This window comes from Lotus japonicus, chromosome 6 (genome assembly GCF_012489685.1).
Source record: "Lotus japonicus ecotype B-129 chromosome 6, LjGifu_v1.2".
NCBI lineage: Eukaryota > Viridiplantae > Streptophyta > Magnoliopsida > Fabales > Fabaceae > Lotus > Lotus japonicus.
Window position 1 is genome coordinate 54,354,376 of NC_080046.1, and position 70,507 is coordinate 54,424,882.

The 70,507-nt window shown below is 36.7% G+C and overlaps 5 protein-coding genes across 14 annotated transcripts in view; 2 read left to right on the top strand and 3 right to left on the bottom strand.

Moving 5' to 3' along the window:
- Positions 1-17,469, bottom strand: part of LOC130726312 (calcium-transporting ATPase 8, plasma membrane-type-like) — a 19,415-nt gene extending 1,946 nt beyond the window's left edge. Inside the window, exons 1-31 of one of the 4 annotated variants that reach the window (XM_057577554.1) lie at positions 17,349-17,469; positions 17,187-17,248; positions 11,438-11,503; positions 10,702-10,877; positions 9,411-9,527; positions 9,286-9,334; positions 8,730-8,839; positions 8,510-8,641; positions 8,012-8,101; positions 7,659-7,728; positions 7,430-7,500; positions 7,234-7,317; positions 7,064-7,141; positions 6,915-6,986; positions 6,334-6,417; positions 6,171-6,253; positions 5,966-6,074; positions 5,795-5,850; positions 5,483-5,525; positions 5,330-5,413; positions 4,921-5,055; positions 4,749-4,814; positions 4,557-4,652; positions 4,286-4,396; positions 3,686-3,856; positions 3,166-3,225; positions 1,640-1,804; positions 1,432-1,548; positions 798-896; positions 410-547; positions 205-305 (exon numbers count right to left, since the gene is read on the bottom strand). In XM_057577554.1, the coding sequence (XP_057433537.1) occupies positions 205-305; positions 410-547; positions 798-896; positions 1,432-1,548; positions 1,640-1,804; positions 3,166-3,225; positions 3,686-3,856; positions 4,286-4,396; positions 4,557-4,652; positions 4,749-4,814; positions 4,921-5,055; positions 5,330-5,413; positions 5,483-5,525; positions 5,795-5,850; positions 5,966-6,074; positions 6,171-6,253; positions 6,334-6,417; positions 6,915-6,986; positions 7,064-7,141; positions 7,234-7,317; positions 7,430-7,500; positions 7,659-7,728; positions 8,012-8,101; positions 8,510-8,641; positions 8,730-8,839; positions 9,286-9,334; positions 9,411-9,527; positions 10,702-10,875 (2,765 nt within the window). In that variant the 5' untranslated portion in view covers positions 10,876-10,877; positions 11,438-11,503; positions 17,187-17,248; positions 17,349-17,469. Of the gene's footprint in view, positions 1-204; positions 306-409; positions 548-797; positions 897-1,431; positions 1,549-1,639; positions 1,805-3,165; positions 3,226-3,685; positions 3,857-4,285; positions 4,397-4,556; positions 4,653-4,748; positions 4,815-4,920; positions 5,056-5,329; positions 5,414-5,482; positions 5,526-5,794; positions 5,851-5,965; positions 6,075-6,170; positions 6,254-6,333; positions 6,418-6,914; positions 6,987-7,063; positions 7,142-7,233; positions 7,318-7,429; positions 7,501-7,658; positions 7,729-8,011; positions 8,102-8,509; positions 8,642-8,729; positions 8,840-9,285; positions 9,335-9,410; positions 9,528-10,701; positions 11,111-11,437; positions 11,504-11,586; positions 11,705-17,186 lie in introns of those variants that run through there. The other 3 variants (XM_057577556.1, XM_057577557.1, XM_057577555.1) reach the window with 3 other exon arrangements.
- An 8,720-nt stretch (positions 17,470-26,189) lies between these two features.
- Positions 26,190-28,637, top strand: LOC130724447 (60S ribosomal protein L7-2-like). Its single transcript, XM_057575674.1, has 6 exons — positions 26,190-26,328; positions 26,416-26,698; positions 26,784-26,841; positions 27,920-27,999; positions 28,092-28,194; positions 28,277-28,637. Exons 2-6 carry the CDS (start codon positions 26,418-26,420, stop codon positions 28,490-28,492), a joined length of 738 nt encoding a protein of 245 aa, XP_057431657.1. The 5' UTR covers positions 26,190-26,328; positions 26,416-26,417; the 3' UTR covers positions 28,493-28,637.
- A 5,086-nt stretch (positions 28,638-33,723) lies between these two features.
- LOC130724253 (uncharacterized) lies at positions 33,724-34,243 on the bottom strand. Its single transcript, XM_057575448.1, has one exon. It carries the CDS (start codon positions 34,114-34,116, stop codon positions 33,913-33,915), a length of 204 nt encoding a protein of 67 aa, XP_057431431.1. The 5' UTR covers positions 34,117-34,243; the 3' UTR covers positions 33,724-33,912.
- A 3,543-nt stretch (positions 34,244-37,786) lies between these two features.
- Positions 37,787-48,000, top strand: LOC130722537 (protein TRANSPARENT TESTA 9-like). Of its 7 annotated transcripts, none has more exons than XR_009014012.1 (21): positions 37,787-38,148; positions 38,440-38,491; positions 38,579-38,655; positions 38,735-38,868; positions 38,979-39,075; positions 39,206-39,263; positions 39,627-39,735; positions 39,856-39,979; positions 40,070-40,256; positions 40,404-40,672; positions 41,147-41,235; positions 41,309-41,379; positions 42,314-42,424; positions 43,120-43,185; positions 44,858-44,995; positions 45,589-45,694; positions 45,788-45,859; positions 45,952-46,010; positions 46,166-46,325; positions 46,994-47,141; positions 47,315-47,455. XR_009014012.1 is itself a non-coding variant. In XM_057573287.1 (21 exons), exons 1-21 carry the CDS (start codon positions 38,096-38,098, stop codon positions 47,318-47,320), a joined length of 2,205 nt encoding a protein of 734 aa, XP_057429270.1. In that variant the 5' UTR covers positions 37,789-38,095; the 3' UTR covers positions 47,321-47,452. The 7 variants fall into 7 exon arrangements, 5 of the variants coding, with proteins under 5 accessions (XP_057429270.1, XP_057429269.1, XP_057429268.1 ...); XR_009014011.1 differs by having other exon boundaries at positions 37,788-38,148; positions 47,310-47,451; XM_057573287.1 differs by having other exon boundaries at positions 37,789-38,148; positions 46,975-47,141; positions 47,315-47,452.
- Positions 48,001-62,736: 14,736 nt separating this feature from the next.
- LOC130723276 (protein SMAX1-LIKE 4-like) lies at positions 62,737-67,304 on the bottom strand. The gene is made up of 3 exons (XM_057574263.1): positions 65,710-67,304; positions 64,868-65,075; positions 62,737-64,447 (listed from the first exon to the last, which is right to left on the bottom strand). Exons 1-3 carry the CDS (start codon positions 66,990-66,992, stop codon positions 62,873-62,875), a joined length of 3,066 nt encoding a protein of 1,021 aa, XP_057430246.1. The 5' UTR covers positions 66,993-67,304; the 3' UTR covers positions 62,737-62,872.
- Between the last annotated feature and the right edge of the window lie 3,203 nt (positions 67,305-70,507).

A 70,507-nucleotide genomic window follows, 5' to 3' on the forward strand; every position in this document is an offset into this window, starting at 1 on the left:
GCTTAAACAAATTCCACTAAGTGGAATATGTATTTCAATTGGTTATATTCGTCAGGAGATATCATCTGGTCTAACACATTTTTTTCCTAAATCTATTTTATACTAAGAAAAAATTAAAATTAAAAACAAAACAAGAATAACATATTAAACAAAGTCATGATCTGAAATACCAAGTAAAGATCAGAAAAAATGAAAAATTGTGACCTTCTACCGACAGGAGATCGATCCATCAGGTGATCAGTTGGTGGTTCAGTTGCCAATGCTAGTGCTCCGAGAGTATCCATGATAAGATTTACCCAGAGAAGCTATAACATAAATACCAAAGAGAAGTAGGGATGCCATAAACAAACAAGTCAGCACCAGCCACAGACACACAGAAAGAGACAGAGAGAGAAAGAGAGAGGGAAACCTGCACTGCATTTAGGGGGACATCACCAGAGGAAATTGCAGCAACAACATTAATAACAAGAGCTGCCACATTGACTGTCAGCTGAAACTGGATAAATTTCTGAATATTTGCATATACAGACCGCCCCCATCTGACAACCTAAATTTGCAGAGAACTATGAATGTCATCACCCGTTAAGCTTAAATATCCACTTATTATCAGCACATATAACGTAACATCCAAACCTATGTAGTGCACCTCAATTATTATAACCCCCGGAATTGTAAATTTTCGATATTCAAAAACTGCAGTCTACTTCTGGCAATGACAGAAATAGCTCTGCAGCAGGCTCTTGAAGAGCTAACACTAATCCTTCAAAATTGTACACACATAAAAAAAGAAAGCTGACCTTCACAACTGAAGCAAAATTGTCATCCAAAATAATGATATCAGAGCTCTCTTTGGCTACTTCTGTACCAGCAATACCCATCGCAAGACCTATATCGGCCTATATTCAAAAAAATATAGAATTACAAATGCAGAAAACAAATAACTAGTGACAAAAAAACACTGGTTACTTCATTGGAACAAAAAATCCAGCAATATGGGAAAAAGTAACTTTCAATAGCTGGATAGAAGCACATAAGCGATTTCATATTTAACATGCACCCTCAACCAAGACTACTTTGGGTTCGGAACTTGGACAATACACATCTCCATTCTCCACCCCATCTTTTTAGGGAGAAAAAATATCAAATTCATTTTAGATAAAATGGGAGCAAAAAAGGATCAAACTCAAATAGGTGCAATGGTACTATGACATGAACCAACCATTCCAAAAAATGGTTAAAACAGTATCCAAAATTTTGAAATTTGAGAGCAAAACATAATGTAAACAGAATACGATGACTCAGCATTCTGCAAAAACATAAGATAGAAATAGCAGTCTCATAATCATACTCCATGAAACATCTCAACTATTTTTGTCATTGTAATGTGTAATTAAACTCGAGATAACTATACAAACAGAAGGCCAAAAAAACCTCATGAAGTGCAGGAGCATCATTCGTTCCATCGCCAGTGACAGCAACAACATGACCCTTCCTCCTCAATGCTTGTACTAACAATAGCTTGTCATTGGGAGATGACCGTCCCATAACCTATCAGAAAATATTTACAACAAATGTTGTGAAGTAGTTCGAAGAGCACAGAATGAGAAAGGTTGTCATAGTCATAGTAGTTAGATTTTACCGAAATTGCATCTGCAATTTCATCTCTCTCTGCATCTGACATGGCACGGAATCTTTTCCCCTCAATGATGTTTGGCTCTGTAGCTTCAGCAAACGAACTAAGTATTCCACATTCCACAGCAATTGCTTTAGCAGTTTTGACATTATCACCAGTGACCATTTTCACCTAAGAACAGAAATGCAAACAATAAATTAAAGACAGACACGTAGAAACTGCATAAGTAAGGTTTGTTGCATTTCTTAACTTAATGTTCAATTTGCTGGAGATACTAAAAATCGTGAATCTAATAACACTTGAATTTGGACCTTAAAATCTTTAAGCATCAAATTCAAGATCTCTTAATGAGAATTCCATAATTCAAATTCCATTCATTTGACCTCGAGGGGGAATGTCGCAGAATCAAAACCGAAACGTCGAAGTGAGCTCCTGACACTCATGAATGATTTTTTGCACTTATTTGATTATGGGTTTGATCCATCCCCGACCCTAATGAATCAAGGCCAATACACTATTTCCTTGGCAGCCCGCTTTCACCTATCCTCTGTTTCAAAATCTTAAACTTTAGTGGGAGTTTTAAAAATACCTCACCTTTACCAGACCTGTGATATAGCCTATTATCTTAGGCTAGCTATTAGCAAAAGGTTACCGACTACTCTATTCCCAAATAGTTAGAGGGCAACGGTGACATATTGGGCCGGTCCACTGAATAATGGCACTGCAGGAGCAATGTCCTACTAAATCTATTCTTATTTTTCTAAATATAATTATATTAACCTAAAATAACATTGAACATGTTCAAGATTTATCATCTAAGAAAATTGTAATTTAGAAACTCATTCCATCTTATGAAATTCTAGCTAAACATAAAACTCAAAGTGCAAACTATGTCTATCTAAAAAGAAGACTATGCTCATACCTTCAACAAACTCTAATTCAGAAAACAATAAAATATGTCAATTGTGTTATCAAGTTGTGACCAGGGAGGAATGATGTGGTTGAATTCGTGAAATCCATTGGTGTGCAACCTATCTGTTTTATCTGACTTTCTCCAAACTCCGTCCTAGGTAAAGCCACTCTTACTATTTTCTTTTTGTCTTTTACTTGCAACCGGATCAATTCTTCCACCTCCTTCAACCATGCACCCATAAATAGAAACTTGGACATAACGCACATACCAATGTGCTCTATTTTCTTTTCACTTTAACTAGGTATAATTCTGTTCTCGCATCTTACCATTTTTTGAATGTGTGTGGGGGGGGGAGCCACCTAGGACATTCTGCTCAAATTTTTAATTGTTTTCTGCTTGCTTTGCATGATTTGCAACAGTTTTAGCATGTTTGAAATGCTAGAAAATGTCAATGAGTGGTGAGAAATTTTATAGTACACTTTACAATTTTGGACATGCCTTACTTATGTCCACCAGCCCCCACACCACCACCCTGCAAAACTGATGTGTGTGCATCTTGCATATTATTTTCATAAGGATCCTAAGGGATACCAACCAACTTCAAAAAACAGAGACATACCTTAACCCCAGCTTTTTGGCAAAGCTCCACTGAATCTTTGACACCAGGTCTACAAGGATCCTGCATTTTAACCCATAAACAGTATAAGTAAAAAATAACAATATACAGAAAACGATAGAAATTCAGCTCTTGAAAAGATATTTACAGAAATGACAGAAGTTGATCTCATGGATATTTTAAAATCAGATGCCGTAAAAAAACCATAGACTTTCACTTATACTTCTTTATGAAAATCTAAAAATACATGACCCCTCATAAAATTTATGTATAGTAAATAGTAATGTCAAGATCTAGGAGAAAGTCATAATACATAAATTATAATAAAATTCCCTGCTGCCTCCCAAGTCCTAAGTACATAAAATATGCAATATGAGAGGAAAAGCCACTCAAGAATGAAGAGGAAGAAAACACATATTAGTGCTAAGGAGCTTCTTCAACTTCAAATGAGAGGGAAACAAAACCATTACATTGAAAAATACAAGTATAAAAAAGATGACAAAAATACAGAGAAAATGCATACCTTGATACCAACAATAGCTAGTAAAACAAGATCATCCTCTGGTAAAGACCAGTGAGCAAGTAGTTCTTCATTAGCTGGAACATTCTTCTTTTCATATGATCTATATGCAATTGCAACACAACGTAGACTATCCGCAGCCATGTCTTCAATAGCTTTTTTGAAAAATGCCATCTGCAAGCCAGGAAAATTTATCTCAAACCTTATATGAAATTAACAAAAAATATGGGGTTGTCTAGATTACGCCATAGGGTTAAATAACCCCATCATAGGTGGACTTATAGTATTTAAGAAAAGTGGATTAGGAATTACATCTTACTAACTTGAATTTTTACATATAATACTATCAGTCTACCTTGGATGGGGTTATAATCCAGTGGGGTTAAGTTAGACAACCCCAAAATATAATCATATTCAAATGTGAACTATCATCCAAACAGCTCAACATAAAAGAATTTTGTTTGCTTATGCACTATATGTGTTTTTGCATGTAACACAAATGGACCCCAGTAAGAAAAGAAAGAGAAGGGATAAGAATTTTGACATTCAATTTTTTAAAAAACAAATGCCATTATTTAACCATATTCAACAAGTTTGTCAAACCTTCTCTTCATCCATCCCCACCAAGTGGTCATTTGCATCAATATACCCTGTACAGCAGGCTAGAACTATCTCAGCGGCACCTTTCCAATGTATATGGACATCAGAGTCAGCCTGCATATAAATTAAAAAATACATTGTTCATAGCACCGGGGTCAACAAAGCAGATATAGTATATCATTATGCAAAATATATTAGCAACCCAATAATTTATCAGTTAGTCTTGAACAGAAGAAAATATCTGCATAATTGATTTAAAATGCATAAATAGTACCTGGATCGCAACTCCGCCTCTCTTTTTCTCTGAATTGAATGGAAAGACGTGGATAATTGACGATTCTGACCGAGCAGCCGCAAAGTTCATCCCAAGCTGAGATGTAACAGTCAAAGAGTAGTTTAACTAGTAAGCACATAAATCAGACCCAAAAAGAACGGAAAGAAATGAAACTGCTCATCCAAAACAGACCTTTACTCCCCAGTGTAAAATTGCCTTCTCTGTAGGTGATCCAGAAACCTCAACATCATTAGCACCCTGTAGACAGGAATTGAAAAAATTAATTGAAGCAGCTAAATTTTTCCAGATATGGAATTAAGTTCTGGAAGGTGAGACAATGTAGTAAAACCAATTCAAGCATTACCTCAGGTACGTAAACACTGCCGTTAGTGTTGTGTGCAACACCTTCAATGAGCAGAGAGCGTACCATAGGAAAGCTCTCCAACTGGTGAGGAGGATCAATTTTCTTTCCCCCAGCATAAACCTCAACCACAGTCATCTGTCTCGTAAAATTCATAAAAATAAAATCAAGAGACCTAAAAAGTAACTGTACAGACAATTATACATGCCAACCAAGGCCAAAGAGAAATAAACTTCCTTTTAGTGTTACCCAAGTTTAATAGATATCATATTCATAACACAATAGACACTTTGAACTCATAATCTACTAAAATCAGAAACACCAGCAAAAATTACCCTCAAACACCTTTATGTCACTTCATAAAAAAAAATGCCATTTAAATCAATGGTTCTAATACTGCATCACAACTAACCTGATTCATAGTCAATGTCCCAGTCTTATCACTGCATATGGTTGTCGCAGAGCCCATTGTCTCACAGGCAGAAAGCCTCCTTACCTGCAATTCAATGTGTCATATTACACGTGTAGCAATATACAGACAAAGTACAAGCATCAATAAGCATACCAAAGCTTTATCTGCCATCATTTTTCTCATCGAGTAGGCCAATCTATAAAATAGTTGAAGCAAATAGTGTAAGCCGGGATAAATAAGAGTTGATAGAGGGACAATGAGATAGAAGTACTAAAATGAGTCAAATGACAACTGCAAGCAGCAAGGAAGCAAATTTAAATCATAATGAAGTCCTAGAAGAATGGCAAATTGATGAACAATGTGCAATGGCACCAACGCTAATATCTAAATATCTAATAAGACCTGGTAATTATAAATGAAATAAAACTAGCAGCTCAAGCATCAGATAAGAGAGAGCACACTTACGTTAAAGTAACTGCTAGTGGGAGCCCCTCAGGCACTGCAACCACTACAATGGTGACCTAAATATTCAATGGATTACGATCATTAAATAGATGCTTCATTTGAAAGCCTATTAAATTTATAAATATGGGTATACTCATCTATAATTGCACCAGAACTTATCAAGGCACATACCGCAACAGTTAATATCTTAATTGCTCCATCAATAGCATCACCCACTTTAGTCTTGCCTGCTTTAAATTGAGCTATCCCATTTGTATCTTTGGTATGCCCACTGAAATATCTGCTAACAAGTTTCCACTTCAGAGGCATGCTAAATAAAAACTCCTGTTGAATCACATAATGAAATACATGGTAACCTGAGCAAACAGCTAGTTACCTGCCTAGTAGCACAAACAGGACAAGAACAGCAACAGAGAGTCCAACAATACCAATGAAGGTGGCAACACCGTTTAAGCGGACCTATATCGAGAACTTGAACTGGTAAATAAATTATTAAGTACCAGAAGAATTCATCCAGAAACTAGAGCTTATAAGAGGACCTGCAAAGGTGTCTCTTCACCAGTATCTTCAGAAATGCTAGCCATTAGAAGCCCCCATTCAGTATTAATACCAACACCAGTTACCTGTGAAAACAAATAAACCAGTAAAAAATAGAAACACCAAATGGGCTGCCTAATCAAAAAGCAGATTGGATAAAACTAACAAAATAAGCATAACAAATCTAATCTATTGAGTTGTTGAAAGAAGTTCGAGAAAATAAGTCCCTATGTTACTGACTCCAATCTCTCTCTGCCTCCACTGTTTTCATAACAGAATTCAAACTGGGAATAAAAGCCCTTCAAGAATAACATGCACTCAACAAGTGAATAGTAAACATCATTTCCAAAAATAATGTATTGATTGTATTCAAATATAAAGAATGAATAATGTCTTAAATCCAATTAGGAAACACTTCACGAGTCAGTGAAAAAAATTGGCCTTCGGGAAAAATACTACCCACACTAACAGTAAAGCAACTATTACACATAATACCTTCACAATCCTTTAAAAGCTCTTATATAAACTAAAACAAGACAGCATAAAACTACAAAAACGCAAAGGGAAAGAAAGCTTAAATTACCAACATAGTGCCACTGCCATCTGCAATTTTACATCCAGATATCAGAAAGGGATCCTTAGAATCCTTATGGGCCTGCAAAACAAAATCTGTTAATACAGAAAAGGGAGGAAAAAATTCATTTTTCCCAGAAGATATAAACAAATACTTACAACTTTGCTCTCCCCTGTCATGCTTGACTCATCAATTGCAAGGGAGTGACCAGCTATTAGAATTCCATCGGCAGGGACCTGGAGAGAGAAGATAAGAACTTAATAACGAAAAACAAATACAATGAGTTGGTATGATAAGCAAAAAACAACAAATGAAAAAGAACCCGCACCTGGTTACCAATATTGAGGGGTATAACATCGCCAACAACAATATCATATATTGAGATCTCAACCCTTCTCCCACCTCTAATAACCTTCTCGTGCACAAGTCCAAATATAAGGTAAAAGGATTACAAGAACAATGTTAAGAAAATATACAAAAATAGATAAATTTAACAACGCCAACTAAAAACAAACAAAACAAACCTCTAGGTGTATATTTCTCTTCTCTTCATTTAGGTCCCGAAATTGTAGAGACTGCTTATAATCACTTACAGCTATAAAATGAGGGGGAAACAAAAGAGGGTGATGGGTCATAAACATGTGCAAGCACCAAAGACTTTTTATTGAACAGGAAATTGCACGACAGAGTCATCAAACAAAAACATGTGAATAAACAATGTGCATTATAAACTTTACAAAGACAATATAATACCTGTAACAAAAATAACAAGAAGAACAGCAAAAGCAATGCTTCCCCCATCATACCATCCTTCTTCAATACCCTGCAACAGAACAATTTGTGAACTGGATGAAGCAAAATTTGCAACATCTACAAAAAATATTCATGTAACTATAACCGCGATTAAATAATACCAGTACAATGAAAATTCCAAAAATATCAACAGGGAAGATAAAAAAAAACTCTAGAATTCCACTAAAGCGTGGAAGTAATGAGTAATGACTATTTCAGAGTTTGGAGGTTAATGTTTGTAAGTATAGATGAGACCAGTCTCACTCTCCATCAAATACAAAGAGTTGCTTCATAGATTTCTCAGCCAACCTCACCTCAGATTTTATCCCCAGTGCCAATGAAGCCGCAGCAGCTACCATTAAAATAATCAAGGTCAGATCCTTGCAAGCATCCCACAAAAACATCTGTTAAAGGCAACAGAAACAAAAGAGGTCACTAAAATAACAGAGGAAATTACAGTAGTGTTAACAAAGGCAATGATCGGACTTGACTAACCCCACCCAAATACCAACCTGTTAGATACAGGGCAGGTTAGCAATTAGTAAAAATGAAGGGTTGGCCAGTCAACCCTTTTTAACATTTAAAACTTTTAAACATAAAAATAAAATATACTAATTGAAAAAATTAGAAGGAAACAACAACAGTAGAGACTGGATAGGTAAAGACGTGAATAAGAGTAAGAATCGGGAATAATGGAATAGGGCTCAGATTTGGGTAAGATTACCCAACGAGTAAGACCAGTTTAACCAAGTCTCCCAACTATACAACACAGCTGTAAAGCAACCCTAGAATCCAAACGCACTAAAACTTACCCAAAAAGGTCTTCCCTTCTTTCGAGGATAATTATTAGATCCAAATGCATTCTTGCGTTTCAGTAAATCAGCATCATCGTCAATAACCCCCTTCTCTAAATTGGTTTTCAGTAAATTTGATATCCCTGCAACCTGATACAGATTGAGAAGAAACGCATGAAATTTATGACTGACCGGAAGCATTACCAAGCTAACAAAAAATAATTATTGGCGAACTTACCCCTCCATATTGCTGTAAAGCAGCAGTATCATGCTCCCTTGAAATTGAAGCAAGTTGCTCTGGTCCAATTGGAAATTCACCAGTGGAGGTCAAAGGGGGTTTAATAGTTTCTGATAGTTGAAAACCAAAAATGATCAATCTTGAAAAATATAATAAGACAGAAAACAAATTTATCTACACATATAATTTATCAAAACATATTAGGACAACTGGACAAGTCCACGTAGCACCAAGCATCACCACAAAGGCATATTCCATTTTAAAAAACCAAGATTGTCAGAAATGAAAATTGCATGTATATCTTGGAAGAGATTAGAAATAAGATAGTGCTGCTAAGACATTGTATCACTCACTATCATATATTATAATACACAACTGACAAAGGGATAGGACTAAAACAAGCCAAGATACTGATATCCTAAGCAGTGAATATATTAACAAATGTAAACAAATAAAAAATATTACATATCTTATAGTTTGCTGAGTGACTAAATTAAACCAAAAACATATATCAAAGATTTTTACAAGTAATAAGGAGCAACAACTGATTACTCACCACTCACTTGCCCCCCATCAGTAGTAGCTGCTTTAAAAAGATATGCTGCCTAAAAGGCAAACGAATTATTAGTGAACTTCACAAACATGAGCCAAATAAAGAAAGTCTAATTGAAGAAACTGTACTCTAATAGCTTGTGCATGCGCTCGAATCTTTCTCAATATATGTTTCTTCTCTTCTTCTTTTTTCAAGTCCAAGGTATACCGAAATCGACGAGAAGCATTTAGCACAAGGGCCGCTTGCTAGAAAAACATAAAAGGAATTTCCTTCAGGTCACAAAAATATATACACCTCAAAAATAGCAATGCAGAATAGAGAAATGAAACTAGCTATTAGTCTCAACACAGTAAATAAGAAAACAACATTTAAAAAAACTACAAATTAAATGTCACTCTACCAAGAAAATGCTAGGATTCATCTCTACAACAAACGTTACAACTTCAATTTTGCAGGGAAATCTATTAAGAAAGGTTAGTAGTCTTGTTGTTTTTCAAGGCTTCAGCTTGTGTAATACTACACCAGACCTACTTAATAATGTACTTGAAATAAAAAGCACATCAAACCAATATCTATAGGCACTGGATTTCATCTACTCTATTGAAAGTGGATTAAGTTGAGAAGGCAAGAACATCATTCTCAATAGCTAGTTCATACAGAATGTGTGACTTTGATCTCATTTAACCTTCCTAATTGATGCGCCCTGCTCACTTTCTACTGAACAATTGGTCCAACATTCATCGCTTTAGCTTCAACCACCTCCGCAATAAAACAGTTAGGAGAATCCCCTATAGTTTCCTTCTTTACAACTTCAAAAAAAAATTTGTAGTCTTATATTAAAAGTAACAAAAGTTCCGCTTCTTCCACATAATGAAACGAAACCCTAATTTGCATTGTTAACCCTAAACGATACAACTACCATAACTAGTCATCTGAAACTCTACCTTTTTAGTTACTTCATACAATGCAACAAACAGAATCACAACCTGCTAAAGCAATTGTAAAACCACGAAAAAAGAAGGAATCTAAACTTTAAATTTCGCCACACACATGTGATTCAAGAATATTTCTCAAATAATTTTCTTATCTTAGCATTTCACAGTTAACTCTCTCTTCTTCCTCAAAATCCGTATTAAGAAACCCTCACTCTCTCATAAGATTACATCCAAACACATTGTTCAAACACAACTACTCTTCGTGTCAAAAACCCTAACAATCCGTCCATTTCTAACGCAATATGAATCTAAATTCTCACAAACCGCAAAAATCACTATAAATAGAAACTGAAGCAGAAACCAGTCAACACAGTGAGCAAACAATTCAAACCTAGAAATAGAAACTACACAAAGCAAATCAAAAGTAAGAACATGAAGAAGAAGAAGAACAACAGTAAGACAGTGAGTAGAAGAGAAAACTCACCCTCCACCGCCTGAGTCGCTCAACCGAGGCGTGTTTGGTCCTCGCAATGTCAAATGGATCGTTAACATCAACATCATCGAAGTCAGAGGAGCGGCGAGTCGCCGGACCAGCCTCGATATCATTCTCCGCCGCCGCCGACGCACGGCGAGGCGAAGAGCCGTTCTGGAAATTCATCGCTGTCGCAGGAGAGATGGCACCGTCAGAAACTAACAACACTGTGAAACTTCGCACCCAACCAAAACAGAATCGGTTTCTTGCAGATAATAAACGAGAGCAAAAGAAACAAAATATCTGTAACTGAATCAGAATCACACTTTTTCTCTCATCATATTATCCTTTTTTTTTTGTTGTTGAAGATTTTGGGAATAAACGAAACGAAATTTCCTAGCAGTTTCAGAATTTCGATCAGTTGAGCAGTCTAGACTCTAGAGTACTTTTTCAACAGTTATTACTTTTTTACCCTTTTCTTGGCTGTAACTTTTTAAACCGAATCACGCGTTAATTGCCGAATCGAACAACTTCTCACGCGGTTTTTGCTTGCTTAAATATTAAAAAAAAAAAAAAGGAAAATAGTAATTATCTGTCTCAACGTTGAAGACTGTGCCTGGACGATACCTCAAAAATGTAAAAAGTTAAAATTATACTATAAATAACTAAATTGTATTAAATTAAATTAATAATTAAATGGCGTGTGAGAAGGGAGAAAATCAGAGAGAGCGAGACAGAGGGGACTTACCAGAAATGAGCAAAGCAGCTTTTTACTACTCTTCTTCGTCTGCTTCCTTACCTTACTGTGAATCTTCTGCAAAAAAAAGGTAAAAAGAGTGATTTAGAAACCGCCAGGAAATAATGAAATGATAAATCGCATTTATTTGATGTAACTACCCCGTGCGAGGAAGAAAGAATAACGCAGATTTGTATATCATAAGATAAGATATGAATTCAAATTTAATTTCATTTCATTTCATTTCATTCCCTATGATAAGATATGAATGCAGCGTGACGGGAGAGAAGATGAGAGAGTGGAAGAGCATTCAGCGGGGTGAGTGATTGAGGGCTACGTGTCACTGATTGATGAGCTGGCACTCAATGGTTTTTTAGGTTTTTTGCTTGCTTTGTTTTGTGTTAGTTATTTATATTTAATTTATATTTATATTATATAGTATTTTTTATTTCCTTTTTGAGGTTTGGTGTCAGTTGTGGGGTGTGGAGAGAGACAGTTGTACCACATGCAAGGTGGAGAGGCCCGGTTTCTGTCGACAGAATCGGCAGTCGGCACCGCATGCGGCTACCACCACAGGAATGTGAATGAATGAGTCCTCACTTATTGACAATTATTAATGAAATAATTCTAAGATAAGTTCAATGGATTGCTTTTCCTACAAGGAACCTTATACCTTTTTTGACATTTGTAAGAGTAGTGAGGGTTAAGATTATGAGAAAATGATTAATGAATGATTAAGGTATGCTTTCAAATTGTGTTATGTTGCAGCTGCAAGGTGCGTGTGTGTGACAAGTCCATAAAGAGTGTTGGGCACAACGTGGCTAGGACGCGGAGCGTGACGAGGGGGTGCAGGTGGGACTTGAATATGAAGCTTCCAGAAAAGTGACCAATACACGTGAATGAATTGGCTTAAGGCCAACAAAATCCACCTGATAATTGTAGCGGGTTAAGAAATTAAAAGGTAATTGTTCACATGATATGTCGGAATCAACGCTAATGTTCTTAATCAGAAGGTACTATTAGTATATATAAATAAGAGATTAATTTCTATGCACTGACGGTGTAAATAAGTTTTACACTATTATTCAATTACATTCCTCCATTTTGTTAGCACACAATTAAATTTGAATTTAAAAATATCTAAAAATAAGAAATGGAAGGTTGTGATTGAATGATGGTGTAAAACTTTTTACACCGTCGGTGCATAGAAATTAATCTCTATAAATAAATAAATATGGGGACCTATATATATATGTTGTTGCCTCTGAAATTACAAAGTGGAGACAACGTCTTTGGAGGGTAATGATGTACGGCACCACGTCCATTGATTTTGAAAAACAAAAGAAACAAATAAAAGTGGCGGTGGAATATATATAAATATGAAGGGAGGACCTAATATGCACTATTTGTAGGTGTAAAACCTACTTTGACTTGGTATAGTAGGTCAACACATTATATTTTTTAAGAAAAAATATCATTAAAAATCTGTCATATATTAAATATCTTTAAAAAAAAATGTGTTGACCTGTTATAGTAGATTAAAAAAAATGGTCTATAATTAGACCACTTACCTGTTGTTTGTCATTCAGCAGGGTGATTAATTAATGGAAATTTACAAATAGAAGATATAAGAGTCATGACGACTCATGACTAAACTAGACATAGAAAACAAGAGAAAAAGACCCGTGAGAGATTTTTGGGTAAAACTTAAAAGCATGAGGTAGCAGATTTGGATTACTCACCTCACTTTTGGAGTATGTAGGTTTGAAACACTTCTCAAAATCAATCGAGTGCGAAGCAACCCAAGACCTAACTTATGATATGTATGATTTGCGTCACAATCAATTTATAGCACTCTCTCTATGAGCAATAGTGATGGGCACTACCGACTCATACACAAAGCGTGTCGTGAAATTTGAATTAAATTATGGTAGAATAGAATCATTCACAGTAAAAAAAAAAAGAATAAATCATGGTAGAATTAGAATTATATTGTGCCATTTCATGAGAATTTTAAATCCATAAAATATGTTAATGATATTATTCTGCAAAATTTGATTTCATAAGAATCAGAAAAAAAGATTTAGAGATATGATGTCTCTATCAAGACTTGTATTAACGTATATGATTTCCTGAATTTTGTACCTCTAATATGCACTCCTTTCCTTATTGGACTACCCCTCAGTGTACTAATGTATGCGGATGGCAATTTTGCCCAAACTCATGGGTACCCGCCTGAACCCGATCCGATTTGACGGGCAAAATCCGAGTTGACTGGATTTGGGTTTGGGTTTTGCCCGTTACTGTAGCCATTTATGGGTTTGGGTTTGGTATTAGTTAAATCCGTGCCCATACCCGCCCAAACCCGAACCCAAAGATACCCGAAACATAAAATTACAAAAAAACCCTCATACATATATATATTTATAAACTTTGTTCTTAGTGTTTGATGATTAATTGTACTTTTGTATGTTTGAGAAAGTAAACTCTAAACTATTGTTGTCTCACTTTAGTGATGGATGAGGATGATGAATAGTATTTTTTTTTTTCTTTCTATGAATTTCACTTTTATTTTTATATGAAAGTAAGTTCTGGATTGAATTGCTACGTAACTAATGGGTTTGGGTTTCGGGTATATCCGAAACCCAATGAATTTGGGCATGGATTTCATTTTATCGCCCATAAGGTTTGTGTTTGGGTTTGGGTTTGGGTTCTGAGATTTGGGTTTGGGTTTGGTAATTGTAAAACTTGTGCCCAATCCTACCCGTTGTCATCCCTACTAATGTACTATATATGATGACACTATGATAGTGTTCGGCCAAAATAATTTCCTTAAATTGATATTTGATTGCTAGTTTTTTTAAAAAATTGAAAAATTTCATTAATTGCAAAAATGAAAAAAATAGTTGGTGTTTTAAGGCGAAGGACGTTGTAAATAAGTAGTTTTTGTCCATTTATAAAGTAAGGACAATTTAAAGATGCAAGGGTCTGCGTCCTAAATAACAATTTTCTGAAAATTGTTAGGACAGGAGAGTTGGGAAAAGCAATCAGAAGGATGTTAAAGGCTTTCAATGAACTGGTGAACTGGTCTAAACTCTAAAAGCATCATTCAACTCTCAAAAGTCAAAACCCTACAATTTGTTGGGCATTCCTAACTAGCTAGGGATACTCTATGCTCTATAACATCAAAGGGTTAAGGGCTAGTTGAGTAATTACATATAAATAAGCCCTACAATTTTCAAACATGTCATTGGCATCACATTAACGGGTAGGATACTAGGATTGGATATTTGGATGTGACATATCCTTTCTAATTCTAGTACTCTGCAGTCTGCAGCATTGGATGCCTTTCAAACTTACGCTTTATATGAAAAGGTAAAAATACTGGAAATGCTACATTGACTGAGTTGCACATTGTATAAATAAAGTAACAATAAATATGTTATTTCTTAATCTATTTTGGCTCAAAATTAATTTTTTGATGAATAGACTTTAACTATGGAAATATGCATTTTATTTATAAAATGTACATATTTGTACTCTAAAATTTGATCATCATAAGACGGTCAATTACTCTCGTACAAGTGTTTTAAGGGAAAGAAATGGTTGGGCTAGGAGCAAATAGGATTAAGCGCCGGTTGTCATACGGACGGTGAAACTACTTCTCCGGGATGTTCCTCCTATGGAACATACAAATAACGCTTCAACTCCCAAATCATGAAATCATTCTAAACGAGAAAAGTTTTGTACCTCTTAGGATTGTATTTATTTTCCTTTTATAGTGTTAGGGGCGGGAGTTTAGTTGAGTGGTATTTCGGGGTGTTTGAAATACGAAAACTGCAGTACACAAACTATTGGTTAAAGGACACTCGAGTGTCTAACGAAAAAAGATATTTTGGCGTCATGGCCTGCGCTCTAGGGGGTTTCGTATGATGCCTGTAGTCTCTTGGTGTGCGTGCATATTGACTCTCCTTGGGTAAAAGACGCCCATGTTATGAATGTTCGATTGTAGAGGGCGAGCAGTCATCATTAGGGTATAGGTCTTTCATGACTACAACATAGTGTGGGGAAGAGGAAGCCATCAAACGACGACTATTGTGCCTTGTTCGTGACAAGGCTGATGAACGTGGCGTTTCACAGGGTCAAAGTCTGCCACTTAGGCGAGATTTAGTCTCTTTCCCAACTTTCATGGTGCTAGTGCTAGAGAGGTACACCTTGTCATGATCTCTCTTTTGTGGAGTAATGCACACGAAAAGGATGAGATAATGAATGGTAGTCGTGTTACGAATGATTTAGGCCGAGATCAATGTCTCAGCCCGATCAAAAGTTATTCATTTTTTGTTACGCTTGAAAAAAATCAAAAGCTATTCTATATATATTAAATAAAATCCATTATCTTTAAAATATTATTTTAAATCAAGTACAATTTAATTTTTAGACACATTCTTGGGAGATTGACCGTAGAGCTCACCTTTATGAATAATGTTTAGCTAACATGCCAATTTCACCTCTATCTTGTGAGATTAAGTAGAAATGAATGATATGATTTGTGATGTGACAAGAAATGCAGAGAGATAGGAATAAAAATATGTGGAAATGAGATGGAAGAGAAAGTGAGGTGTGTATATATCATTACTCTCATTTTTCAAATTTACATGAGTTTTACTTGAAAAAGAAAATAAATTTAATTTGTAAATAAATTTTCACATTTTTATGAAAGTTACTCTTTTTTTTAATTCCAGTTTGGGTCCCTGATGTTTCAGAAATGTGCGGTTTGCACCCCCATGTTTAAAACGTGCGGTCAAAACACGGGGGTGCAGACCGCACATTATTGAAACAGCAGGTACCTAAACTGAAATTAAGTCTTTTTTTTAGATTGGAAAGATAAATTGCACCGTAGGAATCGATCCTGGACTTTCCCCTACCCAACTCATATGTCTCAAGCTCCCACCACTTGAGCTATCATACGGAAACAAAGTTACTCCTTTATGTAATAATTTATTTTTATTTCATCCCTTTTTTAAGAAATCTAAAATAAAAAAAATAACTACACATGTCAAGTATTATGATTTCTTTAACAGATTCTTTTATGCAGAGTGAAAATAAAAAGAAAGAATAATGATTGATAGACATAGGAATAGTAGAAACACCCCAAACACCCATTTTTTCTGCGGATTTGGCCAAATAATACACTGAACTAACCACCTAAATACACATGACTAACCATAAAGCACATAACCGACTCAGTTGAAATTCCTAAATTCAATTTTACACAGTTCTGTACTTTATGGTTAGTCATGTGTATTTAGGTGGTTAGTTCAGTGTATTATTTGGCCAAATCCCTAATTTAGGAATTTCAACTTTACACGGTTCTGTGCTTTATGGTTAGTCATGTGTATTTAGGTGGTTAGTTCAGTGTATTATTTGGTCAAATCCCTAATTTAGGAATTTCAACTTTACACGGTTATGTGCTTTATGGTTAGTCATGTGTATTTAGCTGGTTAGTTCAATGTATTATTTGACCAAATCCGCAGGAAAAATGAGTGTTTAGGGTGTTTCTACTATTCCTATGTCTATGAATCATTATTCAAAAAGAAAACTCTTTATGAAATGGTGTTTTCACTTTCTCAACAACACCCAACCACCTCACCGGAAAAGCACAAAAGCTAATAAGCTTACTTAACTCCCCTTTCCAAAGCAATCACTAGCTATTATTCAATGGCAACATATTAATACTAACAGATTTGATCAAGAGATTTACCTTAATATGCAGAATTGGACACTTCAAGTAATCAAGTATCTTTCAAAATCGTGTATGCATGTCTGCAACACCAAGATCAATTGAGGTACATATATCAGCACAAAGATGATTCCTTGTTCTTAAGAAGACAAACACCAGTTGCGTTCGTGCTAAATCTCATACCAAAACAAACTGCAGATGATGTCCACTCGAATCCAAACCAAATTGCCAATGAAAATTGATTGCAGAGTAAGCAAATCAATGGTTGGAGCTGAGCAACTAGAAAAATGGAATGAATGCTGGCTGATATATGTAGAAGTTAAGGTATTGATGCTTAACTTATAACCAAATTCATCCAATAAAGGCCGAAACTTTTGCCTTTTGACTAATGGTAAAAGAATAAAAGAAAATTTGATACTAGCGTGTTTTAAAAAAAATGATTCCCGGAAAATAATTGTTTTTCTTGAAAATATAAAGCCCACAGTTTTTATAAAAGAGAATATAATAATTTTAAATGTTAAAAAATAATAATAATTTGTTTAAATCTCAAGGTTCTCTAGGACAGTTTTATTTGACCACCGTCTGTGTTTGGGTGACCCCTAATGTGAACTACTTTTAAAGTGGTCTAATTTTAGACCACTTTTTTTAACCTGCTATAACAGGTCAACACATCTTTTTTTAAAGATATTTAATATATGACAAATTTTTAATGATATTTTTTCTTAAAAAAAATAATGTGTTGACCTGCTATACCCAGTCAAAGTAGGTGGTGTAAAATTACACCACCTAAAAATGATGCATATCAGGTTCTCCTCTGTGTTTGAAGGGTTATATATAATCTTTCAGCAAGAGCCAATATATACGGTGAAATAAAAGATGTTTACACACGCAGAAGAAAACAGCATTTTATTTTCCCATTCACAATATGAGAAGAAAAAACTTGATGGGAAAAAATTGAGACAAGTACACAAGCTTTTACATGTTTTCCTTAAACAAAAGACATTCAACAGCTTGTGAAAAAAGTAGCTAAGGCAAAAATGTTTATGTCTCCAAGCAAAAAGAATGCGGGGGGTTTGAATTTAACCAAAATGTCGTGTATACAAATTGGTACGGGCCAGAACCATGTGTTGAATTAAAGTGTAACAACTCGAGTTTGTTGCTTGACCAATAAAAAACAATGGACTTGGTTTGACTTATTTGAATTTGATATGTAGGGTTCCAATTCCATTGCAAGTTCAGAAAAGAAAAAAAAAAGAATAGTTCATAGTGATGATTGCGTTTAAGTTGTGAATTTGCTTTATGATAAAATGGCTGAGTTTGAGAATTTATGATTTGTGAAGATTGTTTATTTATTTTTTATTTTTTTCTCCCTTCATGGTTTTTGAAGTTGTGACTTGTTTTTTCGATTTTTAAATTTTTTCCAATTAATTTATTATTTTTTTGTGAGCCCACCTAATATGGGTTGAACTTGGTACTTTTAAGTTTTAACCAAAATATTAAAAGTATGTCAGCTCCACCCAATTTTTGGTGGGGAGATCATGGGCTCGGTTTAACCCATCAATTCATAATTTGTGACCCATAATCATTGTTCTCGAGTACCCTCCACTACCATGATATATGAAACCCCTCACTATTTCCACTATTGTTGAGTACTTTCCATCATAATTGTACAACTTTGGACTCTACTTGAAACCCTTCACAACCGACTGATTTAGTCGTCGCTAATATGGTCGACGATCACAATGTAACACCCCGATTTCGGTGGCGTCACTTTAGTAACCAAAAAGAAAACAAAACGAAAAAACGTGAATATTTTTTTTTCGATCGATATTTGTTTTAAGTAAAAATAAGACTTGTCGAAGTAAAGACTTATCGACGAAAGATAAACATGACTAATATACAGATAGATATATATATATATATATATATATATATATATATATATATATATATATATATATATATAACCCCCACAGTAAGTAGCATACTACGTCACGAGTGACCTCCAGTGACAGAAAGTAGTGCATGTCGGCAAATATGTACAGACAAAATATAAGGTCAAGTGTTTGAAATACAGTCCTCCAACCGAAAGTAGGTCAGCCCAAAAACAGCCCGAAGACCTCCTAGTCCGACTAACTCCCTGTGACTCCCGTAAAGAGAACCACACAAAAAGCTAAAGGTCGGGGACCTACCTTGCCCCAAAATGAGAAAACTGAAGATCAGAGCCACGACGCTACTCCTACCCTAATCCTAACTAGAGGAGCACACCACAGCACTCTCAGCTACGCATCACCAAGATCGTCGTCTGAATCTGAATCCAAGACGACTAGGTCTATGACTGCATCTGTCTCTACAGCTGGTACGGCGGGTACTGTACCCGATCCCAAATCAACAGCAGCCATGACGGTGGGTGAGCTAGAGTCAGATGGAGTCCCTCCTACGGGCAAATCCTCCGAAGGGTCCTCCTCGTCCTCAAGCGACGGTGGTGGTGGTACTACAACTCCAGGGCCACAGTGCACGCCCGGTCGTAGGTTGAAGCTTACGGTGTAGCGTCTCAAAACTCCATGCGTCAAGTTTCCGATTCTGTCGACGCGGTCCTCCATTATTCGCCCCGAATAAATAGCTCGGTGACCGGCGGGATCGACCACCCATGAGCCCGGGGTGTCCTGGTCTAACATCTCGAACCTAGTCCCCCCCCCCCCGAAGGGACGACCATCTCGAACCAATCGGCCATCGACATCTGACAAAAAGGGCATACATAGCCCCCCATACACAGGTAGCACGCGCAAGGGTCAACTCAAAGAATTACATAATAGTACATCCAATAGGCAAAGTTTAAGCAATAGCTACTTAGGCTTAAATATGAATAACAACATTATAAATTGTATATCATGTCAACGAAAATAAATAACATTTGCAGGCAATTAACATATCTCAAACAATGTTAACAAGTAACAAATACAATCAGCAACTAAATCAGCATGAATGGTGCATGAAATGCAATGCTAGGAAACAAGATGCAATCCGGAGGGATGGGCACCAACGAGTCAGCCCTAACACCAGCCACGGTGGGACCATTTCCGCTCGGGCGTCTCTTATACCAAACAAAATGTAGTCAGATCAGCAGTGAACCCGTAGGTCTGCCATTTCCGTCTGCTACTAAGAATCACCGCAGTGTCCTTATGTGGAAATCCGGGTCTTATGACCATTTTGGAATCCACCGAGGTCCGGCATCCCACCGTGTATTAACCTCAAAATGAGTGCATGAATGCAAGTGATTAGCCAAACAACGTCTCCGACCTCACTCGTCACGTCGTCACGTGTTCTAGCTAACTTATTGTCTCTAAAAAGAATACCCTAAGGTAAATGTCGATTCTGCGACAAAAGACAATTAATTATAAAAAGTATCTCATGATGATTTCTCGAATCATCCGACTCATCTCCATCCGATGGTCAAAAACTGCTCAGTGAGCAAAGAGTACCAATGTACTTGGAAACTACCCGTTTCCCGGCTTATCCTTTAGATAGCCCAACAACAAAACTGCTCATCGAGCAAAAGATCATCAACGTACTCAAAACTTATCAATTTCCCGGCTTATCCTTTCGATAGCCAAAAACAAAACTGCTCATCGAGCAAAGAGTATCAACATACTCGGAAACTTATTAATTTTCCCTAAAACGTGGACTCGGCGACACTTCTCATTTTCCAAAACTAATATTCATGTCCTAAGCTCCTATTGGAGATTGTGATAATTATTTAAAGGTTTAGAGGTTGTTTTATGTCTTGTGAATTTCCTTGTAAAAACAGTTTCCATTTAGTTTTATCTCTAACCTTATGAGTTTAAAAGATCCCGTAATCCCAAGTAATTCCCAGAGAAGGTCTCGATCCATCAAAACAATAACAAAGGCCCGAACTTCTGTTCGTCCCGTCAAACTTTCTCAAAATCTCATGATAAGTTATGGCGTAATTGCCCGTTTATCCTCTCTGACGTACAACAGATATATGTGTAATCTCATAATCAAAGCAACGCAATCCAACAGTCATGGCACATATATCAACACATCATAGGATAATCATTTAGCACATAACATGTGAATCAATATCAACACATCTTAGATTAACCATTTAGCACATAACATGTGAATCAATCTAAAAAACAATTCAAGCGATAAATGATTATCAATTGTCAGCCGAAGCCTCAGAAAACATTTTTCCCAGTCAAACACAATCAAGTGCATAAACAGTAAATCAAGTCGAAATCGTCGACACCTAAATCATTATCTAGTATTCAGTGAGTAGCCCTCACCTATAGGTTCTCCAACTTGCTCCTCAAATCCTCCTTCACGACCTTCCTCTCCGACTCCACAAAGTTCCTCAAACGAACCTTAGAGCAAATTCACAGAAATCAATCACGATGAGTCAGAAACTCAGCAAACAATAAGTACTAGTGTTACACGAAGCATTATAAACTTCGAAGTACGATAATCTAACGCGTTAAGACAAGTTTTCGAAAAACGAAATTTTCCTCCCCCTAAAGAGGAGCTCTCGGCCACACATCACAATTGTATGCGTCGATTTTTCTTCGATCAAACTTGGTTCCTAGGTTATCATTAGTCGTAACTAAGACGAATATAAGCTCAGCAAAATTTTCGGATCGAAAACGGTCGCAGGGGTATTTTGGTCAATATTTTAGCTTAGAATTTCAAAATTGAAATTTCGAAAAACAAATTGGATGGGGACGTTACCTACGACGTTTATGACAACTAATCCTACTAGCGCTAAGCTAAGTCGAGAGGTTTCAGCTTAAAGGATGAAACTTTGGCTAGAAATGGGTTTTTCCAACAGAAATGAATTCCGGCGGCATTTCGGCGACATTCAACAAAATGTAATCCGCTAGAAGTACTCTTGGGTACGTAGGGAATATGTTTAGACACTAAAATCAAGCTATTTGGACAGTTTTACAAAAAGCTCAAAACTTTGAGCACAGAAAGACATAGAAAAAGACGACAGAATTGACGATCAGAAGTGAGGGATAGTATCTATACCTCGAAGTCTTCGAATAGCAACGAACGGTGCAGCAATCGGGCAAGAAACGACGAAAATCACTTCCTCCCTCCTTCTCCTTCAAGCTCGCGGGTTTGGGGTTTCAAATGGGTGAAGTTTTGCAAATTTTTTCATTTTCTTGCTATTTATAGGTTTTGGAAAATGCGGAAAAATGAAAATTTCGCGATTCCGATTTTTCCTACGTATTCCTCTGTGAATTCTAAGATAGGTTCTGGCGGTAGAATTCCAGAACTCAAAACAGGTTTCTTGGAATTAAATCAAACGATCCAAAATCGGTGTAAATCGATTTTACCCGAAAAGTTACTTTTTGCAGTTGATGTCGGATGAGAAAACTTCGTTCTGAAGAAAGATTGGAAATATCAAGACAAATGGGCTCACGCGTGTGGAATCTTCGTTTGAAGCTCCGAATAGAAAAAGTTTTCATCGTCGGTTGATTTTAGGTTTCTTGAACTATCAGTGATTTAGTTTCGGCAAACTTCCGAGTATTGGAATTTGACGTTCGTTCATTCTAGGGTTTCATATCGAAACGCTTGTTTATAGACGATCAAGAGAAGCTCTAACATTTCTCTGAAGATTTTTGGAATTAATTTCCATCGTGTCTTTAAGTATAAATTAGCTATTTACTAGCACTCTTGCCCTAGGTTTAAGCGAATATTAATCGTGCTATAACTTTTATCGACTTTGATACAATCCTTAGCCTTTTCCTGAACTTTCTCCTTCATAAATTATTTCCATCCAATAAACTTGTTCAGGTTTTCCTTCACGATACATCAAAACTAATCGTGAATATGAATTTTATTCGGTTTATTCTAAACTTAAAAACGTGGGTCTCACACACAACATCCAAATTACCGACGACATTGGTCATTGATGGCTTGTGTTAACAATGATATTAATGACATTGTCGGGCTCGGTAATTTAAATTTATTATTAATTTTATATATTTCTATAGTATACTTAGGAATGCTTTTTTTTTATTCATGGTCCTTTTTTTATTTTAATTAAATTAAAAAGCTTATATATTTTTTGATTTGATAACACATCATTGAATGTATGTATAAAAATGTTTACACTAACAGTCATTACCATTAAATTCTAGTTATAAATGTGTAAAATTACGAATACCCAGTATGTAAAATTAGATTGTGAGGAACTGGTGTCCATCTTGGCGGAAGTGAGACCGGAGCGCATGCGCCATCATCAACATGTTTCACTCCTAAGTGATATTCTGAACATCATGGCTAGGAATTGGAGAGTTAGTGTGAATTGGGTTCATAGAGATGGTAATTCAGCAGCGGATTGACTTTCTATGCAAAGATACAACATTCCTTCTCCCTGTATTCGTTTTATTCATCAGCCTAAGACTGAGCTTCAGCATCTCCTCCTAAATGGCTCTCTAGATGTGGCTTAGTTCTTCTTGTTCTTTTCTTTTTGTTGTCAATTTTTCGATGTATAAAAAAAGTATGTGAAATTAGGAATATGTTGGTAATTAAAATGGTAGAACGGAGATAAAGCACCTCCAGACTACCAGGCAGGGCGGTCAGTGGCATGCTGGAGAGGCCAGAAGAGGCCGACTCCTAGAAGAAGCGTTGGGGGATCTCCTAAAGGAGGGATGCCTACTAACCAGTGGCGGAGCCAGCAATTTGATCTCACTGGGGCCAAGAACGAAAATAGAACAACAGAGAAGAAGAAATAGTTGTGGGTTTTCAACAATACAAAAGCTAATTTGTTTTTATAAGAGATTTGCAAAATCTTGGGTGTGGCCATGGCACAGGCAGGCCACCCCTGCCTCCGCCCCTGCTACTAACTGAGATTTTACTGACCCCAAGGGATACGAACCCTCGACCTTTAGGAGGTGAGAGTTGAATCCAAAACCTAAAGCCACTTGTGTCAACCCATGTTGGCTGAAATTAAGAATATTGAGCATGTATAATTTGAATTGTTGAAATTAGGAAATTTGAGCATGATTTGTTACTTAGTATCTTTTTCTCAAATAACACATAATATTTAAATATAAAAGTTACTTGAAAATAATAATCTATGCGACCCTCTTTGATTTAAACTTTATTTGCTTTGTTTAATGAAATCTTTCACTTTTAATCTTCAGGGTTGGCTCACTGTGCTAGAGGATCAAGCAAGGTATAGATTATTACAGCGACATCTAACTGGACAGGTTCCAATCGACATGAAAAATTAAAAAAAAAACAAAGCAACCCCACTACTAACTACTAAGGTGACACTTTCCTTTTATATTAAGAGTACCTATGTAAATGACAGGTTGGTTGGTGTCGACATAGATAGTATTACTTCACCACTTGTACATGGAATACTCTTGATGAATCTGCGATGTCGTGCATATGAAGCAGCTACCTTTAATTTGTCTGGTTGATATGAATATTGATGACACACCACACTCAGCTAGCTAGTGTTCCAATTTCATGTCTTTATTTCATTTTCTGTCATAGCTCTAATAATCTTTGGTATGACTATCAGACTAATTAAAGGCTCCACAAGTGTATATAATCAGCGAGATTGCTTTTCATACGACTAAGTGCTTTCCAAATTCATTCCTATGAAAAAGTGCTTTCGTTTGAGCTTAATTTTTGCTGTCCAGGTGTGATTGGATGTAGTTTATTGCTTATCATGAATCTTTTATTTATCAAGTCAGAAAGTAACAACAAACTATACAACCTTAATAATTATGAGAGTTTCCTAAAGAATCAGTGAAAATCACATGACTAATAAGAGAACTACAATTTTCCCATTGGATAGAAGGAAGAGAAGTGACATGTTGCTATATGCTGCAAATTTCTCTTGATGTAACGTGTAACAAAAAAGAAGAGACTAATTCATAGGTATAAATTTTCTAAGAGCATTGATCAAATTAAAGGGCATGATGGTAAAATCTTGAGACATGGTTAATACTAAAATTTCAAAATAGCTAAGTATTGAGAGAAGCTCAATATTGATGTTCTTCATAAAGATTAAAAGACTAAGTGTTTAGAGAAGTTTGGTATGAATGTTCGCATAGAAGAAAAGTATTGCAAAGGCTTCAAGGTTCAATTAAATGATAAACCTTCTTAACCTATTCTATGACCATTTTGAAATGCAAGCTTCTATTACCAACTCAAATACAAACCTCGAAGACTAGCTCAAAATGTAAACTTTTTTATCCGATTGAAGGCAAGCCTAGCTCCGGGGATAGTTCAAATAAAAGTTCAAATGACCATTTCGAATTCAAGCACCAATGGCAACTTAGACACAAGCCTTTGAGAACAAATACAACACAAGTTTTCAAGCTTTAGCTTAAAATAAAAACGTTTAAGACTAACTTGAAGAAGTTTGAATTCTCTCATTTTAAAGATAAAGCCCCAAGTTGTAATGGGAAGCCTCTTAATATCAAGACCCAAATTAAAGATTGAAGACAATTTTTAGAAGTTAATTCCATATGTATTATAAGTCATGTGAAGACTAGTTACAAAAGACTTCATGGTAGCACGCATCACTCTTACTGCATAAGAAATGAAAACATAACACCATGCGAGCAGATTGTTAACAAAGTAGTGTATATATTCAGACATCTGAACAATTTCAAGTAGTTCTTATCCTCAAACAAATGAAGCTACAGAGATTCCATCAGGGGACGAATTACTAGTAGAAGCTTTGTAAGGTTAGAAAGTAGACCGGTCGAGGGTAAAATCAAATTCTTCTTTAAACCATCCCTTTCGAGAGACTCTGCTTAAAGGTAGTCAAACATATATCAGGAAAGACCTCTCAGCGTCATGAATTTTGGCCATTCATACCCAAACCTACCCCATATGGACAATTTTTGCCCAACCCATGATCAATACTTTTTTTGAAAACTCAATAGGTCTTCATGTGGTGTAACTAGAAAAATAGAAAAACTATTGGTACAAAAAGTATTTTCCCATATTAGATCAAACAAAAAGAAACCCAATAATATAAAAGCCCAAGAAGCAAAAGCCCGCGAATTGAAAACCCTAAATTCAACCCAATAAAGAAGAAGAGAAAACCCTATATACCTTGTTCGAATCCATTCTTCCTGAGCCTCCGCCGCTGAAGCACCATCACCATCGAGTGAGTCTCTCTCTCTCTCTCTCTGCATTTGAATTTTAGGGTTTTTCTGCGTTTGATTTCTCTCTTACAAATCTGGTTTCTGTGTAGGAATGGTCAGCAAAGAGGAAGTGAAAGCGGTGGTTCCTGAATCCGTGTTGAAGAAGCAGAAGAGGAACGAGGAATGGGCATTGGCAACGAAGCAGCAACTCGAAGCCGCCAAGAAGAAGAGGGCTGTATCTCGCAAGCTGATTTGGAGCAGAGCCCAACAGTATGCCAAGGAATACGATGAGCAGCAGAAGGAGCTTGTTAGGTTGAAGCGTGAAGCTAAGCTCAAGGGTGGGTTCTATGTCAACCCTGAAGCTAAGCTCTTGTTCATCGTCAGGATCAGAGGGTAATGGATTAATCATTTTGGTTTTTTTTTTGTGATTGTTATTGTTGTTGTGTTTGTTAATGGGGTTTCTGTAATTTCATTTCAGTATCAATGCTATGCACCCCAAAACCAGGAAGATTCTGCAGCTTCTGCGTTTGAGACAGGTAACCATTCTTTCAATGAATTGCTGTTAATTGATGTCTGTTAGTAGGTAACTTAGTTTTGGATTGAGGAGGTGGAGGGGATTGTTAAGGGTTTAATTTAAGATGCAATGTTGTGGATAGTATATTTGTTGTTTGATGAAAAGCCTTGTGTTGGTTGGTATGTAGGAGCACACACATCTACTTGTTTTGTGACTGTGTGGGGTTGTATGCTGGGAGTTTGTGTGAATGGGTAATGGACATTGGGTCTCTTTGTTGTGCAATTGTGTGGGTGTTTTAATTATTGCTACAGCTATCATGTGTTGGTGTCAATGATTTGTTTTGCTCTTTCATGTGATTTTGTGATATTACATTGAGCCTGTGTTTTGTTCTGCTTGCCTATTACACTGAGACAGGTGATTTAGTGGCCTGTCGTTCATTTCTGTAGTTTTTCTTGTTTTGAAAATGTTATATTTTGTTGGTTTTGTTGTTGGAACTTGTGTTTATTTAGCAGGATAATACCCATTTATTTCTGTCATTTGAAATTGAATTTATTTAATTGTTGATAAATGTCAATTTGATATTGTTTTTGCTTATTATTTGATCTCTATGTTTATGTATTGAATATGCTTTTGTGAAGTATGTTGGATTTTAAGTTGTCACGTAGTCACATGTTTTATCTGTCTGTGCTACATACCTGATACTAGGTAGGATCTGTGTGTTTAGTAACCTTGTACTACAACTTAAAGCTTTTTAAAGAACTGTCCGTATTAGAGAATTCTGACCATGTCCAAGTTGTTTAAAGGTCCATGATGTCCTCATTCTTCTAAACAAAAATTTGGTTTTTAGCACGGGGTGGGGTGTGTTGTTGTTCATCCTTCAAGCCTTAAGTTTTTGCTTCCGCGACCATCTTAGATATAAAAACATAAATCAACATATACCTAATAACTTCTCTCCCGTCTCCTGATTTCCCTAAAATTTGTCATTTCTATTTGTCTTTTCTGTTAACCTTCTTGCCCTGTCTTTATTTCCCTAAAATACTCTAGATCTTGGCAAAATGAAATTGACAGGGTCCCCTTTTTATTGTTGTTTTTGGCTGCAGATCTTTAATGGTGTATTCCTCAAGGTCAACAAAGCAACCGTGAATATGCTACAGAGAGTAGAGCCTTATGTTACTTATGGGTATACAGTATTTCAATTTATTTTTGGACTCTAGATTATCATGGTTTAACTTCCCGCACCATGGATTCTTAATATGTTCAAATTGGTTTCAGTTATCCTAATTTGAAGAGTATCAGAGAATTGATCTACAAGAGGGGATACGGGAAAGTTAACAAACAGAGAATTGCTTTGACAGACAACTCTGTTATTGAACAGGTGTTTGTCTAGTGTTTGATATAGTTTTTATTCATAAAACGTCATTGTCTGTTTTAGTTCCTGACTTTATTTTCAATTGCAGACTCTTGGGAAGCATGGAATTATTTGCATTGAAGATCTGATCCATGAGATATTGACTGTTGGACCTCACTTCAGGGAGGCCAATAACTTCCTATGGCCTTTCAAGCTCAAAGCTCCTCTTGGTGGTCTGAAGAAGAAAAGAAATCATTATGTTGAAGGGGGTGATGCTGGCAACAGGGAAGATTACATTAATGAGCTTATTAGGAGGATGAATTAATTTTAGTCATATCTTGTTAAGTATAAGATTAACTATTGAGGTTTGTTCCAGTTTTGCTTTAAACAATTTTAATCATTTTGTTTCAAATGATGCTTGAGATGATCGGGATATTTTCATTGCTTGCAATGCTTCGTTTTTCAAGTAATTGTTTGAGTGTGCTGATGTTTTAGTTTGATCCGGGTTTATAGAAGTATCTAGTATACATTTGCTCTCCTCTTAAACCTTGCTGTTGGGTAGATGGCTGGGAAGGAAAGGGGGAAGAGGAAGAAGGGAATGCCAAAAATGTTTTTAACAGAATTATGTAGGACTAAAACTGAGGTGAAAAATCCATATGTACAATTTACATCTTATTAGGATTGCCATGTGTGCTCTTTATTAGGTACAAAATTGCCACATAATGTAAGGCTTATTTAAAACAAAATAATTCACGGGACTAATAGCTATTTAATTTTTTTTCACATGCCTTTAATGTTTTAAGGGTACTAGTGGCTAAAAACATAGTTGACCTTAAATTGTATCTATTGTTTTTTTTTTTGGATGAAGGGCCTTAAGCCCAGAATAACTAAAGAACAGATCAAGACAAATGATTTCCCGTTCAGTCATTTAAGAACTGTTCTTCTACATCAATGAGAAAGTGGTTCTAAAATAAAAAATGTTTGGAATAAGAGCTGGACACTAACATGATTTAATTTGCTTGTATACTTTGTGACAATTTGAGTCCAAAATCCAAGGGCCTAATTTTTTGCAGATTCGGATTTTTTTTACCTTGATGGATGAGCCTATCTATCCAAAATTTTACAGTTTGATTAGGTGCTCTTTCTTTTCAATACAATCCTTTGCTTACTAAAAATAAAACATCCAAGTGTATGCCCTTGCCATGTATGCCACTTAAGCATAATTTATTTTACTACAAGAATCCATGTTAAGGGAAAGGGTGGAACTTGGTGAGAAGGAGACTGAGAGGGGAAATAGAGGGGTGAGAAAAGGAAGAGATTTGTGAGGAAAAAGATGAAGAAGAGTTGAGTTAATTATGGGCTTTAATTGGAAACGGCACGACCAAAGCCCACTAAGAGCATCTACATCCATCATACTCACTAAAATATCTACACTTCATTTTTTATAATTTCCCACAATGTCACATCATCTACACCACTTTACTAACTTTTTACTCCAACCCAACAACTCTTAATTAATTGTAAGTGCTTGTAATAAATACAAGCTCACTTTTCAAGTCTAGTGTAGAGTATTTATTCCCACATACTCATATTTGCCATGTTGGAATTGAATATGTACTTCAATGGTAATAGATATTCATATGAGTATGTATTTAACATTAGATACTACCATTGGAGATGCTCTAATTGATCGCAAGAAGGAGTGACTATCGTGAAGAAGTCGGCAAAAGCATTAATGGGAGACAGAGACGAGGAGGAATCGACGAAACCGTTGACGGGGTGCTCAAGGTTTGCAGAAGACAGGGACAATTGTGAGACAGAGCTATGGATAAACGTTATCTGGGAAGATGAGTCTTAACATTTTCTCAAGTTGGGAGCTTTTTCGCTGATTCTTCTTTATGGATTTTGACTCGAATCCCTCTATTTGGGTTTGGTTCCCGTCACCAGCACAAGTCACTCATAGATGTATTTACAAGTCGTCTAACAACATAATTCTCATATCAACACGAGAAATTCAATACACAATCATTTGGAAAAAAAGAGCATCATCTCTTTATCAATTGAGTTAACACATTGTGCAGGTTACTTGTCTTTCTAACCAACAAGTCAATTGCTTGCAAATATGGCTTAGATTGGATAACACATATCAACAAAATTATTTGGTGTATTTTTCATTTCAAAGTTGTCATGTCATTAGCTTCTCTATGAAGACGTGTCGCTCTCATATCCATCTTTAGCCACGTGTGATTCCGTTTCTTTAGAGGCAGACAATGAAGAGACACGTGTGACTCTGCCTTCAAATCAATGACATGAATTGTTCTTTGTCAACAAGCAATGATGATGCAGCTAGCCAAGAAAACAAAGCAAGATGACACGTGGTAGTTCCTAACGTTCAATGGCTTTACAGGTGTTAATTGTTCATTCACAATTGCAACTACTCACTAGTCATCACTATTACATTTTTTTTTTTTTGGTCAAACACTATTACATGTTAAATTCAATGGTCTTTTACATTCACTGTGATGCATTGATATTGTGATGGAAGCACATAAAGAGAAAACTGAACGGCAAGAGAAAGAAGAAGAGATCAGAAGAGAAGTGGGGAAGAATAGTAACAAAGATGGTAGCAGTACTAGCAATAAAATGGAAACAGATCAGGGTGACACAGTGACCAAAAGGCTCATTCGCGAGTGCATAGTTCCTGCAGGGGAAGGTAATGATAGTGACAAAAAGGCACAAGCTCCTCATGATGTTTTGGCTTTCTCTCGGTCCGTTGATAAGGTTGACTCCTCACTCGAATAAATGTTCACATTCACCTTCACACTCTTTTTTAACATTCACTCATACAGATTGCACTGAATTAGAAGTGAGGCTCTCCTATTTTTATGAGACCTGACATGAATTTTAATCAAGTTGGGAGTAGTCTTAAAATAGGTGTTAGTCAGTTTTTTTTCCATCCTTTATTTTGTATTATTCCAATGTATTCTTCTTCCTAAGTATACTTTTAATAAGTTTGCTTTTTCATTCAAATTTACTCATCTAAGTCATTTGAATCTTCTTTTTGTTTTCAAATTCCTATCATTGAACTTATTCTTCAAGCTCAAAATACACAAAATACTAAACTAAAATCATTTTTAGAGGTTGTGATTATGATCCATAATGTTTTTTAACGTCCATTGAAGGTCTCAAATTGAATAATAAAAATCAATGATAAAGAGTCACATATATTTTATATGGCAAAATTTAAAATACATCCAAATGTTCAACTAGATGCTAAGCTTAAAAAAGATGTTGAAAGCGATTTGGAGATCACTGGCTAGAAAAAACCTGAAAAGGAGAAGAAAGCTTTTGCCTCAACTTGCAAGGAAAAGTTATAATTCCTTATATAAACAATCGATTATCATCACATATCACCCGCATCAGAAAGAAACTCTTGAACCTTTTAGTGCAATCACACGTTACATGAAATAATGTTGACCGATACGGAATCTTTAGATAAAAAGAAGCCAAAAAGAAGAGTAAATTAAAAATTCATTGTGTGATGAAAATACTGTTCATAGATTCTAAATTTCATTCTTCTCTAAAATAAGCTTTAGGCTTTCAAATAGGTAAACGAATATACTTCAGTTTTTAGTTAAAAGATTAATATACATCAACTAGGCTTTCAAATTAAGACGGTCATTTGGGACTTGTATGATATAAAACAAAAATAGGAAACCCCCCGGAAAGGAAAACAAGGTTGTCCTGCTTCGTTTGCTGTAATTTTCAAGAATACGTTGAATTATACCACAATCACTACAAAAGATTAGAACAATAGAGCGTTGCCAGTATAGTATTGACTTCACGTTGATGTTAGTTTTATGATTGGATGAAGATCCTTTACATTGTAAAAAAAAATCACCATGTTAAAGTATCATCATTTGTTTTTTTTATAATTTATGGTAAATGTTAGGTGTTTCACATTAATTAGAAATATAACATATATAGATAGACTTTATAAAGGGTAGAGTAACTCTCAATTCATAAGCTAGTTTTTGGGTTGAGTTAGATTTATTAATTCATAAGCTAGTTTTTGGTTGAGTTAGATTTATTAATTAATATGTATATGATGAGCTTATCATAGATTTGTTAAGTGGTACCACTATGTACAAGATACTCACGGATGTTCATTCTTGCATATTATGGAGAAAATTCTTAACTGTTAAGCTTGAACATCTTGCATATTATGGAGAAAATTCTTAACTATTAAGCTAGTTTAAGCTAGTTTTTGTGCTTGAGTTAACTTCCTAAATTTTAATAGTGATATATGGATCTTAAAAGTTTTGAGTTTCCATTATTACATGCGAGAAATAGAGCTAAGCTCCATAGGTAGCATGGTAGCATGATGACCCAAGTAAGGTTGTCTAGGGTTAACCTTGCTCCCTTGCTTTTAGTAGATCTTCAACAAGTCTGCTGTATAGACAGCTAAGACCGAACTTATAAATATATGTGTAGTTGCTTATAATTTACATAACTTTTGCTCATAATATATGTGTAGTTGCTCATAATTTACTTCTTTGTTCTTTCACTAACTTTTGCAAAATTCTTGGTGTTTATGACATTATTTTTAATAGAAAATGCAACAAAAAAGTTTGAGTAAATACACAAGCTCTTTCAATGTTTGTTAAAATGACATCACACCTTAATTTTGTCTCAAATATGCACTTCATCTATCCACTTTTAACTTTTGCAATGAAATGTTATAATAAGTCACAAAATTCAAATAATAAATAGAACAGAGACAAGTTTTTTTAAGAGATATTTTTTTTGCAAAAATCATAACTAATTTCAATCCGCATATTTGAGGATGGATTAAATTTAGTTACTCTGTTTAAAATTTTCAAATATGAGTAGAAAAATAAAAAAAAATTATTTGAGATTTGCTTCTTTGCTCAACTTTGTTACAAATGCTTAATCAATAATCGTAAGTTAATTAAGTCTAACCCGTGAGCCTGTCATAAGGGACATGATGGATTTCTGAAAATGACAGAATACTGATAATGTCCGGTGATGTTTAAATTTTTTTTGGGATTGAGTTTGTTCATAAACTGTAACTGTTTTTCTTAACAAATGACTTTGTGTTCTCACTTTTACAATGTATAATTTGTTACTTCAACACCTTATTAGTCTGGTCATATTTAATTCTTATATTATTATAGTTATTATAGTTATAAGGTTTGAAAAGTGAACATTCGTGCACATGCTTTGAGTTTGTGGTTTCAGTCAATATTCACACAAGGATTAATTTATTGAACAAAACAACAACAAATGAGGACAAAATAAAATGAAAAGAACAACGGAGGAGACAACGTGAGTGTTCAGCCGTCGCCAGAACCTTAGACACAGAAGAGTGTCTTTTTCATAATGCTGAGTATGCTTTCAATCTCAAACTGATCCTCAATTCTATCTTCAAATCAAAACAACAATGGTTATGGCGGTTGTAACTTGTAAACTAGCTTCAATTTCTGGTTGCCAATTCTGAATCTAATTAAACAAAGCTATAATAAAGAATGAAACTTAAAAACGAAAAGATCAAAATGAAATTCCAATTCATTGACACCAAAACTCTCGATCAAGAACAAAAATAAATTAAATCCCTCCCACTTTTAATTTCTATTTACATACAAGCTTAGCTTAAAATGAAAACATTGATCCCCCCACAAAAGAGAAACATATATAGCATGATTATATATGTCCAGAATGAATCTAGTAAAATAATTCTAAACGCCTGGCACAGAGGGTACAAAAGAATTTCCTCTTGATGTTGAAGCACATGGGCAAGAAGCAGAACCTCCACCTGATCTCAACATCCATGGCTTCAACTTTGCCTCCACAGTGAGGACATGATCCTGGTGCTTGTTGCCTTCCAAGTTCCTTCTCACCCTCGTCACACACATACACAAACCACATTTTTTTGCTGTTGATGATTTTGCTGGCTCTGTTTCTTCAAGTTTGGCTTGTGTTGGGTAGACCAAGTTTAACAGTAGCAGCAGCAGGGGTGTGAATTGTGATTTATGAAAGAGCCACCCATCAGAGTTTCTTATATACAATGCTATGGTTGTTGGGTAAATAGAATATTCCTTTTCATAAATCTCAATGCTTTCTTCCCCTTGCTTTCTTTATGGTTTCTTTTCTTTATGGTTTCTTTTAATGCCAGTCTTTTTTAAAAACAGAATACAATATTTGGTTAGTATCTAGATACTAACCAAATATTGTAATCGGGCCCACATGAATAGTGCTAAGAACTAAGAAATAAAAACTAGCATCGGAGATACTCTTAGTTAAGACCCACAATAAAATACTTAAAATTGAGATTTTACTTATGAAGAATTAAGGATTTTACACTTGAATCAATAACCAATTGGTAAATTTAATTGCAACAGTAGTAACTGCTATTTTACCAACAAAATTCATAGTGATGCTTCCTTCAATTCCTTTTATATTAGAGGTAAATAAGATAAAATCACCTTAGTCTTAATCTTAAGAGTTTTACTATAAGAAAACAACATTTTACTATTATTTCTTAGGAAAATGTTAGTTGCTAGTAATGTTAATAAATTAGTTTTCATCAGGGTTCGAATTCTGGACCTTTCCCCTTTCATCCCACGCAATCTTCATGTCTCTAACTCTTACCACTTAAGCTTTTATTTGGAGACACAACATTTTACTAATGACTTACAAGCTGTTGCCAGATCTCATTGTTAGTCGTCGGTAACATTTATTTTTCTAAGAGTTACCCACGGCCTAAATCGTAAGTAATTTGATAATAAATAATTTTTCGGCGAATCAGTTACCGTCAAGTTATCAACAACTTAATTTACCGACGACATAGGTTGCGTCGTCAGTAATTCAAAAACACCGATAATTTGGGAGACTAAAAAAAATTTGGATATCAATTACCGACAACTTTGGCCGTTTGTAATGTTTTAAATTGAAATTTCATCCCCCAATAACTTGATGGACTCTTAATTTTTTTTCATGGGTAACTTATAACTATCATGAAAAACCATCACCAAGTTAATAGGCCTTTGGGAAATCTCTTATTTACCCATCCTCCTCCTCCATCTTCATATAAATTATCCATCATCCTCCTCCATCTTCATATAAATTATGAGTAATGATCATTTTAAAGGCAGTAAAATACTCCTTTTACTTCGGATAAAGTTGTTACTTTAAGGTTGATGTATTTTCTCATTTTATAATATGATAAATAATTTAATAATTTTTTTCATTTATTTAACTCTCAAAATGAGCAGTACTGAAGGCTGAGTTGGGTTGATTTCAGTTTTGTTCAAAGTTCAAACGATGGCCTGAAAATACATTTCTATTTCTAATTTCAATTAAAAGACAATATGGTGCATGTGTGCTTGATTAAGGTAATCCGAGTTTGACGAAATGACTGCTAAGTGCTAACTACTACTACTAGTTTACCATGTCAACGACAATAACTTCAGCCGTTGTCTGCCATGTACATCATCCTCAAATATCACGTTTTAATCAGTGAAAACAAGAGGTATATACGTACTTGCTTGTGAGTTTCCTTCAATCATATTCGCAACAACGAAAGTTGAAAACAATCAAGATGTAATTTTAAATTTTGGATAATTTTATACTTGGCTTAGATACATTTTCAGTCCCCTTATTTCAACTAAATCCTTCCATTTTGATACTTGCCGTTATAATTCAAAGATGCTCAACAGCCCAAAACAGAGGCACGAACACACCACTAAAGACAAATTAATTTATATTGATTTAATTTTATGAGCATGGTTGGATACCAATTTTCTTTCCATTTTTGTCAAAATAAATTCGAATGTTCAAAATTACGTACATTTTTTTTCACAAATGATAATTCAAGTGGTAAAAGCTAGGGAGCATGTAGATTGAGTGAGGAAGATCCAGGGATCAATCAGACGTGTGGGTTGGGTGTAAGAGGTCCAGAGATCAATTCATAGAAGATGCTATTTAATATTTATCATTTCGATGTGAAAAAAAAAACCATTTTTCCATTTTTTTTTTAAATAAATGAGTTAACATGCATTGTAACTTTGTCGTGATGAAACATTTTCGCGATTTTTTATTTAAAAATTATTTTTTGACATACTACCTCCGTTCATATTCAACTGTCTAGAAAGAGAAGAAACACACATATTAAATAATGCAATTAATTTTGTTGATTTTCAGGAAAGTAGTATTATTTGTTTTGCATTTTTGCCCTTTAGAATGCATTTTATCTTTCCCCATTTATTGTTTCCACAAGACATTATTTGGAAAAACATAAATTAATGCTCTCTTTAAATTATAAGTGGACAGTTATATAGGCTATGTTTGACACGCCTAGCTGATAAGTTAGCTGAAAGTTGAAAAGCCAGTTGGTAGCTGAAAAACTACGTAATTGGAACAAAAATGTTTGATAAAACTAGCTGTTGAACAAGCTGAAATTGTAAAATGACATACTTGTATAATTCTTTTTATATTTAACATTACTTATTTTTTTGTTGGTTCGGAAGACTGAAAATATTTTAATTTCACTCAAGTTATTTATCATCTTAAAAATATAATATAATTTTTACTTATTTAATTTTCATTTTTTTATTAAATTAAATAGAATAAAATAAATAATTAGTAATTTGTAATATAAAATTATTATTTTTATTCCAAAGTAGTAATTATTTGTGTGCGGGAACGGTGTGCATATGAGACAAATGTGATAACTAATAAGTAAATAGATTTAGTAAAAAACATATAAGGCTAAATGTGGAATTTTAATAAAATAATAAGGATAAAAATGAGAATATATTTAATAAGCTATAAGGTTTAAGCTTTAAGCTACTTGAGATAGCTTATAGCTTAAAGGTTTAAGCTACTGAAATAAGCTCCTTCACTGAACACTTTTATAGAGCTTTTAAGCTAGTCAAATAAGCTATAAGCTAGCTGAAATGACATACCAAACATAGCCGTAAGAACAAAAAATATTCTTCAAAGTTGACAGTTATTATGGAACATATGTAGTAACAAATAACCGTTAAATGTCAAAGTAATAATGTTTCATATGAATAAAATCCTACAATTAAAATTTGTCAACTTGGTTGACACAACTAGCCATAGGCTTCGAATTTAATTCTCCCATTTCTATAGGTTGAAGCTTTAAATCTCCCTTTCCAATAAAATTCCGCTAATGAGCAACTCTCCTCTGCGAGATCCTACTTTTACCTATGAGTGCGTTTCTGCTGGTTTCGACACCCTTTCTGGTAATTTGAATGTGTTTTCTCTTCGAAAAGACATAAGGGGAAGAGCTTTTGGTTTTTTCATGTTATCAAAGAGTTGAACAATGAAAATAGATGGTGAGTGCCGGATCAAATTGAAGTCTACCAAAACGGCCTGTGTTGTGCTATTGTTGTCTATGGGCCTTTGGGCTTGTTCCCCTTTTTATCCACATAATGAATGAATGATCTATCTGTGTATGAGGTTGAAGACAGATCCTAGTTCGGTCGCGGGCAAGTGGCTCGAGCGTTCTCTGTTGTTGTTGTTGTTGTTGTTGTTGTTGTTGTTGTCAACTAATAAATAAAGAAAAAACAATTCCATTGCTTCTTCAACTTTCCTTCAAATTCTATTCACCTTCTTCTTCTTCTTCTTCTTCTTCTTCTTCTTCTTCTTCAATCGAAAAGGCCAAACCAAACTGTTCCTTGTTGTTTTGGTAACACTCTCTGATTCTCTTTCTTTCTTTCTCTCTCTCATTCATCACGATCTAGTTTCCAAAACCCTATTCTCTTCCTTGGAAGCTGCTCGGAAGGAAGGAAGGATCTCGAGCAGTTTCAAAATTGGATTGAGGATGAACTTCACTCAGCTCTCTTTCGCGCCTTGAACCTTGATTCTCTCACTCACAACCATGTGGTTTTCTTTCTGGAGATCCCGAGATCGCTTTTCCTTGGATCACCTCAGGTTTCCATATTTCCATTCCTCTATGCCACCACGTAATTAATTAATTCCATAAATTCAAAAATTCAATTCAATTCTGCGTTTCTCTTTCTCACGATGATCGATTGGACTGTACAGCATTTTATTGAAGTCAGAACAAGTGTTTCACTTACTGTATAATATGTGCTATGCATTGGCATTGCTAGCTTCATACTTTATTCAATATGTATTTGGGTCACATTTACAATATTCACATGGATAAGTTCACTGGTTCTTTATTTTGTTTATTCATTAATTGTTGTTCTGCTGCCTTAGGTACTTAACTGATCAATTGACAAAAATTCAAGTAGTTAACGAGGTTAATAAGGTAATAATAGCTCCATCTTAAGCTGAGAAATTTCTTTGACTTGTTTCCATAGTTCCCCAATTTTCTCAATCGTGTTATGTGTGGTAGGATTTTGTTATCGAGGCACTAAGGTCAATTGCAGAGTTGATAACATATGGCGACCAACATGACACAAGCTATTTTGAGTAAGATTCTTGTGCTTATGTTCCTTGATAAAGTTGTTATTTTACTGGCAATATATTTATATGTCCTGTCTTGTGGCAGATTCTTCATGGAAAAACAAGTCGTGGGGGAGTTTGTACGTATTTTAAAACTTAGCAGGACTATTAGCATTCCACTTCAGCTGCTTCAAACAGTGGGCATTATGATCCAGAACCTAGAAAGTGAGCATGCTATATGTAAGTTGATTTGTCAAATGAAGTACCCTTATTTGCAGTTACATTAGTTTCTCAACTAGATGTAACAATGTTGATGGGCTTGATAATCTTCTCCATTGCAACTTTTGCAGATTATATGTTTAGTAATGAACATATGAATTACCTAATTACACATTCATTCGACTTTCGCAACGAAGAGCTATTGTCATACTACATATCCTTTTTAAGGTTTGGTTTTATGTATTTGGCTGGTGAATGGTGGTTGATGATTATGCTGCACAAAATATGTTTTCTCTCCCCCTTTGTATAATTTTGCTAACTAGTTTTTTGTTTGAATGTCTTTTGGTCATCATTGAAGAGCAATAAGCGGAAAATTGAACAAGAATACTATTTCTCTGCTTGTGAAGACTTGTAATGTAAGTTTTCTGTTATCTGGGTCTTTTTGTTCTGATAATGATTTAGACTATTATCATAAGGGGGATTACAAGATTGTTTTAAACTTTCACGACTCTTGAACCTGGTTAGTTGCTCTATTGTTTATGACTTTGAAGTGGAAAGGGAGAGGACACTAAATTTTGTTGCTAGTCCTGTAAGCTGTAATAGTCTTGTCTTGTCAGATTCTTAATTTTCTGGATACATCCAGAATTGACCATCTGTTACATTGTCTTTCAAGTATAGTTGATTTTTTAATAATGTTTTGGCTGGATAGAAGATGTCAGATACCCTGCCATTGCTTCTAAGATTCCAATTGTTTTTACTGTTTTTATCTATGCATTCAGGATGAAGTAGTTTCATTTCCACTGTATGTTGAGGCGATACGATTCGCCTTTCATGAAGAGAGCATGGTGCGCACTGCTGTACGAGCTGTGACCCTTAATGTTTACCATGGTGAGATTTTGCTATTTATTGTGGGTCTTTTTCGATACCTTTATCAATTTCTTTCTGAACTCGTTGATGTTATGATGCAAAGTATTCTAACTTTCTAATATTTCTTTGTAAAATTTTCAGTTGGAGATGATTCTGTTAATAGATACATAACCAGTGCACCTCACACAGATTACTTCTCAAACCTGGTTTCCTTTTTTAGAAAGCAGTGCATCAATTTAAATAAACTGGTCTACGAGACTCTGAAGTAAGACATCATAACTTTCCCCCGCTTGGTTGGCATATTAACTTCAGATTTCCTTGTTTTCTGAAAGACAAATTTTGTTTTTTGAGACAGAAATCCAGTCCCAGATTCAACCTCTACAATTATTTCTGCCGTAGATGAAATCGAAGATAACCTGTATTACTTCAGTGATGTCATCTCTGCTGGAATCCCTGATGTTGGGAGGCTAATAACAGACAGCATTCTGATGCTTCTGATTTTTCCAATACTTCTTCCTTCCCTAAGGATAGTGGCTTTTAATGTATGAAACTTCAGTTTATGGCTTTCTCTGTTTACACTGATCTACTTTTGCATATGTTCAATGATCTTTGAAAGACTTTTCTTCCATAGATTTTGATTTATATTATTCAGCATGTTCTTATTAATGTTTAGTTACACATTGTTCCAGGACATGCAAAGTGGTGTTGTCACTTCTCTCTACTTACTTTGCTGCATCTTGAAGATAGTGAAGATCAAAGATTTGGCAAATACCGTAGTTGCCGCTCTTATTTATCCCTTAAAGTCCTTTACAAAATGTTCTGGGGGCAACATTAATGGCTATGCATCTGAAAGCCAAGGGCAAGAGGATGATAATCTTGACAAGTGTTGTTCTTCAGGTTTTCATCCACAAAGTCTTATCACGCGAAATAATTGTAGCAGTTCGAATATGGCTTTAAGGTAAAACCCACTGCTTTCACCTAAAAATTTAAATTTGATTTTCCGTTTATATTCTTATGTTTAGATCGAGAACTTGGGTTTCGCTTGTCTTTGAAACTGGGACGTGTTTGTAAATTTATCAGGCCAGCTCAAAATATCCTGCCTACACTTGGCTATTCAATTGAATATATGTAATTTCTAGCCATCAAACAAAAGAATAACACAGTTGTTGGATTTTTGCATACATAATTTTGATGGTGTTTTTTACTATTTGGAAATGAAAATTGTTTTAATAAAAAAGATTCTCGATAAAAAATTAAGGGTACTTCTTTGAGATGTGATTTAAAATTTTTGTTTCTGGGATTTGTCCTATCTAGCATATCTCTTACAAATTATATTGCTACCATAGTAATTCTTTATGTTCTGACATAAAGCTTTGTTTCTAGGGTATATCTTTTGGTTTTTCTTTGGCCATGACTCCTGTGATTGATGTAGGGAAGTTTTGCTTGCATATGTTACTAACGGGGATGATTTACAAGTTTTGGGTTCTTTGAGTTTGCTTGCCACTCTGCTGCAAACTAAAGGTTGTGCTACTGAATATCTGTTTGCTTTACCATTGCACTCATTTCTGTTTTGTTAATATATCTCATTTTGTAGAACTTGATGAATCAATGCTAGATGGGCTTGGGATTCTTCCACAACGCAAACAGCACAAGAAACTCTTATTGGTATGTTGCTTCTTCCATTCTGACCTTTTACATTATGTAAGCATTTGACTGTTCAGTGTTGCTTCCATTTGTCAACATGGTCAATCAGTTGGATTCCTATTATTGATACCAAGATTTTTACAACGGATTCTGTTTCAAGTTATATTGTTATTGCTGTGATGCTATCCTGTGTTCTTTATTTTAAAATCTTCTGGCTCTGTTAAATGTGGCATTTATTCCAAATACACATGAAAACTGAGTAATAGATCTCAGGAAGTCACATAATTTTTTATTTATTTTTCCCTAGAGTTTATCCTGATAAGCATTTTCATTAGCATCGGTGCTTTGAGAATACTGCGGAAGGTACCTCCAAAGGCTATTATTACTGTAGTGTAATCTGTAAATAAAGCTAAATAAAATGCCAAGAATATCTGGTATAGTGTGGACATTCTATAAGTGAAGTTGAGGGTGCTTGTTGCTGGAGAAGGCTTCATCCAAGGCTTTGCATTTAAGGGAAGTAATCTGTTTTGTGGATGGAACTAAGAACATTTGTTGATGGACAGGAATGGAAAAAGTGAAATACTTGTAGGAATCTATTCACTTGTATGTAGTATTAGTCTGAATTTTGGCAAGGGGCTTTTATTTTGAGGAATGAAGTTAGGATGTGTGAAAATGTTATGTCCTGAATAATTATGAAGGTACTCTGTTCTTTGCTTGCTAGAAGGAACAGTGATAAATTTAGTGGAGACTTTGACAGGTTTACCTAGGAAGATTGTTGCTGAATGGTTTATTAATCTTTTCCCCTTTGATGTTGAACTAGGGCTCATTTCAGTAGGAGGAGGGAGAAATAGCTCATAGTTATAATCTAGTGAAGTAAATTGGTACTACTTTCCACTTTTAATTAACTTGGTCTATTGTTGATCTGTTGTTTGATTGGTATTGCATATTTGTGTAGCAAGCTCTGGTTGGTGAGGCTTCAGGTGAAGAGCAACTTTTTTCTTCTGAAAGTAGCTTGATGAGGGATGACATTGGTTGCGAGTTTAATGTCTATCTCGAAAAGATCCAGGTTTGAAGTTCCCTCTTTTCTTTAGTACTAGTTGCTGCCTTTTTTTACCTTTCTTTTAGATTTCATTTTTTTCCCTTTTAGATTTTATTTTTTTTCCCTTCTTGAAAGCAAGCTTGATTCTATCTTGTTCATTAGTTCTACTAGCTGGCTCTGTGATTAGATTTAAATGATATCTGATTGTTTCCAGTTTCCCCCTCGTTGTTTATGTAAGCTCATCTAATTGTAATGATGCTAAGATACCTTAGTTAATATCTGTTCAAAAATCAGCTGAGGTTTATTTTCCTCTGCTGACTTAATTCTTAGAGTTTGTTGTTTTCAATATTCTGCTATTGAGTGCATAAAGTTGCTGGAGTAAGTGATTGATAGTTGTGGTTAAACTTCATCATTTAATTTATTTTTCCACAAATTGGTTGGATACTATGTTGCATGGATACAGTATGAGTATCCAATACAATGCTTAATTTTGGATAAAAAGACGTATTATATGGCTATTAATTTTGAATCTATTAAGGAATCAGGATAGTTTCTAATGGATTATTTTCCAAATTTGTATTTTTATTTGTTTCACTTATTCTTATCGTGATCTATTTGCTTAGCAAGCTATAAATTTAGTTGCATTGTTCTGCCTTATTAATATATAGAAGCTGTTCTGCTTGATGTTGGTTTCCTAAATTTTTGTTTATCATGCTTCACAGGAGCAGTACGGAATATCTTTCCAGCCTTCTGGTGCGGGAACGAGCCCTCGTTTAGCTAGATTTCAGGTACATATTCATATCTAATGGAATCTCATTGACATACTTTATAATAGTATTATCTGTAGTCTGTACAATGTAAAAGTCCCTGACTCCTTGTTGGGACTTGGGAGGCACATCTTCTCATTTAAGGTAATGGAACTGTAGCAACTAGCAATACCGTATTAATTTCCACCTTGACGTAGCTTAGGTAGTTGTTTTTTTTGGGGGGGGGGGGGTTGATTAAAGCTCAAATTTTTGTATTGACATTCAATGATGTCATTTTCCTCCTTTTTTTTTGAAATTCATGAGGAGTTCTATTAGAGCATAAAAAAGGAATGTAAAACTAGGAAAACGAAAATATACTCTAAAGCATTAGAAATTAAATACAATGAGGAACATGAGAGACTCAATATTGCAGAAAGACCGCCCAGTCTTTTCTGCCTATCAGAAATAGCAACTAAATAGCCATGAGCCAAACACCGAAGAGATAGCATAAACAGAATCCTCTCTTACAGGTTATGGCAAGTTATGGGAAATGAACACTTCTCAAGGATGTTTTTATTGATATTGGATATTTGGAAGTACATTGAGTGCTTTGCGCAGATATTTAATCATTCACTGTTTGTAATATTAACAGTTCATTTTTCATTAGCTTTTAGCTCAAGTTTATAGGGTTTTTTAATAGCCAGTCAATCAATAGAAGCCAAAACAGTTAATCAGATCAGAGAGTTTTAACCAGTTTAACCTCTTTTCAAGAGATGTCTCTAGAAGATGAAGCAACAACTTCAATAGCGACCAAGCCATATCTGACTTGGTGGACTAGGTTACATGGATCAGTCAGCTCAATTGAGCTCTTACTGTTTTGTTTCTCACATGTCCAAACCACCTTAGGTGAGTTTCCACCATCTGTTCCACAATGAATGCTACACTGATTTTCTCAGGTGCTTTCATTTAAATATATTTTCTTGTTTGGCCACCTAGCATTCTCAGGACTCATGCCTGTATCTATGGTGTTTGTTTCTTGTTGGCACTTCACCGCCACATTCATAGAGCATTATGGTCAAAGGCACCGATCGATTGCCCATATAATCATCTATAAAATAAACTAGTCAAACGCACCGAAGTTTATGTAACTGCTAGACTGAAAATACTAGTTGGTTAAGTATGTTGTTAATTTTATAAATAAAAAATGTATACATTAAGGACCTACCTAACGTAATTAATAAAATGAAGTTTGGCAGTTCACTTTATTAGTTTATCACTTTTATGTTGAACTCTCTCTCCCTTTTTTAAGTACACATTTCCTTCGTAGTTTGATGTTGTGACTTGTGACCTTGTAAACTTTAAAAAGAAAATAGTTTGATAGACCACATTGTACTTGATCTAAAAAGTATTGACCATTATTTTTTAGAAGACTTGTTCCAATTATCATACATTTTTTAGGTTTTCAAACTGTTATTAGTCGTTAGTTTGTGCCTCAAAACAGTGAAATGTTACCGGTGCCAAGCACTTAGATTATGTGAAGAAGTTCTATCTTCTGAAAAAAAATTACTAAACTTGAGTCTGAATGGTTTGTATAATTTAGTCTACCATTTCCCCCCTGTGTGGCATTGCATTTTTCAAATGGAATTACACAATCTGAGTTCATTGTCATGTATAAGTTTACTAAGTCTATAACATGTGGGATGCATTTTTGCAGGTGCTCGATGCATTAGTGAGCCTCTTTTGTCGTTCTAATATATCTGCTGAGACATTGTGGAATGGTGGTTGGCTTTTGCGCCAGTTGCTTCCTTACAGTGAGGCAGAATTCAACCGCCATCACTTGGATTTGCTGAAAGTAAGAACATTTGAGGCTTGATCAGCAATGCCCACACAGAAACTAATGAATGCACTTATAATTGTATTTTGTTTATAAAATTTAGGAAGTCCACCTCTTTACTTAACTGTATTAAAGTAATATTTGGGCGGGGTTGACTAGTACACACAGGATGTCATCTTAGCTCGTATGTTATATTGTTTATATTCGATTGTTTTACCAGATATATAACTTTCTATAACTTTTTTTGTCCTGATGTAAGCATAGAAAGCTTCGACACATGTTCAAGTTTTTTATCCAGCAGCAAATTGTATGTCGGTACATGTTAGAGTCCAAAGTCAAAGTGTGGATCAGGTTCCGGGTGATGCAAAAAACAACCCTAAGATGTGGCTTGGTACTCTAGGAGAAATAAGAAAATATCAAGCCAGAGTTTCTTATAGGATAGTCACCTCATAGGACAGTTATCTAGTAGTTATTTAACGATGTTGTATGGTAGGGTAGTTATTTAGCAGTTATTTAATTGTGGTATGGCTATAGGGAGAATATGTGACAGTTTCTGGTGTGCTATTGGCATTTCCTAATTTCATTTGCATCTATTTTCTCCTCTAATACAGGTTTCATACAAGAACTCTGCTTCTGCTCTTGAAAAGGAGGTTAAAGGTTTCTGGCCAGATGTTCTTATTACTGTTCTTTGTGATGAGTGGAGAAAGTGCAAAAGAGGTGACTTTAATAATATATATCTTCTTGTACTTAATGTTTTTATATCCAAATGGTTTACTTACGTGTTTCAATTAAATAATGTTTTACCTATAGCAATGGAGTCTTCATGCCCTCCAAAAGAACCGAAGTGCATACTTTTTCCACCTCAAATGTTCTTTTCAGGAGGTTAGCTTGTAGCCTTTGTAGCTGTTCGAATATTCATCCACCCTCCCCCCTTTTAAGAAAGCCGTTAAATGATATTTCTGTTGTTTCTACAGAAGATATACCTGAGGGATCATCATTTGCTTCTGGAGAAAGAATGCATGAGTTGGTGAAGGTCTGCATTTGTTATTAGTAATCTAGTTGTTTTCTTAAAAAATGTGCTGTGGTATAATATGTTAATACTGTTTGATTCTTCACAATGTTGGTTCTTCTTGGATGTTGCACCTTTAGATAGTGAAAACCTTACATGATCCCCCCTCTCCCTAATAGGTATTTGTACTACTACACCAACTTCAAATATTCACTCTAGGTAGAGCTTTGCCTGAGCAACCTTATATTTATCCTCCTGGTGATCTTCCTGCAAATTCTCGTGCCCAGACTTCTGGACTTGATCTGTCAGCCCCAAAGCCAGGCACTGAAATAAGCCTTGGTAAGTATTCTAAACTGCAGATTTCTGTATTCTCTCATGTGACTGATTTTACATATTACTTAGTATATGGGAAGATGGTAAAAGGAACAAAGAAGAGAATCAGCAGAGATAATGGGGGGGGGGGGGGGAGGGGACAACGAAAACAACTGTAGTAATCTCAATTGCATAGCGAAGTCTGAGGGCATCCAAAGAACATTATCATACTTAGAGAGTCAAGGCCAACTAATAGTAATAAAGACCTGACGTGTTTACCACGTCCTTAGTTTTAGGTAGAAATTTAGAAGTTTGCATGCTATCCTTGAAACACCTAGATAATAAATAATGCGCAGTTGATATTTGAATGAATGTTAAAGCCTCTTAATCAATAATTTGTTATGTGAGTTGTAGTTTTCATTATTTTCTATTTTTCATGTTGGGGTTATTGTTTTAATTATATGTGAATGTTAGTTATTTTCTTTTAGTTGATACATCATATGTAATTCTGTATATGGTTAAAATAAGGCTATATAAAACTGTTGTAAATTGGCTCTCAATTAGTTTTTAATTGCTTGAAGAACTCGCCATGATATATATATATATATATATATTATCTATGCATCATACCCTGAATTATGGATACAAATATTTTGCTGTTATTTGCCATTTGCAGTTAATGCATTACCTTGTAGAATTGCTTTTGAGAGGGGAAAAGAGCGCCATTTTTCCTTTCTAGCGTTCTCTGTTGGAACATCTGGGTGGCTTGTGCTTGCAGAAGAATTGCCTTCGAAGAATTCCTATGGAGTTGTTCGGGTTGCTGCTCCGTTGGCAGGGTGCAATGTATGTATAGTTGTCTGCTCATTGCATCTTTATCTTGAATCAAGTAGTAGTTTGGTTAGCTGAAAATACTGGCACAAGTCTATTTTGTTGGTTTAGATGCAGAAAATCAATGGTGAATGTAATCTGAAAGCTCATACGTTACACTTTTTTGTTCTTTTATTTTCTTAGCCCAGGATTGATGATAAACATTCGAAGTGGTTACACCTGCGGATCCGACCATCCTCTTTACCTTTTCTAGATCCTGCCAAGTCCAATACGTATGGGAAATTAAAGACAAAAGCTTTTATTGACGGACGATGGACGTTGGCGTTCAGGAATGAGGAGTCTTGCAAGTCTGCGTTACTCATGATTCATGAAGAGATTAATTTTCTAAGTGACGAGGTGCATAGAAGACTGAAACCTTTGCTCAACCTTGAAACCGCAGTAGATTTATCGAGCCCGTCTGTACGTGTTCCAAAGGATTCCTCTTTCCAATCAACACCTCCCAATTCATTGTAAGTTAATTGCCTTCATTAACAATAATAGGCTGTTTACATCACGGGTGGGAAATTATTAAGTCCGTCACCCTTTTGTATATGCTCCAAAAATACAAACCAGATTTGTAGATTAGAAACTGTGGTTTAGTGTCATTCTTTTTGTATACTAGCCTTTCCTTTCCTGATTTGTAAGTTAACCCTTTCTTCCCATTCTTTAGGAGCTCTAACTTAGGCCCCTTAATTTTGGTTGTTACATTATTAGGTAGCTTTGTAACAATTGTATATTTGAGGGACCCCCCATGAAGAGTTTTTTTCCCCTCCCTGTCCAGACAAATTGTATTGCTAATTATATATTGGAGCAATGAAAGCTCCTCTTCTCCTTTTGTCCTGGGCTGTTGACTTTATGTTGCTCTGAGTGTTTTGATGCTTATTATTTGAAGTTTTGAACCTCCATTTTGTTGTTCTTTGTTGAGTGGTTGTGAACATCCACCACCCACTAAAAACAGGATAGACCCAACACTAAATGAGGCCTAAAATGAACTTTAAAGTGGAGACTTTTTATCTTTTTTTTTATTTAACATGTCTTATTTACAAATATATAGGGCCTTTTCTTTTTATTTGAGGCCTTATTTATAAAAATATGGGGCATTTTTTACTTAGTCAAATTTTTTTTGAGGCCTAAAGCCCTCTCTTGGGCCATCCCTAACTAAAAAAATTGTCTTGAGATGTTGTATATTAAGTTAGCTTTGCACACATTTCATCATCCGGTTACTTTTATAAAATCAAGTAAGACCCCCCCCCCCCCAAACCACCAAAAAAAATTTGTATCCGGTAGAGTTTCTTTTGAAATCATCTTATAATATTATTATAAGCATTTAAGCGTAAATTTATGTGTGTAAGCTTGTATGCTTTTTAAAATGTAGTAAGTTTATGTAATAAGTGTTTATTTACTCAAACACTTAGTAGTATCATATATAGATGTTTTGGGAAGGGAAATATGTAGGTTGTACAAATCATTTAGATTTTCATTGGTGCATGAATGAGAAATCTCAGCGTGTGATGAAATGTTGTGCAAAGTGGGTTGTCTAAATTATAAATATCCATAAGAAAGTTTGGGTTAAATAACCTATCATTCAATCACATTGAAGATAAGTGAGTTAAAATTTTTATATTTTAATTATAATAAACTTCATTGGTTCATTGAGTTGTGGGTTAATAATCCATATGCGTGATTTAGACAACTCATGCAAAATGCAAACCCTTATCTAGGGGTGTACAAGACCCGACCCTACCCGCCAACCAGTCCCGGCCCAAGCCTTTCGGGCCGGGTTCAACCCGGCCCGATTATTAAAAGATGTCGGATTAGGGTTGATCATTGAGTTATTTGGCTTCGGGTCGGGTCGGGTTCGGGTTGACATTCGGGCCACCCGGCCCGTCCCACGTATATATTTTATAAAATTTTAATTTGTTATAATAGTCAAAATGTGATAGATGGTGCTCAAGTTTATCTTACCATATGGATGATATGAAAATGTTTAACATCTATCTTATTAATTAAATAAATGTTGGTTAAAAGATGGACACTTTCATGCTTTAACAAGAGAAAATCATGTAATGCACATGTGAGACAAGTGAAGAGAGATCAAACAAAATGAGTGACACGTGCATATAGATCAAATAAAATGTAAACCTCTCAAGTGCAATAGATTATGACATAGATTATGCAAGAATTGGATCATTTCAATCTCTTTCTTCTAAAAAATAGTTCTCACTTGTAACCCTTTTAGTATGTTATTGTCTTTAAATTTTATAATTAGTATTAAATAGTCTTAGATTTATTGTCCCTCGGGTCAACCCGGTCCCGTCCTACATAGACCCGTCCTAAATTGGACCCGCATATTGTCGGGTTTCTTCGGGTCTAGGGACGGGTTAGTGTCTAAAAATTGGCCCGATCAATATTTAGGGCCGGGTTAGGGTTAACCAAAACCCGTCCCAACCCGTCCCTCGTACACCCCTACCCTTATCTACAAAGTGTGAAGGGTAATCCCATTGTTTTTTTTTTGGTCAAGTGGTAACCCCATTGTTGAAACAGAAGAAATAGTTGGGCTCAAGTTTAAGAAGATAGCCTAATATTAAAGCCCAACACTAAAGTCCAAAGTTGTTTGATTTTAGTTGAGGCATTCTATAACTATTCAAAAAGCTACATGCTTGAATGCTTGATTCTCAACCTACTTTTATAATTCAATTAAAAATATTAAAAGTAAAAAAATTCTAAAACTACAAAGAAATTCTCTCGGCTTTCTCAATACTATATAAAAAAAATTTATATAGTAAAAATTAAAGATACAAGTTCAATGGTTCTAAAAAATATAAATAATTTTCGAATCATTGTTTATCTAAAAAAATATAAAAAAATTTTAAAAAGTTTATTGAAGATACAAGTTCGAACCTTCTTTCAAGAAAAAAAAAGTTTGAACCATTGAAAATTTGTCTGTTGAGAGGGATTGTTAAATTTTTTAAATTGGTTTATAGTTATTAAAGATAAAAATAATAATTTGGCCTACCTTCACTCAAAAGTCTAAACCTTTTGTCACTAAATAAAAAACAAAAAACATGCACATCATTTCAAATAAAGCTACCATCACTACGATCGTAATGATTTCAGGCTTATTGTTGCCCTAATAGATTAGATTATTTAACTTCTATTCTTTCAAAAAGCTTCTAATTAATTGCATTCTCAACAGTGATGATTGGGTACAACAACTATATCATTGCAAACTTTTATTTCCGACTGAGCACCATGGATAGCTCTTTTAGAACACTAATACAATCAAAAGCGTGAGGGACCCAAAACAGTGAAGATACACTAACATCATAAAAGACACTAAATGGAGTTTGTCATTATGAATTTTTGATACAAGAGATACAGCTTTTAGATAAATTCTACACTATCTCATGCTTTACTATTTCGACATGGTAAAAAGTATGATTGGCAAGAAAGTGACAACTAGACCAGAACCATGTAAATAAAAAGAATCAAAATGCAGAGTCCCCTTATGAATTTGATCATGTTTTTTATCCACTCTTTAAGTTGTAATTAGGAGCGGGAATATGTGATTTTTTAGGTCTCACACCCTTGAGAGGGGTATATCAGTTGAGCATACAAACTGAATGCGCAAGAGAAGCTCTCAGCTTCAATCCTTCGCGGGTTTGATCCCTGTACAACACATTCGAGAAGAAGGATTCAGAATTTTAACTATGACTAAATCTTGAAGTAGTTGGCATTTAAAGAATAACTGAATAGTAAATTGTTTTATACAAAAAAAGTCTAGTTACGTCTCCTGTATTATCAATTATTTCTCTCTTGCATGTAAAATATGTTTCTTCTGTTGTGCATTATTATTTAAATGGGCCACATTGTAATTCAATTATAATGAGCGGATATCTATCATTCAACTATCATAGAGTAACTTGACATAATTAAAACAGCAAGACACTCAAGTGCTTTCCTAAAGAAATATAAAAATTTAACGATCATATCTTAATCTAACTCAGAAAATCAAAGCTATGATGGTGTTCTAAGTTTGGAAGACAGGACTCACATACGCCGTTCAATCATGCAACCTTTAAGGTCAAAGCAATGATAAATTTTTTTGAAGAAATAAATTGGAAAATCATAAAGTGTCAATGTTTTGTAGTGGAGTCTATTTTTGTTTTCATTGGGTTGTTGCACATATATATTTGTGCATGGCCAAAGATACACACAGAAAAAGCAATAAAAGAATAATGGCAATGAAAAATATTAAAACTGAGGATAAAAGACCATAAGATTTTAGTTTTTAAAAACATGTTTAATGTACCTTTGAAAAATTGCAAAACAACATGTTAAAATCATTATTAGCAAAATTCAGTTATTTTTATGCAAGTTGTTTTTTTTTTGAAAAGCCATTTTTATGCAAGTTGTTTTACACCACAATTAATTCACTAGAATTTCATTGACAGCATTGATGCAATTTAAGTAAACTGTGGTTGGACTGGGCGGGATATAAGTATCCCTTATTCCCGCCCAAATCAAGCATTTAGATGAACGAAAGCAGCCATGGCGGGATTATGGAACAACGTCGAAGCCCGCCCGTCTTCTGGATGGGTCCACGCGCCAGCTGGAAGATTCCTTTAGTTTTGTCTTATATGTATAGAGGCTTGGGCCCCGGTTGTCAGGCCCAAGTACAGTGACAGTCCATGTTATGATCATTCCCTCTATAAAAGGAGAGGTCAACCCCTTGTAAAAAGTACCTTTCAAACATTTAATGAGAATATTCCTTTTGTGATATTTTTAGTACTCTGCTAGGGTTTACTTTCTGTCAGTTTCCGACGTCAGAACTCCCTAGTACGGAACATTGACGCCGTCTGTGGGTCTTACTTCGATCTACTACTTGACATAGAGGGTGCGTTTTAAGATCCATGGAAACTCGTTCGTGTGGTGTGGGCCGCCGCGATCATCGCCGGAGGGGTGGTCGTCACGGCGGCCGCGGCGGTGGACGGTACAACAACCGCGAAGTACCTCAAGAGCCGGAGCAGGAGGCTTCTTCGGCGGGGGTTCACTCGGTGACGCAGTCACCAGTCTCGTTGGTGAATGCAGCTCCAGGAAGACCTTCAGATCTGATAGCTAGATCAGATCCAGGAGTCAGGCGCCGATCAGCGCCGCCTGAGTATGTAAATCTGGATGACCTCAAAACCAGCGTTCCGAGAAAAACGCCGGAGGTGGTGACGGGAATCACTCCGGCGGCCTTGCAACAAATGTTGGACACTTTGCAAAAAGTACAAAGCCAGAACGAGCAGTTGCAAGCCCAGGTGCAGTACTTAACTCAGCGACAAGACTATAAGCAAGAACAACGGCTCGAGGCCGAAGACGTTGTTGAATTCCAGCCTTTTGTTCCCGCCATCACACGGGTGGGCATACCAAAACATCTGCAAACGATGGCGTTGGACGCCTTTTCAGGCGACTCAGACCCCATGGAACACTTGCGTTATTTTAACACGAAAATGGTTATTGGAGGAGCAACAGATGAGGTGAAGTGTAGGTTGTTACCATCAACATTCAAGGGGATGGCGATGCAATGGTTCATCCGTCAACCGCCCTTCTCCATTGACAATTTTACTGATTTGTCCACAAAGTTCTTAACTCAATTCTCCGCCAATAAAACTACCAAGGCAACCATGTTTGATCTTATCAGCATACATCAACAGCCAGGGGAGAAGCTCAAGAACTACATGGCGCGATTTAGTAAAATGGCGGTTCAACTGGAGGAGGGCAATCCGGATGTTTGCCTTGCGTCTTTCAAAAATGGTCTTCGGGCGGGTGACTTGAATCGGGACTTGACGAGGCGACCAGCAAAAGACATGATGGACCTTCGTGCTCGTGTTCAGGAATTCATATTAATTGAGCAGGATGATCAGAAAAAACAAGAAAGAGAGGAAGGACGCAAGCAAGCCCATTCCGGCGGGGTTTCGCAGGATAAACCTAAGGCAGGGAAGGAAACCAGGGTAGCACAAACCCCCCGTGTACCAAGACCGGGACCATATCAAAACTCCAAACCAGGATTTCAAAATACATGGCACCGTAATTCTCAAGGTCCCGCTGCAGCCACAACTGGTCAGCATGGTACTGCGCCAGCTCCAGTTCCACTTACAAAGTTAAATGCGCCCTTAAGCACCATTTTAAGGGCCGTTGGGCAAACGAATGTTGTGCAGTACCCGCCACCCCCGCGGCGACCGCCATCTAATGTAGATACCAATAGGTGGTGCGAGTACCACAAAGCGTTGGGGCATACGACGGATAATTGTTGGAATTTGAGGCGGGAAATTGATCGATTGATTAAGGCTGGTCATCTGGCAAACTTCGTTAAAGACACAGCAACGCCAGAAGTCGCTAGGATCACCCAAGGAGACAAAGGCAAAGGCAAGGAGATAGTGGAAGAGTTGGGCGATCCTGTTGGGGAATGTTCATCTATTGCAGGAGGATTTGGCGGGGGTGCAATTTCAAGTAAGGCTAGAAAGCGCTATGTGACGGCAGTACACTCAGTACATGAGGCAAGCGAAAGCGAGTGTTGGGTGAATCACTCCCCTATCATATTCACTCCTCAGGATTTTGCGCACGTGATTCCCCATGACAACGACCCAATTGTGGTAACAATCAGGATTAACAATTATGTCACGAAGAAAGTATTTTTAGACCAGGGGTCTTCGGCGGATATCATTTATGGAGATGCCTTTGATCGCCTGGGGCTAAAAGAGTCAGACTTGAGGCCGTATAAAGGAACCTTGGTAGGGTTTACAGGGGACCGTGTCACTGTTCGAGGATATGTGGAAATACCAACTGCTTTTGGCGAAGGAGAGTTTATAAAGAAATTTCAAGTGAAGTACTTAGTCCTGGCGTGCAGAGCCAACTACAATGTACTCTTGGGACGAGACACCCTCAACAAGCTATGTGCGGTCGTTTCAACAGCTCATTTGACTGTTAAATATCCAGCCTGCAATGGAAAGGTTGGGCTATTACATGTGGACCAAAATGCAGCAAGAGAATGTTATTTAAGAAGTGTGGCGCTTTATGGGCGTAAGGCCGCCAAAGAAAGTCACAGAATCACAGAAATCTTTCCGCAAGAGGGATTCAGTTTGGATCCAAGAGACGATGCTGATGATTTCCGCCCACAACCTCTGGAAGAAACCAAGCAAGTGCAAATTAAGGATAAAGTTTTAAAGATTGGCAGCAGTTTGACAAAGGAACAAGAGGAAAGGTTGATCACGCTGCTGGGTGATAATTTGGATCTCTTTGCATGGACCATCAATGATGTACCAGGGATTGACCCCAATTGGATCACTCACAAATTGGCTATTCGACCAGGGGCGACCCCAGTCATCCAGCCAAGGCGGAGAATGAGTGATGAAAAGAATAAGGCAGTACAATTAGAGACTGAGAAACTAATCAAGGCTCGCTTCATCCGTGAGGTGCAGTACCCGACATGGCTCGCCAATGTTGTGATGGTCAAAAAATCCAATGGGAAGTGGCGAATGTGCACAGACTACACAAGCTTGAACAAAGTGTGTCCTAAAGATTCATATCCACTTCCCAATGTCGATAAGCTTGTGGATGGAGCGTCGGGGAATGAACTTTTAAGTCTCATGGATGCTTATTCGGGCTACAATCAAATCATGATGCATCCATCGGATGAAGAGAGTACAACATTTATGACCAATCAGGCGAATTACTGTTACAAGACAATGCCTTTTGGATTGAAGAATGCAGGAGCTACGTACCAACGGCTCATGGATAAAATCTTTTCAAAACAAGTGGGCAGGAATATGGAGGTATATGTGGATGACATGATCGTAAAGTCCGCCAGTGCTAGTGATCATGGCGGCGATCTTAAGGAAGCGTTTACTCAATTAAGAACATATCAAATGAAGTTGAATCCTGAGAAGTGTTCTTTTGGGATCCAGGGAGGAAAGTTCTTGGGATTCATGTTGACATCGAGAGGAATAGAAGTGAATCCTGATAAGGGAAGGGCGATCTTAGAGATGAAAAGCCCAACAAGTGTCAAAGAAGTTCAGCGTTTGACAGGACGAATGGCCGCCTTGTCACGTTTCTTGCCAATGACGGGTGACAAAGCGGCCCCATTCTTCACATGCTTAAAAAAGAATTCAAAGTTTCAGTGGACAGAGGAATGCGAACAAGCTTTTACCAAATTAAAGGAATAATTGGCCACATTGCCAGTACTTTCCTAGCCAACACCAGGCTTTCCATTAGTGCTCTATCTAGCAGTTACTGACAAGGCGGTGAGTACAGTGTTGCTCCAGGAAGAGGGAAAAAAGCAGAAAGTTATATATTTCGTGAGCCATACTTTACAGGGGGCAGAGTTGCGGTACCAAAAAATTGAAAAGGCTGCATTGGCGATTTTGAAAACTGCGAGGCGCCTTAGGCCTTATTTCCAAAGTTTCCAAGTTAAAGTTAAAACTGATGTCCCCTTAAGACAAGTACTTCAGAACCCCGATTTGTCAGGGTGATTGGTTAGCTGGTCAGTGGAATTGTCAGAATATGATATACAATATGAGCCAAGGGGCCAAGTCACAGTTCAAAGTTTGATCGACTTCGTGGCGGAATTAACACCCACGGAAGGCGAGAAGACTCGAGGAGAATGGGTCCTATCTGTGGATGGATCCTCTAATAAGACTGGAAGTGGGGCTGGGATAACAATTGAAAGTCCAGACAAAATGATCATTGAACAGTCTCTAAAGTTCGAGTTCAAGGCGAGCAACAATCAATCTGAGTATGAGGCTTTGATTGCCAGCTTAAGGCTAGCCATTGAGCTGGGGGTCCAAAAGTTATTTATCAAGGGAGATTCGCAGTTAGTGGTTAAACAGGTGAAAGGCGAGTACCAAGTAAAGGATCCGCAACTTTCCAAATACTTGGAAGTGGTACACAGATTGATGATGGAGGTCAAAGAAATTAAGATAGAACATGTCCCGAGGGGCCAAAATGAGAGGGCAGATGTGTTAGCAAAATTGGCGAGCACAGGGAGATTGGGCAATTACCAAACAGTCATTCAGGAAACCCTGCCTCGCCCGAGCATTGATTTGGTAGAAATAAAGTTGAAAGCAGTCAAGTCAGTAATTGAAGGCGAGCCTTCTTGGATGGAGTCAATCAAAATCTTCCTAGAAAACCCTCCAAAGGATGACGATGTGAACACAAGAGCGAAACGAAGGGAAGCCAGTTTTTACACAGTGGTGGATGGTGAGTTGTATCGGCGGGGAATTATGTCCCCTATGCTCAAATGCGTTGACACCAAGAACGCCCATGGAATAATGGCGGAAGTCCATGAAGGTGTTTGTTCAAGCCATATAGGCGGGAAATCCTTGGCGGTGAAAATCGTGAGAGCTGGATTTTATTGGCCGACAATGAAGAAGGACTGTCTTGAGCATGTTAAGAAATGTGAAAAATGCCAAGTCTTCTCTGACTTGCACAAGGCTCCGCCAGAAGAGTTAACAACCATGATGGCGCCTTGGCCATTTGCTATGTGGGGGGTAGACATTTTGGGACCATTCCCAGTAGCGAAGGCACAAATGAAGTATATCATCGTGGCGGTTGATTATTTCACTAAATGGATAGAAGCCGAGGCGGTGGCAACTATCACGGCTGCCAAGGTCAGGAGCTTCTTGTGGCGAAGGATTGTTTGTAGATTTGGGGTCCCCAGGGCGTTAGTAATGGATAATGGAACACAATTCACAAGTAATGTTACCCGGGAATTTTGTACAGAAATGGGAATCGAGATGCGATTCGCCTCTGTAGAACATCCACAAACCAATGGGCAGGCTGAATCGGCTAACAAGGTTATCCTGGAAAGTTTAAAGAAGAAACTGGATGAAGCAAAAGGGCTTTGGGCGGAGGAACTACCAGGCGTTATTTGGGCATACAACACCACTGAACAGTCAAGCACAAAGGAAACCCCGTATCGTTTAACTTATGGGACTGACGCCATGCTCCCAGTTGAAATTGAAAATCAAAATTGGCGAGTGGTTCGGTTTAATGAGAATGACAACGGGGAAAATTTAATAGCAAATCTAATCATGCTGCCCGAGGAACAACGTGAGGCTCACATAAGGAATGAGGCGGGAAAAGTGAAGGTTGCAAGAAAATTCTCAACGAAAGTAGTGCCTAGGAAAATGAGGGTAGGAGACTTAGTGCCCCGAAAAAATACAATACCCGATAAACACAACAAACTTTCACCCAACTGGGGCGGGCCTTACAGGATTATAGGTGATGTTGGAGGAGGAGCTTATAAGTTGGAACAACTAAATGGTCAAAAGGTCCCACGAACATGGAACGCCTCTCATCTCAAGCAGTATTTTAGTTAATAGAAACAACCAAGGGTGAATGAAGTCGCACTCTTTTTTCCTTTCTTTGGAGAGGTTTTTAATGAGGCGGCATGTAAAAAGAATGGGACAATTGTTCTCATGTGAAAGAAAATTAATGAAAAGGTTATTTCAACAAAATTGCCTGTATTTTTTAATTCAATATAATTTATATTACGAGTTCATGCAATGCAAATCGTATCAAAGTATGCAATACTGCGAGTAAACCTTTCGGAATAAGAAAGTGTCGCCATCAAATGTTAAAAGCCTTGGCAATTCTAGTGGCCACTAGAAACCAAGCCTCGTCGAAAAATCGACTAAGGTATGCAAACCAAAGTAACAACAAAAGTTAGTAACAACTCAAAGTAACAACAAAAGTTAGCAACAACTCAAGGTAACAACGAATGAACTTAAAATGGTATTCATTAAAAGTAAGGCAAAGGGGGCGACGCCCGTACATGATTTGGAATGATGATAAAAGACAGGGCAATGCCCAAAGCAAAATTCTAACTTCATGAAATAAAAAAAAGAAATTCAAGCCAGGTTCTCATTGTTGGCGTTGTTGCCCTGGCTTGTCCCAGCTTGAGGGTCTTCCTTCTCGTGATCCTCGTTCTTGTGCTGCTCATTCCCATCCTCGCCACCTTCTTCAGGCTCACTTTCATCATCGAATTGGGGAAGGAGGTCGAGGCTAATGTCATCATCACCAACTACTTGACCATCTTTGATCTCCTTCAGCCACCCAATACGGGAAAGATCAAAGCCCGGCTCAACCACACTAATCTGCTCTTTGGCCGCCAGAAAGCCTTGAGCAAACTGGAGAGAAGCACGCCCCAAGATGGAAGCACTTAGGCGTTCGTACTTCTTTTCAAGTTTTTGGCACTTGGCCTGAACAACAGTGTGTTTGTCGTTGATAGTTTCTTTCAGAGATTTGGTCTTTTGGAGAAGCAAGTCAGAAGCCGCCAAGTCATCAGTTAACTTAGCACACCTCTCCTCAGCAGCCTTCAGGTTTTTGTTGGCGGTCTCAGCATCGGCTTTTGCTTGCTCATAGGCAGTCTTATAGTCAGCCGCCTTCTTTTCATAACGGTTCTTGGTTGCTATCAACTCCTTCACGCACTGAGCCATTCCCGCCACAGTACTGGCGGCAGAGAGCGCATGATGGATCGCCACAGAAGCAATGTTGGGAGGGCCTTGACCGGAAACATCCTTGTGAATCCGGTTGTCAAAGGTACGATTCATAAAATCCAATCCGTTGAAGCGAGGATCAGATAGGTTCAGCAAAGGGGGAAGAGCCTCGCCACCAATAGCTGAGCTAGGGCCAGCTTGGACGAATGGAGTTGAAGGGCGGTTGATCAGTGCGCCTGAATCCGGTTGATGTGGCGGGACATTGTCATGCCCCTTCTTTTTCTCAGTCGGACGACCTTTTGGATCAAGAGTTGATTGGTGAAGAGGTTTAACACCAGCAGCGCTCGAAGTTTTTTGGCGCTTTGGGTCCCTGACGTTATCAGAGCCCGAAGTACCTTCATTCTTTTTCTTTTGCTCAGTCTCGGCGGCCCTTTTCTTCGCCGCCGCAGCAGACTGGGCGAGGTATTCCTTCATCTTGAGGGGGTTGGCATCAACCTTGCTTTTTCCCATCGTGGCTGCATGGAAAACATCAATTAGGTGAGGTACATAAACAAAAAGAAAAACAAATTGTGCAAAAATTATAAACTTACTAAAAAATTGATTTAAAGTGCCGGATTTCGACGCTTCAATCAAGTCATGACCAGAGATCACTGGTAAGGTGCGGAGGTAATCGGCGATGGCTTGCTCGGATTCATCCAAGGCGTCGTATGAAACGGATATTTTTCGGCGAGGGTTTTTTGTCCAGTAAAAGGGGAAAAGATGGTGGTTATTGGAATCTCGAAACAAGTTATTCATTTCAGGCGACTCCATGACTTTGAAATATTTTTTTTGCCACACTTTGTAATGGCTTTTAAGGGCGGTGAATCGGCTCATGTTCTTGCAAGCCAAAAGGGGAACCCACTTGACAGATGTAGGTTTTAAAAATAAGGGATAGGTGGGAGTGCAACTCAAATGTTCACAGAGAATTTCAAAGCAGCGTATGAAACCCCAGGCGTTGGGCTGGAGTTGACAAGGCGCCACGTTCAAAAAGGTAAGAACGTGGCATATGAAGGGCGAGAAAGGGAGTTTGATATTCAAATCCAAGAAAAAATAACCATAAACAAAAAAGAAATCGGGCGATTCATCAGTGGGTTCCTTGCGAAAAAGAACGCAATCGTCCTCGCCACATGGAAGAACATTTAACAGGTGATCTTCGTTATTTGAGGTGGCGGGATTTATCTTTGTAAACCCTTGAGAAGATATTCGAAGCGAACTGATGCTCCCAAGGCTACCCCAGATGGAGCGCCAAAGACACTTATCTTCAACTAAATGCGCATTGGAACGCCATTCGGGCGAAGACAAATCTCCATTAGAGGAGAGAATAGAATCAACGGAGCCGGCGGGACCGGAATCCTCGTGAGTGGAGGGCGAGGATTGTATTTCGATAACGGTGGGGGCAGAAACTTCCCCCTCCGTAGAAGGGGAAGTGAGCTCTAAGGAGGAAATGCTAAAATTTTGTGTCGACATGCTGGGTAATTTCATAAAAATAAAAAAGAAGATGAACAGGTCCAAACACAAAGAAAGAAGAAGACACAGTGTCAAGAAAAGAGAAAGGGGAAGGACTCACCGGAGGAAGAAGCGGAGGATTGAGTAAAGAGAACGTCGGCGATGGGGGAGCACCGCGCAATGACGACGGCCGGAGTGAGCAAGGTTCACCGGAGAGCAAAGAAGAGAGGGAAAGCTGCGATGAAAAAGTTTTCAGAGCAAAGGTTTTCAGAAAAGTGAAAAGTGAAAGGTAAAAAGGGTATTTATAGAAGAAAAAGGAAGAGAGAGAATGAGTGGGAAAAACTGCGAAGGATCGTGGGATCGTGGGTTTGAAATTTGAAAAGGTATGAAACGAAAAGACGTAACTCCTCGAGACGCACAACTGCATTTATGGCAAATGATGGCAAAATCCCGGAAAAGAAGGATACGTGCGTCAGTTGAAAAGACGTGTTTGACAGGTGTGATAACGGCGAGATATTGACAAAGATAAAGAATGGCGACATATAAAGGAGCATGAAAATGGTGAGAATTCATAAGCAAGAATGTGACGACAGACCCATGACTACAAAGAATGGCGATACACTGTAAAGACGTCTTGACTCAAGGAACCTAAGTCTCATGTCTTGGGGGGGCATGTGGACTGGGCGGGACACCTACACAAGTGAAAGAACAGCGACACAATTATCAGAAGAACGAAGTAAATGATAAAGGTAGGCGACGAAGCAACGTATAAAGACATTTCGACTCAACTTACTTAAGCCTCATGTCTTGGGGGCATGTGGACTGGGCGGGATATAAGTATCCCTTATTCCCGCCCAAATCAAGCATTTAGATGAACGAAAGCAGCCATGGCGGGATTATGGAACAACGTCGAAGCCCGCCCGTCTTCTAGATGGGTCCACGCGCCAGCTGGAAGATTCCTTTAGTTTTGTCTTATATGTATAGAGGCTTGGGCCCCGGTTGTCAGGCCCAAGTACAGTGACACTCCATGTTATGATCATTCCCTCTATAAAAGGAGAGGTCAACCCCTTGTAAAAAGTACCTTTCAAACATTTAATGAGAATATTCCTTTTGTGATATTTTTAGTACTCTGCTAGGGTTTACTTTCTGTCAGTTTCCGACGTCAGAACTCCCTAGTACGGAACAGTGGTCATAACCCGATCAACATAATATTACTTGTTTTGAACCACATTGTCAAGCATGTATATACATGTTTTTTTAGAAATATCACGTTTTTCCTATCAACAATTGAGTGGGCTTTGCAAATTTGTATTGCCATTTCTATGACAAAAGAAGGAGCTTATAACACGTGGGCAAACAGTAATATGGCAAAACAACTTACCTAATTTTTTTTCATAGTTTTGGGTACATAATTTTCCACATCACATTTAATCTCTTCAAAATTTCTTTCATCAGATTTGGTCCTCCTCCCCTTTCACCTCTTCAAGTATGTTTAGATTGATGTGAGGGGTAAAATGAGAGGGGATGGGAATGGGACGATGATGAAACCAATTCATCCCATTCCTTTATTTACCACCAATTTTCGTACCCCTCAATTCTCAGTTTGGATGGATGATAAAGTCTCATAAAACTACTGAAACCATAAAATTATCTTTTTTTATCTTTACCTATATATTATATATTCAATACTACTATTTTAAAATCAAGAGCAATATAAGAATAAAAAAATTAATTTATTTCGCTTCGTCGACCACTCAAACAATAGAACAACTAATTGGTTTTGTTTCAACACACAATAATCATCTCATTTCATTCTATTTCGTTTCGTTATCTTCGATCAATCCGAACATAGGCTTCCTCTCTCTCCTCCCACCAACCATTCTCCCTGCCATTTGTTTCGGCCCGGCCACCATTACCACCCATCTCGCAGCTACACTTAACCACTCCATCCAAACCTTCTTCCCATTCTGCCCCAAAACTCGCATCCCTCTTCTCCTTATCATGCGGGGAATGTGGAATGCAGGGACGGGAAATTTGAACAACAACTATCATAATAATAATAAGGCTTTATAACAGTTTTAATCCCTTATTTATTATGTGGAATGCGGGGACGAGATATTTGAACAACAACTATAATAATACCATGTCAGCAACGTTCGTTATTAATTGGAGGGCAACTTGACAGAAGGACTAAAACTGTTATTAAGCCTAATAGTAATAAGACAATGTTGGTCAATGAGAATGAGGTGAATTAGGTAGGTTTTCATTCTCATTCTCTCTGATAGTCTAATTTGACCCAAAATATTGAATTTCTCTCAAACCCTTTAAATTCAGAACTGGATGTTGTTTTTCACTCGATCATGCGATCTTAATCTGATACCATGTTTGTCATTGTAGAGTTGAAGGAAGAAAGATGGTGGTGCCGCTGCTCACCTCCACCGTCCTCGCATTCCTTTGAGCATCCTATTATAATCTTTAAATCCCTCTTGAGAGAAGAATTTTCAAACATGCACTTAGGTTTAGTTAGGTTGCAGCTAGTGATTTGAAAAAAATAGAAACATAAGAATTGCAAGTAGGAGTGATGAGAAATGGTTTTGACAAAAGAGTTGAAAACAGAAGAAAAACAAACACATTATATAATGAAAATTAGCAGTTACACCAAGGCTATCACTTCCATTTTACATCTTGAGGAAACCATTTTACAAGAAACCCCCACCCCTCTAAACCAAAGTCAGTTCTTACTTAATCCATGAAGTAGTTAACTTGGATGTTGTTGGGCAAACATGAACTCATGAACCCACTATCCAATTTTGCTGTATCCTCTTTACCACCCCCACAAAGTGTAAAAACTATACCCCCCTTCCCCCCACCCAACTTAACTGTCTGTAAACTGCTTTGAAAAATGTCTTTCAGCCATTTCTCAAACATGCTGTTAGTAAAAGAATCACACCCAACACCAATTTCCTCTATCACCCTCTCTTCTACAGTAAAATTCCCCAGCTTTTCTTTCCCAAAAACCTCCTCAAAACACTCCTTGATCTTCCACAGAAACACCTCTCCCATCTTTCTTTCCTTAGCTGCACTTTGATTGAACTCAAAATGGTTCTCAACTGAATCCAGAGACCCATTTGAGTTCAAGGGATCGGCTATGGTTTCTCTAGTCAAATCACTTGAAATGTCTTCCCCATCATCCTCTTCATCAGCTTTCATGTTCAGGTCAAGATCAGTGTTAAAGCTTGACTGTCTTGAAAAGTCTTTCTTTCTGCTGTTGCTTTGCTCAGAAACCAACACAGTAATTTCTTCCTTCTCTTCAATCCTTGGGCTCTTGCTCTTGGTAAAAAAATCCAGTTCAGCCCTTCTCTTGTGAGATAACTCCAATGTAGGCTTGGTTTCACTAATCTGCAACATCAACTTGACCACTGAGTCATTGTTCTGTTCATTGATTCTAGTGCCACCATTACTCAATATGAATATTGCTTGGCTTAAACTTCCAAACTTAGATGTTTCAAATCCTTCTGCAAGGGATTTCTTGAAGTGAGCATCAGCAAAATCAGCATTTTCAATCAAAAGGACAAGCTTTTCATTTGTTTTCAGTGCGGCAGCCAGCATTTCAGAAAATGGGGTTGCTGAATTCTTCTCCATTTTCCACATGTCAAAGTGAAGGAGCTTGTCAGCTGAGCCAAAAACTGATTCAGCAATGGCTCTTGCTAACCTTGTTTTCCCAACAGAGTCATTTCCCTGCAAAAACAACCAAGTTGCACCTTGCTTTGCTGATTTGGAATCAACCAAGGCCTCTGCTATTGAAGCAACAGTAGTTTCAGATTGCCATGGCACATTGTCCTGCAACAGTTTACAAATATGAGCTTGTCGCTGAGTAGTTATATTTTTTCCCACCGTTTGCCCTGAACCACCGAATGTTGAAGAATTTCCTAGAGCAAGACTAATCTTTACTTCATTATTACCTTCCTCCATGCCCTTAAGAGAATCCAAGGTGGTTGTGGATTGATTGTTCTGAGTTACATCGCTGAAATTGAACTCAATGGTGCATGATTGCTGACGCCGGAACCGAGGTACAAGGTTGGAGCTATAAGCAGGTTTGGCTGCTGCAGAATCAGCAAAAGATATAGAACTGGCATCCGGGATGATGGCACTACCTTGGTTTGGCCACCAAGGGTATGATGAATTATAAGGGTAGATCTTGCCATTTGAACTCTGATTGCCAAGTATACTGTTGCTCCAATGGTTTTGAGGCTGTTTGTTCTGGTGGAGACTCTGGCATAGTCTGTTCCATTTCTTTTTCAACTGGGATAATTCATCCTGAAAAACATTGAAGTGTTTGTAAGCCACTATATCTCAATTAATGGAAACAAATGCATATACAAGTTGTGTCACAATTATTAGTTGTTGGATTATGGGAGACTTAAGTTAAACAACTGCTTATGGCAAACAATGTTTATCGCATAAGTGTTTATTCATAAACTAATCTCAAGAATTTATAAAATAAACTCAAACATATTATTGTAAGCATTTTTTGAAAATATGCTCAAAACAACTTATATGTAGGTTATATGAGCTATTTACATAGCTATGTTAAACACTTGCATAAGCGTTTCTGTTATAAAATAAGCTCAATTAAGCTCTTTCAAACGGGTATGTACGAGATAGTTTTTTTAGGAGTTTGCTTTTAATCTGTATTTTCTTGTACAAAATGGTGTAAAAAGGGCTAAGTTTTACTACCTTATGATGGGCTTCAGTGCTATGAGACTGAAGCCAGGAAGGCAACAGTTTCTTCTGGCCTGGTTTGAACAACTGTGCTTCTTTTTCATAATTTGAGGCACATTCTTCACAACAGTTGAGATTATCCTGCTCCTCCTTGTCAATGAAGAGCTTTGTTTCCAGCATATGAGATGGGTTCTGGGAGATGGCCATCTTTGAATCATGGACACTGCAAATTAGTACAGAAGCTATTATGAGCATCCAAATTCAAACAAACACACACTATTGAGTTGATTATTATAACTTGATTATCATGCTCTTAATACCTTCCAAAAGGTTTATGTAAATCATATTTGATAAAATGAAACATTGGTAATAATGCATATATGTTGGAATATACATAACACTCTCCCTTTTCCTCTTTATTTTACTTTTGCTAAAGCTCATTCGACAAAATATCATGTGATTCCGTATGTCTAAGAGGTTTGTGTTCTGACAACACAAAGCAAAACAGAAAGGCACTGCTTCAGAATCACGTCTAACTTACCATTTTACCAACCAACCATGCTTTTTGACAGTGGCTGCTTCTGGCACAGTCCAGAGACCGTACGTACTTAGCAACAAAATGCAAAACAAATTGAGCATTCAAATCATGAACCTTTACTATGTAACTTTTGTATGTTGATTTCTTTCTTAATTGCTAGCAATTTAGTAAATCAGTTTTTTTTTACATTAACTCAAGTAGATTAAGTGCATGTTTGAAAATTCTTCTAAAATTGGTTCTGAAGTCAAAATCAATTATAGGAAGTAGCTTCTAAGTGCTAAAATTGATTTTGAGAAAAAATAAGTAAGAGATTGATTACCTGGAACCATTGAGAGTCAAGCCAAGTCCACCTGATGGAACAGGAACAGCTTGAAGAGCCCATTGAGTCTCAAGAGAAGGTTGTCTCATTTGGCACCTCATGTAAGTTTGATAACTTGCTGTGGCCACTAGCCACACCTTAGAGTTTGAATTTCCCATGTCAGAAAACATCTTTGCTATTTCTGCAACTAAATGATCAACAGGGTTATAACCAGAAACTTCTCCAACCTCCACTGTCCACTTCAAGTCTCCAACATAGAAAATAGCACCTCCACCTCCACCACCTGAAGCAATAGCAGAATCCACCTTCCTCTTCAGTGCTGAGAGGTTCATTTCCACTTCGTCCCTTTTCATGAACCTCAAAGAGACAGGTGCAAACTGAAACTTGATGAAATGTGCTGACTTCAACTCATCAGGAACCTCTCCTCTTTCCAACCTCCCCATGAGTTCCCCCACAAGGCCTTCAGTTAATGACAAAGAGTCACCAACAATCACTGTGTTCTTCTTCTTCTTCCTCAAGAGAACATCAAGAACAACCTTGATATCTTCCTTGAAAGAAGGCACTGGCTCAGAGATGGGGTAAACTGAAGAAGCTTTCTTCAGAGGAGAACAGAGGAATGCAGGGCTATAAGAAGCCAAGAAATGGTTATGATTCTCACTAGTAGCAGGTGAAGAAGGAGAAGAGAAAACACCACCACCAGAACTGTTGTAAAAAACAGAATTAGGAGGAGCAGAAGAAGAAGAGTCCTCTATGTGGCTCTTAACAGTAGTGCTTGAGAACCCTGCTTCTCTCATGACCCTGCTAACAGAAGGGTCATCAAGAATTGAAATGATGAGCTGCTCCAGCTCCACCTTGATGGTGAGAAGAGGCTGCTGTTGCTGCTGCTCAATGCAGCCCCTTCTCTGGTGAGCCTGCGCTCTCTTAAGCGCGGCGATGAGCGCGTTCGAGAGCGAAGGCTGAGAGTGGAGCAGAGGACCTGGTGTTGTTGGGAGCCTGTTGAGGGCCACATTGAAGCAGAGCTCAAGTGCCCTGCACTGAAGAGGATGATGGTGTGAATGTGAAGATTGAAGATGATGATGATGATGGATTTGTTGTTGTTGTGGCTGAGATTTGAGACAAGCTCTTCTTAAAGAAGAAGCTCTTAGGCTCAGCAATGTGGCTGCAACATGCAGAGGGGTGACCTGTGCATGGCCCCTCCGGCGTGCAAGCCCCAGAGAGTGCTTCAAGACTGAAGCAGCCTCCGCTGTGAGGGTCTGCTGCAATGTACAAGCTCCTGAGCGCATCACTTGGCTAAAACCACCCCCCCACACCACCCCCCTTTGTGTTGAAAACTTCTCCTCAGAACCACACTTTTCTTTTGATTCTGTTCTCTATTTTTCTCCCTCTCCAATCACCACCACCCCACCCTCAACTAGTGTTATCTCACACTCTTTGTAAGCTGTGTATGACCTACAAGGCCAGTGCTGTGATTCTAGGAACTAAGCTTGAATGAAGTTACTGAAGTGTTTGAATGATAAGATGAAGAAGAGAGAAAGACAGAGAGTTTTGGACAGAAATTGGTTAGAGCAAGTTGCTAAGTTTTGGAAATACCAGACTAGGCCTCTCACCCCTTCTTTATACTTCTTGTCACTTGTTCTTTTTATTTTTACTTTTTATTTTTCCTTTTCTTTTTTTTAATCCCTATTTGGTTTTGGTAAATGATTCATAGACAGATGAAAAGTAATTGATATCTTGTTTGGACTAAAAGGTGCTTGACTACTAGAAAAGACACTAAATAGGCTCCAATTAGTGCTATTTAGTCTGCTTCCAAACATGTTCTTGATATATGATAAATGTAACAAGAGAGAAATAGAGAGAAAAGTGAAATAGTGTTTGCAGTGTTTGAGTATGCAAGTATGATTACTATTTGTTTAGTTAAAGAAGCAGCTTTTTCTTAGCTTTTTATTTCCACTTCATCTCTCTCTTTCTACAGTTATCTTTGCAGTCCATACTAGTCTAAATATGTGTACCTGATGTAATGGGGTTCTTTGATTTCTAATACATGACATTTTTTATAATTCTAGTCAGAATGTCATTTTTTAAGTAATGGTGGTATCAATCTTTTTTGAACTTTAATATTAGAAAAATGAAATTTGGCTCAATGAACATTACTGCGGAATTTAAGCTGCATCATGCATTGTATACAAAAGAGTGAAAAGCTGTAGATTGCAGTCATCAACCAGCTGAAACAGCAATATGCATGCATGATGATCATTATTGACACATTACTAAAGGGAAGACAAACTATTTGATTCATTGATTGATTAATTAGAATACAAGGTTAATTTACTTTCTGCAATGTTATATTTCTGTGCAGATGAGGTTGATTGTGTAAGAAATTCCTGGGGGGCCCCCAATTCAAATTTTTTACTTGGAGTCACAATGCTTCCCTCCTTCCTCATCATCCTTTGAATAGGCAGACAAAGCCAGCAGAAATTCAAAAAAAGTACTAAAGGATAAAGGTGGAAAGGTAGAAAGAAACAAAACAGTGTGATGAAAGATGAAAATGGAAAAAAAATCAAAGGGGTAGATTATTTGTTTTGGTTGAATACTGGAATCCGACCGACGAACATTTTCAAGTCAGGAATATCTACATATTTATCATACTAACTTTCTTAAGAGAAGTTTTTTACACCAAAGTTTAAGGGAAATCAATCATGCATTACTTGAACTAACAAGTAACAACTATGGTAAAAGAGGTAGATTATATTAATTTTTTCTTAAATTCAATTTTGAACCTCAAATGACACTCTTATAATTCTCCATGTAAATGGTTTTGGCCTCTTAATGCATGTTTATTTTAGTGTTGGAGTAAATGCTAACGTGATTTCACATAGAATTTATCAAATTGTGTTAAACATAGATTGGAAAAACAGAATTTTAACATTTAACAAATTTAAATTGAATTCAAACACTAAATAAATGAATTTTGCACTGTTGTTGTGTTGTAAAAAAGACTAGAGTGATAAAAGTAGAACCCTCTCTCTCTCTTCACGCCAATCCTCGTAGAGAGACAGCATTTTATTCCCCAAGTACCCAAAAAGCAACTCTCTGTCTGCTATCCTCCATAGCATTATTGGCTCTTTTTCAACATCCTCTTCTCCCTCTCTCTCTCTCCTCCTGCAAACTGCAATGGCCTTTTCCTATTAATCTCATCTAATCTCCAACAACCCACTTCAAAACCTTTTGTTTTACCAAATAAAGCAACCACAACTGAAATACACTGTTATAATGCATCCTCTTTTGTGTTCCCATTTCATTTTTCATTTATACAACAAAAACACTCATGATGATGACTCATTTGTTTTTTCTTGCAAGCCAGAAAACATTTCTGTAAGACTAGTAATTATGAATATTCACTAATTAAGGTAGTAACTTTTTTACTACTCCCACATATCATGTTTTTACCCCTCAACATTTTCTGAATATGTAAAGAATATACATATTATTATGCATTATTCTCTGTCTTTTTTGGGGTTTGAGATAAAAGTTTATTTTATGTATCCCCCAAAATATTAGATTCTTATCGAGATAAATGAAAGGTAGCTAGGGCCTTAGTAGCACTATAGCACATACATATAATTAATTGTACTTAATGATACCAGTTTAAGTTTCATCTTATCTAAATAGATTCTTATATGAGATTTTATGGATCATGCTAATAGCTTACTTTTTTGCACCACTTTGATTGACAAAGCTGTGTAACTTCAGTAATTAACACACTCCAATGAATGAATCAGAATTGATTAATGCAAAGTAATGTCTAGTAAGTGACTTATTATAATGCAGAGTAGAGTCTAATCAAGATTAATTAGGATTAATCCACATATCAAAGAATGTTTCTATTAAGCTCTTTGAAATTTATCCACTCTGTTACTGATATATGCTGTACTTGTTGTTGCTGAGATTTGAGATGCAGATTAGACATTAGCTTTGACCAAACTGAATAATATGGAAGCATATGGGTCCTCACGTAGTCACATTAATATGACCTTGCAAGATTCGAACTATGATGAGAAATTAATCATTATTACCTTTTGCTTTTAAATTTATTGTTTTTTTTTTAAGAAAATGCAAGGGATAAAAATTAAAAAATCAAAAGGTATGGGGAGAGATAGCGTGGAATCCGAGGCTAGCTAGGATCTGCTTCAAGAGTTTTAAGGAATATTGAAGAAAAAGAAACAAAAGGAGAAAAAAAAAACATATATTCTAATTATGCAAGTTCCATATTCTGTAGTGCATTAAAAGAGCCAAAAGAACCTGCTAGTTAAGACCTATATACCAAAGAAGTGCATCGATCGTTTGAAAGTTTGTGGAAAGAACATTCAAATAATAAAGCTCTTAAAGCAAATACTAAGGGGATGATTGAGCAGAGTGGAGTGTATGTGAAATTCTTCTTAGGCCTCTTTTTAATGGATATGATACCACAAACATGTATTATCAGAAGAAATACATGCATCTAGCACTGAGATCTGGGATATTTAAACTTTGAGCATAAGTAAACACTATTATTTAGAACTTGTTCCGGGTTGGCCTAAAAAATAACTACAGTTAAATGAATCCACGACGGTCAGTTAAAACAACCAAAAGCGAGTTTTAACTCGTTCAACTCATAACCGAGCGAACTCAAGCTGGCACAATTATAATGTCATTGCATGGATGCTTACAGGTGTACCGCCTTCATCTAGGAAGGCTTAACAAAGATTTATCAAGACACAACACTTTGAGTAAGACCCATATCCCGCATATAAGTTTGATC

Excerpts from the sequence above, each read along its gene's own strand:
- LOC130722537 (XM_057573284.1), top strand. The coding sequence starts at position 38,096 with ATGTGGTTTTCTTTCTGGAGATCCCGAGATCGCTTTTCCTTGGATCAC. Across the intron at positions 38,149-38,439 it reads TTTTCCTTGGATCACCTCAG|GTACTTAACTGATCAATTGA; the intron begins GTTTCCATATTT and ends CTGCTGCCTTAG. Across the intron at positions 38,869-38,978 it reads AGAAAGTGAGCATGCTATAT|ATTATATGTTTAGTAATGAA; the intron begins GTAAGTTGATTT and ends CAACTTTTGCAG.
- LOC130724447 (XM_057575674.1), top strand. The coding sequence starts at position 26,418 with ATGGTCAGCAAAGAGGAAGTGAAAGCGGTGGTTCCTGAATCCGTGTTG. Across the intron at positions 28,000-28,091 it reads GAGCCTTATGTTACTTATGG|TTATCCTAATTTGAAGAGTA; the intron begins GTATACAGTATT and ends AATTGGTTTCAG. Across the intron at positions 28,195-28,276 it reads ACAACTCTGTTATTGAACAG|ACTCTTGGGAAGCATGGAAT; the intron begins GTGTTTGTCTAG and ends TTTCAATTGCAG.
- LOC130724253 (XM_057575448.1), bottom strand. The coding sequence starts at position 34,116 with ATGTGGTTTGTGTATGTGTGTGACGAGGGTGAGAAGGAACTTGGAAGG.
- LOC130723276 (XM_057574263.1), bottom strand. The coding sequence starts at position 66,992 with ATGCGCTCAGGAGCTTGTACATTGCAGCAGACCCTCACAGCGGAGGCT. Across the intron at positions 65,076-65,709 it reads TTGACTCTCAATGGTTCCAG|TGTCCATGATTCAAAGATGG; the intron begins GTAATCAATCTC and ends ACTAATTTGCAG. Across the intron at positions 64,448-64,867 it reads GCACTGAAGCCCATCATAAG|GATGAATTATCCCAGTTGAA; the intron begins GTAGTAAAACTT and ends AATGTTTTTCAG.